The sequence below is a fragment of the Hetaerina americana genome, unplaced genomic scaffold, assembly GCF_022747635.1.
Source record: "Hetaerina americana unplaced genomic scaffold, ioHetAmer1.1.p SCAF_30, whole genome shotgun sequence".
Lineage (NCBI taxonomy): Eukaryota > Metazoa > Arthropoda > Insecta > Odonata > Calopterygidae > Hetaerina > Hetaerina americana.
This window is the reverse complement of record NW_027286875.1, coordinates 643,734-704,681: the sequence shown is the minus strand read 5'-3', so window position 1 is coordinate 704,681 and position 60,948 is coordinate 643,734. Positions and strand designations below refer to the sequence as shown.

Genomic DNA, 60,948 nt, shown 5'->3' with positions numbered 1-60,948 from the left:
ACAGTAGAAGTATCTGAATATGATTGTTATGAGTAAACATTTGCCTATTAGAACCGTTTTGGACATTCTACAAATATTACAAAAGAAAACTCGACAATAGCAGCAGATACGTTCAAAAGACGTATGGGCGTAAGAAAAAAACGGCAATCCTGATAAAGCTGCGTCGATTTTAGCGATCCTTCGATGATAACTTGTAAAGAAATTATTATTTTAACTCAATTATATCCCGAAAACATGGATTAAAAATTTCCGAGACTCGTGAATGTGTACACTTCTATACGAATTGAAACAACGGCTTTATGCATAAATCCAATATTGTAAATGCAGTCCACGGAGCAGAAGTTACAAATTGCTTTGCACTTGTTTCCAATATTTACTGCATAAAACTTGAAAAAGTAAACAACGATGAAATGATAATATGAAAGCGTGTTAATTAAAAGTCAAATAAACATGATATTTTAAATTTATATGGCTATTATCGTTGTTGTTCCTTTCCATCGGGAACTAAATAACAGGTTTCAAAAGTACGACTAACTGTAATAGCTGCCAAATAGTGTTTACCTGAGCGAGTGAATAATTGATCACGATCGACGTATGAAATATTAATTAGGGAAAAGTGTAAGAATTAACCTAATAACTAACTATCTGTTGTTGTAACTCAATATCTTTAAATTAAAAATAACGTTTTACCGAGTATTGGTCGTCCAGTGCGCCCAGGTATTATTTATTTGTCAACGAAAATGAATCTTACGGCTACTTTCAAAATTATCTGCGATAATTAAAAAACACAATGCAAATCAATGTAATGCACCAATTACATAAAAATAATGGAAATGCTACCGATCTGGTCAGGCGGTATGGACTCGAGAGATGTTTGCGCGCTTGCGTAGTAAAAATATTGTTTTATTACATTTTTATTTACTGAAATATTAAGTATACCTGGGATAAATATGAAGAAGAATGTAATCTATCATGTAGTATTATTGAATAATTGCACATCAGGAGGCAAATTTGAATTGAAACTCGAAAATAACGAAGTTTGATGGGAACCTGAAGAAACGGCAAACTCTAAAAATCCGGCGGTTCAGAAACTTGGTATCCGGCGAACATAACATGTTAGGAGGTATCCTCGTAGCAGGTATCCTCGTAGGAGGTTCCACTTAACTCTTACTCCTTCCACCGAAGGGAAATTCTCCCCCTCGCTCACGCCCGGAAGTATTCCATTGGTAGTAAAAACTGGGAGGCGGAGTTGACAGAAAATATAAAAGGGCATCAGCCAATCCGCTGATATCTCTCAATCCTCATTTATGGAGAGCGGAAAAAATTATGATTGGCCAGTTTTCCCTGGAGAGGGTCGAGGATCCACCTACTTGACTGAAGGGCCAATGGGCTACCTGCTGCTGGTGGAGTGGTTTGAGCAGGTATCCTCAGGAGCAGGAGTCAAGTGGAACCATTTCCTCAGGAGCAGGAGTCAAGTGGAACCTTCTATGAAGATACCTCCTAGCGTATTATGTTCGCCGGATACAAAAGTTTACGAAAGTTGCTTTTTCCGCTCTTCCATTACTTATTTCGCGAATTCCTTCGTATTTATCGCCGAACTTTTAAATACCCTTCTGTGCTTTTCGATATTTATATGTTATGCCTTTTATTTTTTATGCCAGGAATTTTTTTATTTGGTGAATTGAAATGCCAGAACTAAAGTTTCTATGAGTGTTGCTTTATTTTAGATAGTTTCAAATTCAAAGAGAAAATAAAATTATGCTCCCATTTATGAAAATTATTACCTATGAAAAACATCTTTAATAATGATCGCTAAAGTCAAAAATTATGTTGTATATTTTCCTTGTAAAATTTTTGCAATTTTGCGAAAGAAATTATTTGACTTGGATGTGACCATTACCTGCAAAAGTTATCTTAAAAACCATATTTTCGTAAGGTATTTGCAGCATTATAGTAAATACAATGTATCAGGACTCTAATTTGAGAGCGTGTTTTAATTTATAATTCATTCATAAAATCTCCATAAGCGAATGATCCCAAATGAATGAGATGTTTTAATAATTGCCATCCTATTACATTGAAACTTTCGCATCAGAAAGAATCATTAATTTTCGCGTAATATTTACTCCTATGCGACGTCAACAATCATGGCTGTGTAATAAAAACATTGTTGTGTAAACGTTTTATTTTATGAAATATTACGTATACCTGGATAAGTATTAGTAGTAATACTTGGATAAGTATTAAGAATAATGTAATCTATTATGTATTGTTAAGGAATAATTACATATCAGGCGGCAAATATGAAAAATAAACACGAAAATGACTGAAAGAGCAGCAGAGCAAACGCTGAAAATCCGGCGTTTTAGAAACTTAATATCCGGCGAGCATAACATGCTAGGAGGTATCCTCGTAGGTGGTTCCACTTGACTCCGGTGGAAATTGCCTCAAACCACTCCACCAGTGGCAGGTAGCTTATTGGCCATTCAGTCAAGTAGGTGTGTGTATATGCGACCCTCCCCAGGGATAATCAGCCAATCATAATTTTTACGCTCTCCAGAATGGGGAGTATCAGCGGATTGGCTGATGCCCTTTTATATTTTCTGTGATCTCCACCTCCCAGTTTTTACGGCCAATGGAATACTTCCGGGCGTGAGCGAGGGGGAGAATTTTCCTTCGGTGGAAGGAGAGCGGGAGTCAAGTGGTACCTTCTACGAGGATACCTCCTAGCGTAGTATGTTCGCCGGATACAAATCTCGGAAAATCCTCCCTGAACTTCGTTATTTCGCGTTTTCCTTCGTACAAATCGCAGAAAATGTCCGTATCGGCGTTTACGAGTTGCCTTTTCCGCTCTTCCTTTATTTATTTCGCGAATTCCTTCGTATTTATCGCCGAATTGCATTTATTCTACTGAGATTTTCGATATTTCATTATTTTTTATATAAGTCATATTTGGAAGATTGCAACTAGCCAATAATTATTTAATGTTGTTAAAAATTGCACGTAGCATTATTCACACTGGCCATGTCCTATTACCAATGAATTATACTCTTCACTGGTTGAAATGAAAGTTAGATATTTATGCATTGTCACATTTTTGCTTCTCACTTCCACAAAAGCAAATCTACAGGTACTGACTGATCCTCAGATATTTTTCAACCATTCCATCTGCGAAACCATACTCACAAATGTCATTTTATATAAACCAATTTCTCATTAGATACTTAATAAGAAAACATCCTTGCCATCCAAGCTTCATGTCCTTGTTTAGATCAAATCAACCACATGAATCTTGGGGATGAAATATCTATTCCAATCCTTCCTATCAGTTTTAATTTCACTCAGTATGGCCTTCTTGGATAAGAGAAATTCATGTCAAATCAGATTTTTTAATTTCCATTGCTATTATTGTCTACCACATTCATAAGAAATTATAATACTATTAACTAGCCAAATCAACTTTGTGAATTAGTTATTGTTTTTAAAGGAAATGATGCAGATTATTAGTGTAAATGGAATATAGTATGTTTATATCCATAATTATTAATCATTTCAAATGAGAATTTTATAGTTCTTTGGTAGCTAATAAATTTTCATATCCAGATGTATAAAGCAATGGTTTCAATATGAAAAGCTTTTTAGCTGTTTTGGTAAATACTTACCTTATCAGGTTAAGGGATATTTCATTGTCAAAGCTAAATCATTAATGCCACAGGTTCATTCCTTGTTTTACTATTGGATAAAGAAAGCATAAGATCCCAGCAGTTATGCTGCCTTTGTGCACTGGTATCTCATTAATACAGGGCACTATTTTTTTTGGCAATGAAATTGGAACACATGTGCGAGTGATATCATCTTAAACATTTCATCTTCTTGCTGAGCACATCCATTTTGCTGCCTCAAACATATTTCATCCTTATGCATAATCATATTTACGATCAGTTCTTTTTAGAACTGTCATTGAACATTATTAAACCTTTGCATTGGAAATTTTCCTGCAAAGTTATGAAGGTTTTGAGTTCTATTCTATTGGTCTGAGATTCCTGACATAAAGCAATTCTAATTGTGGAGTGTGTGTAACATTAATACTTAGATTCTGGACCAAGAGCATTTTTGGCCTGTGCTGGCTGAGCTACAGCATCACAATAAAAATATTGATGTCCACAAGTATGGTGATCACATTACCTTGAGTTGTGGTCAGATATGAAGTTTCAAAGTCACAGAAAAATTACATAGATTGGTGTCTATGTTGTCTAAATTCAGGTGACAGGCTTTCATTAAGTCTCATATATCATTCATGACAGACAATCTTGCACATAGTACCTTGGTTATACACAGCTCATCAATATAGTATATCCATTGCGAAAGGATATTATAAGATGCTGTATCAGCTGTGTCCATGGATGTGACCCAACTGTAAAGCCATTGAAACACAAGCTTCACCATCCAAGCCGTCGATTCACCTTAAAATTTTTGTATGGATGCATATAGAGTTTAGTCAAAGTAATGGGTATGCTGACATTATACCTGTGATGACATACATACCTGATCAGTTTAACTTGCAGGGTTTCAACAAAACTCGTGCTATCAAATTTCAGACACTGTATTTTTTGGAAATTCCTAGTATTTAATATGTGACTTCAACAGTTAAATCTATTTTATGCCATTGAATTTTCATTTTAAAATGACCTTTTGCAGCAAACCTATTTAAAATGCCAACTAACTACTGCATGATTTAAGTAATCATTCAAGTGCATGGAAGGAAAAATTAATTTATTGATAATAACAATTTTTATCCCACTACATAATAGTAGTTATAGCTTTCGGTCACATGCAAAATCATATCAGAGCAAAACCTAATTAACAGATCCAAATATGAACTCATTTAATACATTCACTGACTACTTAGGCTGATGTTTATGACTTTTATAATCAATATCATCCATGAGATGAAATTTTATCAATAATATTAAAATAGTGGAAGCATTGGGTTCCAAAAGTATATCTTACATTGCATCAATGAACTCATTACCATTTGATGGAGAAGAGAAAGTAAGAGAATTGTTCTTTAGGATGGTATGAAAACAGGTAAAAGGTATGAAGTAAAATCAATTAGAAATATAATGAAAACACAAGCAAGTTAATGCAGCAAAATATGAAATAGGTGTTGAGTACTATCCAATACCTACCATTGATAGCTAAACACCCAAAAACACATGAATGGACTACTGAATGGTGGTAGGAGAACTGCATAGTGACAGGTCACGGACATATGCAGTTGTTGGGTTATTGTCCTTTTTGGTGCGCAGACTGGTTGTTGTAGTGGGTGTTTGGTTTTCATTTGACTGCCCCTCATACATAAAACATTTGCAGAAACCTTTAATTTGCAAAAACAAATAAAATGGTATTCTAAATACTGGAAAAGACAGTTCTGCCTAAATATATTTTCCATTTCCATTATTTCTTAATATCCCTTCAAAATTTCCAACCATAGTATTTTGTTTCTTGGGTCCCAACTGCATGTTGTCTAAAGCTAAAATGCATATAAATATATTCTTCCCTGTAACTTCAATTACCAATGTCGAAAGACTGAAGCACACATTAATATACATATATTCATGAGCACATGTTTACACAAAGGTATCTACACTCAATGTGCTGCTAATCCTGAAGTAACAGGAGGAAATTTGGTAATGTTTTTATGATTAGCATCTTCTATGAATATGTTTAATTAGAAAGCATAGAAGGTAATAATTATACAGTAGATTAATACACCATGTGGTGAAAATATAAATAAAAAATGTGCTTAAAATTAGGATTTGAACACTGATTAGGTTACCTATCTAACATTTTGCAGAGGTGAGATGAAAATTATGTTACAGCTGGTAAAAAATTGTTGACATCCAACATGGGAAAGAAATATGTGCTAAAATACAACAATGAGACATTCCAGGAATAGTGTGGGCACTCTTGTACACTAAGTTGCACATAAAATTGCATGGTATAGACATCAAATCCATTAAGGCATCATGCACACAGCTAGCTGAAACCTATATAACCATTTAGTGATGGCCTTATAAGAATTGCTGATTTAGATTTTCAAAACCTAAACTCACTTCCCAAGTACACAATCTTGACTAATTTAGTCAAATGTCAACACTCTTAGTTGGCACTAGATACATTTAATTTATGAATTTTCCTTAAAGTTTTTTAATATGGCAACTCCCTAGAACAGAAAACAATGATGAAACAAAATGGGGAGCATGTCAGTGGATGCAGCACTTGGTGGCATCACAAAATGACCAACATGTAAGCAACAGCTATTGTATCTCAGGAATGACAGTAATAAAAGAAGAGAACAAATGTAAAAACAACAATAATTTTATTTGCCAAGGATCTTACAGTTACTCACTGAAGGTATAGGATTCCTCAGGATAGCACAATAGCAATATATGTAATACAATATAGGATTAATAAAAAAAATAAGATGACACAACAGGAATACATAAGATACATCAACTTAAAAATTGCTGAGTTTAGGTTTATAAATGAATTTCTTTATCTGACAAAACACACATAGGGAATAATTATATTTACCTTAGTTCTAACATGACTTTGTTAAAAGCCTCTTGTTAATTTGTATAAGGCACAATGGCATGATATTGTGTAATTTAACTTGAACAGTTTGTAAAAACTTTACCGAGTTATGGACTGATTCTATGCCACAAACATCATTACACATACTATCCTACCCACACTCCACCTTACCCTTAGGTGCTTCCCACTCAATTTGACATACTTTCAATTAAACACGAAAACATTTACAGCTCCAAGCATTTAAGTAAAACAGCTATCTTGAACTTCAATCAAAATTACTTTAGTTGTGCCATGTTACAAATGCACATTTCCAGAATCAAAGCAGGCCAGGCCTCGGTAAAAGGAAGCATTTATTTCACATATCGTGTTTTTTATACTTAGGCTATTCAGTTACACCTAGTAACATTTTGTAAGAATGAAGCACCATAACAGCAGCTTCAAAATAATTAAATCAGCCTACACCTTCCCTTCTTCTTCTTCTTTACCTGAAATGAGAGCAATGAAATCAGACTTGCAACAAGAGGAAAATTCTCACAGAAAATTACAGCAAAATTACTTATAATTAAACATCTCAGATTTCAAGTTCAATCCAAAGAGATTAACAAAAGAACTGTCCAAACTAATCATAGCTTTGACGTGCTATATTAGGAAGTTTATTTTCCAAATGAAAACAATGAAATACTGATGGTCTTTCATGGTTTGACACAAAGAATGATTATTATTTTTATTGTGCCTGAACCCATTATAAAATCCAAGGAATGTTATCATTATGAAACACTTTAAAATATTAATCCATCCTATAACACATAAGGTCACGTAAAAATGTTATTCAATGAACCTAAAAAGACACTTGATTCAGGATTTGATAAGGAACATCCATGTGAGTTTACAAATGTACAGGCATATACTGACATAAGCTACACAATACTTTAAAATTGTAGGGGAAAATAACCTGGTAATACATGATGTATGAGGTATGTCTGGAAAATATCCAGCCATGCAATATTTTGAAAAAAAATAGGAAACCGATAACAATGAGGCCTTAGTCCCCTTTGAAGTACTCCCTTTGGAACCTCACACACTTTTCCCAATGTATCTCCCACTTTTCAAAACAACCAGCTAAGTCCTCTTTTGGAGTGGTCATGAGCTGAATTGTCACATTCTCCTTTATCTCGTCAACCGACTGTTGGGATGACTGGGTTTTTGTCACATGGTCATAGCTGAAGACCCATGACTCATCCCCAAATATGACCTTATATAGAAAACCTGGGCCATTGTGTGTGGCTTGGAACAATTCTTCTCTAACAGCAGCATGAAATTCTTGACATTGTTGACGAAATAGAGAAAAAGGCAGCTGTTGACCATTCCTAAAAAGGACTTCACTGATTGTTTTGAGAAGTGGAAGAAATGCTGAGGTAAGTGTGTAAGGTGCTGGATACCTTCTGGAAATAACTTGTATTTACGCTAACTGTATACTTACTGACTAAATGAAAATATCTTCATATTTTATGACCCATTGTGTGATATCTCCCAAACCCTACCTCGCTGGAAAACTATCTGCTTAACTAAGCACAGTAAGTGAACACTTCGTTTCTCTTTGGAGGTGAGTGCGACCCGGAATTTAGATAAGCCACTTGGGTTACCATTAGGTTTTCCTGAGGCCGAAAACCCCGAGTTCACACAACAATCATGCATGATGCAACACTCAAAACTACACTGTGTGGATTAGCGGATGGCCTTATTACCCACCCTACTAACCCATTCAATTAAATCATAATTATCAATATTTAAACCTTCACTACTATTCTTATATATTCTCCTTAGATATCTGGAAAAATTCACTTTGGACTTGAGGATGCTGACTACAACGCTTGGCACACTATCTCCAAGCCAAATGCAACTATGTGGGAGTACCCAGAAAATCCTTTTGTCATCTGTACATCACTCTGGCAGTCTCTGTTACAATTTCGTGACTATCCGAAGATTTTCATAAATACACCAAGGAAATAATTGAATGAAGCCGTGGAGTCAAATTTATATTTCCTTCTAAAAATTACTCTACAAATCCTTTAAAAAATCTTAAGTGCGGTGTTTTCTGCTTAAATGGTCACAGATATTTCAGGACAAAAACATTTATAGGAACTTAAGGATTTTTAAAAACCACTAGTAATCATCTCTTATTCCCCCACCTGTAATTTTCTCTCAGCTATTGCACACATCTCACTGCCACAGAAAAGATAACGGCATGTGTGAAAAATAATGAACTACTTCCAAACACCTAGTACTATCACATCTGATATTGAGTTTTCCTTCGAACATAAAACCATTTTTCCACACATGTAAAGAGGGCATTCTCATCATTCTCTACATGTAATACCAACTAACATTAAATAGTGTTCTAAATCTAATTTTAACCTTACCTGCAGGGCTGCCCTTGTTGCAGTCTCAAACACTTCTCGGACACCATCCTTCGTTTTAGCTGAACACTCAAGATATGAAAATGCATTTATTTTTTCTGCCATAGTTCTACCTTCTTCAGATTTAACAGGCTCTTGCTTCATTTTACGCAGCTCTGTCAAAGTATTAGGATCATTTCTTAAATCCTGGAAAAAAAGTAGTAGAAGTTGTTCACTGTTTCATAAGTGGGAAAAAAAAACTTAAGGCAAAAAATAAAGAGATGCCCAAAATGGTATCATCAACACTCATAACTGACAGTTCACAGTTGGTTGCAATAAGTAAATGAAAATTCAAAACTCGAGATATGGTCATATATTCCTTAATGGTTAGATTCCATTCAAGTTGTTATTTTATCAACCAGGAAAATATCATTGAAACTTGGACATGGTCTATACCTTTTTGTCTTCATCAATTCCCTTAATTTATTCATATTATTAAGAAGTATTATAAGAACTACCAATATAACTTACAAAATGGACTTCACATTTTTAACCTACTGTAAAGAAATCCTTAGGTTGAGCATGCCACACCAAAAAAACCACTTTCATAAAAAAAGCTAATTTTAATGACCAATGCATTTAACATAAAAAATAAGTCGAGAGTTTTTATATTAGCAATTGTAAAACTGCAAATAATTAGGTTAAATACAAGCACAGGACATATTCTGAAAAACCACCCACAAATATGTATATGGATACCAAAATGCACCACTTTTGTATCAAGCATACCTTCTTATTTCCAACCAGAACGATGGGAACATTAGGGCAGAAATGCTTAACTTCAGGGGTCCATTTTTCAGGAATATTCTCCAATGAATCCGGGGAATCAATAGAGAAGCACATCAAAATGACATCAGTGTCTGGATAGGACAGAGGTCGAAGCCTATCATAATCTTCTTGCCCAGCTGTATCCCATAATGCTAACTCCACCTAAAATACACATTAGAATTTACATATGTACTACTACTCAATATGATGATCGAATACAACAAATTACACAATATATATCATATTGTCAGTCAAGAGAAGTATTTATAAAACTAATGATTCTATCATTGTGAAATTCCTTCGTGGCAGGACATAAGAGTTTTAAAATACCAAAAAAATTCTAATCCTAGAGTTAGCCGAAATTCATGAAATCCTATATACAGGATCCTATCCTGTATAACTATTTAAGGCCTACTGAATTCTTGTAACTCTGCAGGTGGATGTGGGATTCTGCTCGTGAATATCAAATAATTAACACTTATGTCGACCACCTTGGTGAAGTAACTGTACATACAATATAAGGAATAATTTTTTTAAAATAGATTTTTGGGTTAATTCAATATTAACTATAAAGTGCAGCTTAAGCACATATTGTAGTTCATCCAGGATGACTTTCACTGAACAAAAAATTCCTACACTTTCCCCATTATAATATAATGGGTACAGATCTCAGAAAGGTCTGCCATTTTCCTCATAGTGAATTAATACCATAGTATTAGATTATTTCGTGCAAAATATTCATAAATATTTCAGATTCAGTAAACAGCATATACTACTTCTGTCAAAAAGTTTGCGTACATCTTCTCTAAAAAACCTTGACAGTATTAGCACAGAATCGAGGAGAGAGAAAATAAGTGAATGTGACATGAAAACCGTAACTACCTTGATCCTGGTATCAAACATTTTGTATGACTCAAACTCAGTTTTTTTGTCACTTCTTCACACAAATCCTATCTGGCTAAAGAAAAGTGATTGGAAATGAAGAAATCTGCTTACATAAAAATGGAAGTGGATGACAAATTTATATATCATTTCAAAAGAACAAGCTAGAACCTTTTGCATTAGCAAATATTCTTTTTTCCTCACTGCTACATATTTATCTATCACTGTATATGTTACTCCTATAGCCTTGTAATGGTAAGGTACATGTCCATACATTACTATTTTCTAGGTGATCCTATTAGAGTAATGATAATAAATCATAACAACTACTATACCATTTCATTCTTTATTTTAATTAGTGACTTTTCTCATGTAACTTTACCCAGAATTTGTTTCCCACAATCCCCACACACCACGTCTTGGCCATATTTACTGGGTATTTACATATTTACTTTCCCCATAAAGTACGGCAGAATAAGTTATTTTCCTTGGATTTCTGTCCATATATTAAGAACATTAATCAGTGTGACTCTATCATTGTTTAGTGTAGCTGCAGCACATTTTGTATTTCATCCACAATGACTTTCATTGAATGAAACATTCTTTCATTTTTCCCACTATGTAGTATTTAGTGCAGATCTTTGAACTGTCAGCCATTTCACTAATTGTAAATGATTAATATAACAAAATACATTTCGAGCGAAAAATTCGAATATGTATCAGAGTAAGTTGACATGATATCAAGAAAAAGGCGACGGTGGTGGTCTACACTTACCATATTTTGATTAATGATTCTTAAGCATATGATCAAAAATTCCCAAACTTTATAGCAAAAGCAGTACATGCCATCAACTGCATCTGATGCATTTCTGAACATTCTATATAAAATAACTAATTCGTACGATAATAATTCCCTATGAGGAAAATGGCAGACAGTTCTGAGATCTGTACAAAATACCTTACATTGGGAAAAGTGAAAGAATTTTTCAATCTATAAAAGTAGAGTTGTGGGTGAAATGCCAACAACCCATACTTAAAAAACTTCCAATTAGGTGGTTACCATTTTAAAGAGTTCACCTCCTAAATACGCCCGCAGAAAAATTCATGAAATTTCCAGTCTGGTGGTTTAATTTTGAAAAATTGGTTGATTTTACATGGACTGACCACATAAATGTAGCAGTTGAATTAAATCTTAAACCATTCATTATAGTGCTGCTAAAGCAGGTACATCAAAGAAGAACATCTTGAACCAAGCACAAATTGAACGCTGACAGGCTAGAACCCACACCCTCCAGTCAACTTCTAACTGGCGCCCATGAATTTTTTCCTTACAGCAACCACCAATACCCAACGACTACAATGGAAATGTAACTGAAATAATTTCTTTGGCATCATATGTATTGTTTATTCCGTTATCATGCACATTTCCCAAACCTTCAGAAAATGCATTCTTTGATAAAGAACTAAACCTATTTAAAAATATTCTGAAATAGGAATCAAAAGCAGGGGAACCCAATATGGAAGTCAGCCTGCGTTTAAAATAAGACGAACCTGTTTTAGTTACACCACATAGCATTGTCAGGCTCGACAACAAAACGCTACTCGTTATTGAATAATTGTAACGATTTCTCTTACCTGCTTTCCATCAACTTCTATATCAGCAACATAGTTTTCAAATACGGTGGGAACATAAACCTCTGGAAACTGATCTTTACTGAAAACAATCAGAAGGCAGGTTTTACCGCAGGCACCATCGCCCACTATCACCAGTTTCTTCCTTATAGCAGCCATTACCCCTGAAAAACATAAAAGTTGATCAAAACCTATTTCTGACATTAAAAATTACAATTCTTTCATTGGGGAAATTACAAGTCAGAACAAGTATTACTATTAGCCATAGTAAAAATGAAGAAAAATTACAAACAACTATGAGAATTCCAAGTTAATAACGGTTTATAGATTTAATTTCCGCCACATTTGGAAACAATATGCTGAATAGCCTGCAAAACACCTTATACTTCTTCGAAATGTCAATGTGAGTTGAATTCAATGAGATTATCAGAAACATAAACACGAAAAGTCTTATTTATTACACATAAACCTTATCCATACTCACACTGAGAGCCGGCTAATATTTTACACTAACAAAATACAATTTACGAAACATATATTTAGAATACATTAAATATTACCCCAGACTAATAGTTAGTTACAACTAAATATAATCGATTTTATCGACTTAAGTAACTAAAGCCACTAATGATCGGAGATGAGAGACATACACAACAATCGGCTCGAAGCAAACCGAAGAAATAATACTTCCATAGTAAGAGACCATTACCATATATTTGACACCGCCCATGAAAAATTCTAAAGTCGTAATATCATATAGTTATTCGAAAACATAGATCTCTTTCATGCATTTATCGGCTGATTTGCTTATAACATAATTATTACCATGCCCTAATTACCTGACGGGAAGATCAACTGATATTTGTGCCCAACCCATCTCCGGATTGACCAGAGTTCGTTAAGTCAACGTAATGAAAGATAAAGCTAATGCAGAAACAACAACTATTCTTATTATTACATAAATGCCTTTGCAGTACCTTGCTTTCAATGTTTATAATTTTCTTTCCTCGACTCCGATTTACAATGAATCACTGAAGTACACCTAGACCTTTCACTCAATTCATCATCCAGGAAGTTTCCCGGAACGCCCGGAATGTGAATGACGAATAATGGAGGATTGACAAAATACGATCATAAAGAGTATAGTTTTGAGCGCACTTAATAGACGCCGCCATTATCGCCATGATGTGGCGGGATTATCAAAACCAAAAGCAACGGGAATAATGAGCCCAACGTGCACAACGTTTTTGTAATATTTCGGGCCGAATCGAGCATCTTTTTTGTCCACAATATATTGGTAAAAGTATAATATTACTGAAATAAACAATGGGTACGAATTAGTAGAATTGATTAAAGCTCTATCAACAGCTATCACCATCAGCAATATTGCTACCGTTGTAGCCAGAAATTACGGAACGCTCGGTTGCGTGGGTTTTAGGTATTGCTACATTCTCCGCGGGAAATTAAAAATGCCCATTTTTAATTTGCATGAGAAATGAGTGAAAAAATTAATTGAAAATTCATTCACATTGCACCATATGAGTTGCATAAACAAAAAATGGAAAATATAAATACATCATATTATTTTTTACCTAATGCTACTCAGGATTGTTAATAATAATCACTTTTCTTTCAAAAACAGGATCATTTTAACCATATTTAAATACGTTCCATTTTGTCAAGAGATATATATGAAAATATTTACTTGTTCATAATTTGGCACTTGATATATTTACAACAGCATGTAACTTGTTAGAGATGTATAATATTGATAATAATTACATAAATACATGTATACTGTACATTCAAACTAAATGAATATACGAACTTATATAGTGACTCATCTTTATATTATTCTTGGCATGACTCAAATTTGGTACTGCCAGTCAATTTGGAAACAATGGCCGTCGTAAATAGATACCTACTCCACTTGAAGTGTTCTCCACAAAGAACCAAAATAAGGAATTAGGATACATTTGAATATTTTTTCTATGACTAAGATTCGAACCTAAGCTCTTGGAGTGAACATCCAGTACACTAGCCATTACACCAACCAAATACCCAATTAATTTATGTTTCCGATGTTAATGTTGAGCAAATTTTGCAAGGATAGACAGCAGGCCCTTGTTTATCTTTTGTTATCATCTTTGGAGTTGATTGTTTATCTTCTGGTGCTGAGAACTAGCCAATTGTCATTCCATGTAGGGAATGCATTTATATAGAGCTAAAACCTTTCAATTACTTGGAAGAAAGTCAGGATCCAAATAATTTCACAAGACATGAAAAGACAAAAGTAAAAGAATATATTAGAACTGTTATGTATACATATACCTAGACACAATGATAGCATGTGTTCATAATTAGATAGCAGTTATCTAAGAATGGCAGCTCATTGGAATAATAATTTACAAAAAAATATGATTGCTGAGGGAAGGTGCCAATCCAATAAAATATTCAAAGGGATCAATAGATCTAAGGGAAAAATATGCATTTGTATTGAGTTCAGCAGTAAATATTCTTAAAATATACTCATGTAAATATAATTTATAATGCCAGTCATTTTCCATGATTGAACAGTGTGGAAATACTAGCATTTGTTGTCCTACTTTCTTTAGCTGCGATATGAAAAGATGGAAGGTAAACTTTGACAAACTGTAAGGTGCAAATTGAAATGGCATTTTGGCTGATTATGGGCATCAAAAGATTCAACTTTCTCAAGCACCAAGTTTGATAATTCTGGCTGACAGACAAAAATAAGATTATTTTACAGCAATATGAGAAGTACAACTTCCTGACTAACTCTACTTTAATCATGTGTTCAAAATTGTCAGAAATATTATTTGCTTGAATCTATAGTCACAGTTGAAACATCAACTGATTTCAAGGAAATATGTGGCTTCAGGTGGCTATAAAAACCAAGAAAGTTTGGACTTAAAACTTACAGGCAGATTGACTTGAAATTTTTTTACAGTGATTATGCAAAAATATATGCAGGAAAGCAACAGTGTGGCAACTTACATAAAAGCAATAAAACCACAACCATAATACGAAAACCTGCTGGGCCAATCGAAAACAGTGGTAAATTTACCACCATGGCTAATTAGTGCCATTATTTTGGTTTGGTGAAATAACTAGACAAAGAAAGATTATTAATAGTCATTGGAGCTCTTAAAAAACATTGGTCCATTCTATTCATCAGTTCAAAACAATATAAAATGGAGCGGTGAAAAAATCTCTTTTTGAGGAAAGGAGCGCACCTCTCTCTCTCTCTATCCCAAAAAACGGACAAAATGTGGGAACATTGTGGAGAAATATATCTAAATATGCCGTTTTGTAGCTGATAAGAAACTATCTATTATTCATTATGAAAGAGGAGATTTGGTTATGCAATACAAATAGGCCCAGTTTTATATTGTCCTGTAAACTTTAATGATCATTTCATAAGGATGTTTACTTAGCATGGAGGTTATATGCTGATAGGTTTAATTTGATAAACAATTCAAGACTGGTTATTAGCGAATGTAAATACTTGTTTTGTATATAAAGTATTGGGAATTTTTTTGGAAAAATGGATATATTGCGAAAATGCCTCAAAATTCTTCAAAGTACATCCCTTTAGCAAAGTCACACTTTTACCAGTGGCTTTTCCATGACTTGAAGGCTCCTTGGTAAGTGGATCCTGATGGTACTTAAGGGTATGCATGCAAGCTTCTTTAACAGCCCTTAGGGTCCCATGGTGGTGTTCTTTGAGGAAGGATTTTACTTTTCGGAATAGGAAATAGCCTGCTGGTGCAAAGTCGGACTCTTAGGGGGTTGGAGAAGCATCCCGATACTGTTGCAGAAGGTCTTCGCGAGCAGTAACTCGACTTTGCTTTTGGTCATCCATCAAGACTTTCGGGATGATTTTAGCATAGATCATTCTCATTGCCAAATTTTCAGTGATAATGGTGTGCACAGTCATCTTATCAATACCAATACAATCATGTGCACACTTAACCAATAGTCTGAATTCAGTACTTCACGCACATGTTGGGAAAGAATTGTAACCATTACTTTTTATACAGACATTGTATGCTAATGTAATATCTCCATATTAATGCTAATGAGCGCTTAAATAATTGGATTGGACATTATACTAAGTCTTTGCTTTAAATGAAGGTCAGAATTTGGCTTCAGTTTAATGAATCAGTACAAAACCGGGCCATAGTGTACCAAGATATATATGTACTTGAGATGTTGAAAAATTGCCGACTTTTTCAATTTTCTAAGAATGTGGGATAAGTTTCAGGATTTTATTCATAGAGAATAACAGAGCAATGTTTCAACAAGTAGACAGCCTTACCAGAGGTAACTCTCATATGAAATTATACCAGATCAAAAGCCTATAGCGTCGAGCTGAACTCTCATGTAACTACTTTAAAAAACTACAATAAATTAATGCACTGAAATGATAAATTGTAGGTCCTCATCCCAGACCCAACCAACTAATGGCCAAGGAGAAAAATCCAATGCAGCAGATGAGGTTGTAGACAGTAAGAAGAGACATAGTGATTACCAGGCGGAGAAAAGGACAAAGTTGGCTAAATATGAATGTAAAAATTGTTCAACGGATATCAACTTAAAAGTGTTTAAAGCAATAATGTATCATTGAAAACAAGTAATTTCTGATAGTAATTGCTGTTCTCAAATTGTTTACATGGATAATAATGATAGCATTTTTTTGCCATAAGTACTCTGGTGAAGTATGTTTTCTATGATTCTGCTAAATTTTTTATTTGTATTTTTCCTTTTGCAAACACGAATTTTTAAATAGTTTTTAGTTTAGTTACACAGTATTTAAGTATTTTAATACCCATTTATCATAACTGAAGGTTTCATCTTATTTTTGTTAATATTTAGCATTAATAAGGCAAGGGCACCTAGGGAATACATCACATCTGATTGTGTAACTTGATGAGGGCCATGAGTGGGGAGTTAAGCCCTTCCTCCTTGTTAAAACATTATTCCAAAAAGCTGACTTTCCTCCCTGAAAGTCAGCTGTTTGAAAACTTTTCCTTCCCCTTCTCCTTAATCATGAAGATATTTGAAATGAACTATAATGCAGCCTCAGCACCAATCAAAATAACCCTGGCAAAATGACAGTGCTTTGAAATATTGTAGTGCAGATTACCCTTTATGAGGACAATGATGGCAAGTAAGTGGAATAGATAGAATAAGCCTATACATTAATTCAGGTTCATATTTTAAACTAAGGGGCCATCCAATAATTGCACAAGGCTCTGGAAGGGCAGGGATGTGCCAGTTTATAATGTTTCTCACAGAGAGTGGGAAAGGGATTCAGAAAGAATCTTACTTCAGGTGTATTTTTGCATTATTTCAGCCCTAAAATTTGTGGGGTGACCACCAGCTACTTACTAATTGATATTCTACCTGAGAATTTTGAATATGGCTGATGAGCACACTGCATGCGGCCTGCGTGACCCAGCCCCAAGCAAATGGGTTGAGCTCAAAATCATACAAAGGGTATGGTTGAACCAACCACAATCATCAAAAGGGGTAATATGTTTTGTGAAAAAAAAAACATTTAAAGCCTAGAAAGGAATTTCAATGTACATGGGCATAATACAAGAAAAAACAGCATCCATGTTCACTCTAGATGATATGAATGAAACAGCGAAGGTCGTTACACCATGGTAGCAAACTATACAACTGTCTACCCAATCTAATAAAAAATGTAGACTCTGTTATGGCAGGAAAACAAAAACTAAAAGTTTCTTTTCTTGTTGGAAGCTCTGTTGTATTCCATTAATGAATTCTTGGAATGTTGCAGGATAAACTCTGTAAAATAAGGGGAGAAGAGAGAAACTGTATATTGATAAGTGTAGTATACATAACTGTATTTTACCATTGTTTATGCAGTTAATGATGCATATAGGATAAACTGCATTCTTTTGATGAACTTTTGGAACATTGCGGGGCAACACTGATCAAACACCTGATGGTATATTTTATGTCCATACTTGTATTCTGATGAGATCTATGTCCTATATATGTGACCTGATGGATCAATAGGCATTATCATCTGTTATAGAAGAAGATGCTTGTTCAATATTATTGAATGCAATGATAGTTGAATAAGAGGATGCTAGAGAGTGGGGAATTCACATATATTATGGATCCTTAAAAAGAGGAGGAGACAGGGGTGCTAAAATTCCACAAAAAATTGCTTATTTCATGACTTAGATTTTCTCTGTCTGAAATTATCAGTTGATGATAACTTACTGTGACCAAACCTAGGTTATCTAATAAACATTTTAGAGCAATATGTGGGTATACAGAGGTAATTTTCCTTCTTATTGAAGAAATTTTTCTATGTTGCTGTGGAAACTATTCTTTCATTGTTATGTGATCTAGTTTTGAGGTCCCAGATAATTAAATATGAGTAAATTGTTTGCTTTATTAAGTTAATAAAGAAAAACATTATTCGGGTAACTTACGACCATTATGAATAAAAAATCTTAGTGCTAACTGGAAATAAAGGTATCTCATGACTGTTAATGAACATATACATATGCATGAGAAAATGGAAAGGCATAATATCACCTTACAGTTTCCAACTGGATGCTCTTGCTTTTATATTTACCAATATTTTGAAGAAGGTTGACGTGCCTCATATCATGTACATACAGCAACCACCTGGTATTTTTGTATTGTGATATCTGGGCTTATAAAAAGTAATAATAATAATATACAATCTGTAAAGTCAAAATTTCCAAAAGCATACATTGTCCCAAAGCTAGAGATGGTGGATTTCATTTATATATCTTGTCAGTGATAGATTAAGTCAAGGCAAAACAGTGCTGGAAGAAGAAATTGGAGAAATGACACCCGAAAACATCACTAGTGTGATTATTCAAATCAAGAAACACTGGAATTTTATGTCTGTGTGCAGTCTTCTCTGAGGAAAATGAAGAACAAAGAGAATCCCTTTGATCTTGATCAAATGAGGAGAGTATTTCTTCATGTGAAATGAATGGTGTGAGATACCGCTCCTGAAATACCCTAATCACTGCAATGTTGGGTAGGGAGGAAAAAGGGACATTGCAGAAGATGACAATTGCCCACTGTGTGAAGAGATTGACGAGTCAGACCAAAGTAATATTTAAAAAAGTTTTAATCTTGCAATTTGCAGATTTAGTGTGGCTACTGTAGGGGGATAGACCCCCTTGGAATCTCTTAAAAAAATATTAATTCTTTCTTACTGTCATAAATAAACATCTTAAAAAAGCTAGGAATATTTTCATTGCATTTAAAATGTGATGCATAACTATAATGAAACAGTATCAAATATGTGCTCCTATACCTCCTAACCATTAACTTACAATTGATGTCAAAACCCTACATCATAATGAAATGTCTCAATGAGAAAGATTGTCCTGCATTTCACACAGAAAACAATAGTAGGAGGCAGAGGTGAATTCTGAACACACACAGTGTCTACCTATTTGCGGCAAGCTGTGCAATTGTTCTCAATGTATTCAGCAGATTCGATTAAGTATAGCATATTTCATTAAGTTCAATTCATATCACAAGGTTTTTACGACTGAATTCCACAGAAACTTATTTCAGAACTAATGCCGTTATTTTCAGTTGACTAAAGGTCTTTTTGGTAAATTACCTTTTTATTATAGTTTCAACTATGGCAAATAAATTAATATATATATATACAAAGAGGGTGAAGACAAATACATACCACACACCTAATTCCAAATAACAGCTTGGCTTGCCTGAACAGCAGAACGAGTCCTTTCTGGCTTTGGGAGCATGGTCCATCTGCAAAATTGGGGAAGTAAATAATATTAATGAGTTAAAACAAAGATCTAATAAAAATTTATGAATCACTAAGCCATATCATCAGATATCACTTAAGCGGGCACTAATACTAAATGTGACATTGTATATGACAAATACTTTTTTGTCACCTTTGTCAGCCTTCACTTGAGTGGTACATCTCACTTGAATGTTTAGACATGATTGAAAATAAGCCACTAGTTTCTAAAATGAGTAACTTAATCATAACTAATTCCCTCTGATCTGCAAAAAGGGTTCACTTGAACTTATGTGATGATTGATGATACGATCATTATTCTTTGTAAAACAATGTTTATTCCAATCATATTTATTTCACATGCAAAACGTTTGTGACTTACTTGACAAACTCTCTTAGGCTTAAGAAAACCACAGTTATCAATCCAAAGGTTGGTTTGATCAGTGAAGGTAGATCTCACCTAGTATTGAGCCCAATGGCATGTGAATTTCACAACATCAGGGTAGGGTTTGGGGTTGGCTTTTCCTGTGCCATCTATGATTTACCAGTAGTTCTGGCACCCAGAATATCACACAGATTGGGTGAAACTGAGGGTATCCATAAGAATCCCCAGGAATTGAACCTAGGCTCTCTGGTCAGTAGTTCAATGTTCTACCCACTGGACTACCATGTTCTCCCTGTAAGACCTTATGTGTGAAATAAAATCATTATAAGTATTGAGAAATATACTAAAATAGGAGAGGAAAGAGGGGTTATAAACATTAAGAAAAAAACTAGCACAGTAATCAACTTGAATTCATGTTTTTATAGGTGTCAGTGTCATCCTTTGCCATAAAATATCCAGAATTAAGCCTGAGATGGTCATCTACTTTTCCTGTATCATGAGACTTCTGACAAAGTTCTGGTATTCTGTATATTTTACCCCTTACATTTTGTATGGGATCTTGAAAAGGCTAATAAAAAATGAGAGTGTGGCAAATAATGAAAAATTTTTCAAATAGTTTAAGAAATTAATTCAACAGACCTGTGTACATTATGAAAAAATTGGAGCTCAGGGCAAACAAAATCAACAGAGAAATTAAGGAACTCGATAGTATGATGAAGGGATGCTGTTTGGAATTATCAAAATGAAAATGGATGATTGCCAGAGGGCTTCAAGAAAAATATATTCATTACCTCACCAAATAAGAACTTAGAAGCACAACAAGCAGTACATGTTGTAGTTAGTATCACATACATCAACGATACTGAAATGAATAATCTGCCATTAGATAAATTAAGAAATTCGAAGAAACTTAAGAGGAATGAAGAATGTGAAGAATAACCAGAGAGACTATTCTCTGTCTAAGGATAGTGGTATAAAATTATTATAAACATCAAAATGCCATTGCATATGCATTATTTTGGACTTTGAGAAGGGATTTTAACCTATTGAGTTGAAAAAGATGCTTAAAATGCTGGAAATAATTACCATGGATTACTCTGATGGGGGAAGATTTGGCATTTCGCATAGATAATTGGGGAAATATAGGTTCATTGGTTAGGGTATTGCATGAGGAAGGAGTGCCTGTTGAAGACTGTTTTTGAGGGAATGATAGAAGGGAAGAGATGACAAGGGAGAGAGAGATATATGATGTTGAACTTGATTAAGATTGAGAGAAAATATGAAGAAATGAAAATAATGGCTCAGGGCAGGAAGACATGCTAACAGTGTATGTCACATGACATCAGTGTCATGTCAGTGGGTAGATCATCTCTAGTAGTTAGTCTCCGTGTCAAGGTAAACCATGAGTTAAACCGTCATTCAGCAGATCAACTAAAGATGAAAGATGATGACACTGATGGAAGGATAATCTACCAAATATACAAAAGCCAAGGAAACACAATGTGAATGAAAGATGAAAGAAAAATGAAATGGACAGACAAAGGAGTTAGGCTTGGATGCAATCTCTCACCAGCACTATTCATCATCACTTGGAGGAGGAAGTTAAAGAAGCATAAGGAAATGGTGTCAAAACTAGAACCCTGGGGGCAGACATTTTGACTAATTTTTGATTACATAAGACCATTATTCAATATTGTGACTGTATTTGTTTCTAACAATCCCTGAATTCTCCAAAAATTCACCAAAGTTTCATATATATCAAATATTTTGTTTGCGATTTAATTTGTTTTGTGAGGGGAAATATTTCTATTTGAATTTTTTAGATGATGGTTATTTATAGTATACCCTGGAAGTTCACCCTTTGACTACTCAAATGTTATTCTGTAATTTGGAATTGTAATGTCTGACACTGCTAATTATCCCTACCAGTGAGAGTAGCATTCGAATCACATAATGAAGACTTTCTTTTATTTGAATCTATTTTATGAGATACATCTGAAAATTTCACTTATCGTATGGGTACAGCCATCTTAAAATATATAGCCATAAGTGCCTCTTCATTACATGATTACATTTTTTTTATTTGCATTATATTTGCTGGGAATGAAACATTCTTAAGTGTCAAATTTTGAATACAAAAGATGGTTTACCAATTCTTAGGGAAAAGTCATTTGATCTAGCTGATGTGGCATTATCATATCCAGTGTAGTATCAATGAGGATTTTTTTAGATACTTCTAATAAAATAAGAAACATAGGAATATCTTTCAGATGGCATTACAAAATATGTATATATTAAATGAGTTTGTAATTTTCTACAGACTATGAAACAGACATAAAAGTCTGTGGAAAATTACAAACTCATTTATTATGGACATCAAACAATTCCATGAAGTGAAACCTGAAAGTGTAAAGTATATTACAAAATATGTTTAAAAACGTGAGTTTCCATTTATTGTTTGCCTAACTTTCATTTATTTTACACAGTAAATATATCATGTACCATAAAAGAAGAAAATTTAAGACAATATAAATTTATTCAGATTATTCAGCCCCTCAGGAAGGGTGAAATGGTATTCAAAGAGGAGCAGGAGTAATTCAGAAAATATGGGCACCAAACAGTTTATGGAAAAACTTGCATCAGTGACCAGAATAAATTTAAAGCGGCACATAATTAAGATTTATGGATGATGGGCAAGTAACTGGCAGAAAGGCTAAAATAAATGTATTCAAAATATCTCTGGTCCCATCACTGTGGCTCAGTCTCTGGAAACCTACTGCTTTCTAGCTGCAAAAGGGGAAGGTATTATGTCTCCATAATTTTAATAATTCCTGATTTGGAATTTTTAGAAATAATGAAAATAATCTAGATTTGCTCTTTATTTAATGGACAATTTTCATCAATTTATTTTAACAATGCTATTTATTTGATTAAGTTAATCCTTAGCACACCATTGGAAGGATATATTTGGATCAGCCCAAAAAAAGAATGCCTTATGAACCGATGAAAGTTACTTAAAACATTTTTGTAATGATCACTCTTCATCCTAGCAAATAGCCGCCTGGGAAATGTTGCAACCACACCTAAGACTGGGTTGACGTAAGTAACTGATAAGTTTGCTAGAATATTTAGTCAGACCAGGGGCACCTCGATTGCAAATTTGTCATGCTCTAGTTTGCATATGCCAATGTTAAGAGGAAATAATTCAGAAACCAAGAGGCATCATTGAACTCTGTGGATTAAGTAGGTATATCTTCAGAAATATATCATTAGAGTAAATAAAGATTTCTAAAAATCCTAGTATCCAAATGATACTATGAAAGATGACAAGGTCCAAAGGCAGTACAGACAGAATTTATATTAAGAATATAGAAATGGCCACATGTAGAATCTTTTACTTACCTCACAAATGCCATAAAATGGAAAGAATAGTGCTTGAAGAATACTAGTACTAGTACATATGAAATGGAAAATAGCTGGAGTTGAAGGGCATTAACAATGAAAAGGTACAAACCATGTATTAAGTTCAGGAGAATACCAATCAATCGATTGAAGGTGTTTTTGGAAAAACATACACGAGTCTTTGAAACATAATGCTGGAGGTAGATGAAGAAAATCTAAGGAACAGATAAAATCAGAAATACAAATGTGCTTAAGAATGATTGAAGAAAAGTCAGCATGGAGATTATTATGATAAAGGAGAACCACATGAATTCAGCACATTATTGTGACATAATGGATTTGCTTAAACATTACAGATATAAAATAAAGTCTCCAGCAAAAACATAAAAACTCAGACTCCATCAGGAATATCAGGGAATACAATCATAAGCCAAATAAAAAGGAATGCTAAATGCATATACCTATGAGGGGAGCATAAATTGACATCAGAAAAGAAGATTAACTGGCTGTAGCCAAACAATACTCATACTAAAATTCTGAATATGTTCAAATGCATCATTTTGGATTTGTGCCCCTTGGTAGACGAACCCTCCAATCATTAGGCTTCTGCAAGGCCGCCTCTTCTATGGGGAAGAAGGACCCCTTTACCCCAGGTTCCGTGCTTTGGGGAGGAGAACAAAATGGTAAAACAGTTTTTTGTATATGTGTTTAATGATTCCCACAAGAATACAACCTATACAATTAGAAGATGGGTGGGGGCGATGGGAGTCGGTGGGGAATTGTACTTCATGTTTGCACCGATTGACTCCTACCCAAGGTACAGTGCTGATAATTGATAAGAAATGTTTGATAAACCATTTTTGACCGAAGTTCTCTTAAGATGAGGTACATGGTACTAGTTTTGAGATCAGCGAGACATAATTCAACGCTGTCATCATAAATTGAACAACAGATTGAGCAAAAGACAAGGCAGTTTCTCGACTGATGGACGAGAAAAAAAGTGTCACAATTTTTTACTACTTCTTCATACAGTTTCAATCGAAATTCAACAAAACTACTTAAATCAGACTCCAAACATTTCATCATGCTGAAAGGCGCAAAGAAGTATGACATCAGCTTTCTTCCACCTGACACATTTCAATCCGTTTTGAAACTTTTGGTTGAACATCTTAACATTTTTGAGGGACAAATATGGCTGAATCAAGAAATAAGATGAGAGCTTAAAACGAGAGAATTGAGCTGATCCAGAGGCCACGCAATGCTGCGTAAAGAACGTGTATGGCGAACTTCATATAAATGGACTTCGACCATTCAAGGAATTACTAGGTTATCTTGCGACTAAATATAAATGAGAGAGGAATGAATACAATGATTTGAACTGAAATTGACAGATGAGAAAAGAGATCTGACAATGCATATGAAATATGTAGAATAATTCCTCGTCCAAGGCATTTGTGTAAAAAACAATGTCTGCAATCGCTGTCATGTTACCATTATCCTGTAATCCGGTAAGCTCATTTTAAGGTTATACTATAATTTGAGTTTTCGGAAAATAAACACAAGAGTTTATTATCCCTAGAATTTAGTGACAATTCCTGCTGAGGACACCATTTAGAGAATGCATCATCAGAAAAAATACTTAACAAGTGCAAGTAATATTAGGCATATGAGACAATTGGAAACTTACCTGGTAAGCCCCCTTGGAAACAGTAGGTCAGCGGAGGTGCTCGGATGGGAACCAGAGATTCTATTTCCTTCGCCGACATTGCGTTCATTGATTTGAAGTCGGTTGCCGTGGGTGAAAGTTCGCCGAGAACTTCCTCGAAACGGGTGACGAAATGTCTCTCTTCAATGGTCCACCGGCGAAGAATCATGTCACGTTCACTGAATCCAGCCCAGGGGAAGCGAAACACTTTCTTGTTGGTTTTTCTTGTCAGCCAATCACTTACTCCCTTCGCATCGTGATGTGGTAAAAGCAAGTGCGACAGAGAAGGAAACTAAAAGAACGACCAGGAGGGCGACTAGCGAAGCCCGACAGGGATCACGACGTCACGAAGCTAATAGGGATGAAGGCACTAAAGGGATTACGGCCCGCCGAGGAAGCGGCGGCAGCTCTGGGAGTACATGATTACGCCTGCGTCCTGCTAAAGAAAGATAACCTTTAGAAGAAAGCAGACACTTAGCAACGGTTATATATAACCCATGTTGGATATTTCGGCTAAAATAACGACTTCATGGGTCTAAGAACAGTTGCTTTAAAGATAAAATGTTAATTGTTTTAGAATAATAATGGATTTCGTGAGTTATACGTTTGAAAATATATACGATAGATATCTATCATAATCTAGATTTTTTGATCGATGTACAAGGGTGGTGCCAAATCTCACAATGTTTGATATCATAAATGATATTGACAATCTCTCTTTTTATAATATTGCACTTCATACGCAATCCAATGAGAACGACTCTCGACGCAGAAATATGAATTCACAGCATCAGTGTTGATTATGTTTGAGTAAATACGGAAATGTTCAAATAATGCAGATCTGAATATGCATACTTTTGACCTTTTCGATTTTCGTGCAACTCCTGCTTGGAAATCCTACTTACTTACGAATTAACATGCTAATTAAATGCGAAATATTTACACTACCTGGTTATGATTACAGTGTTTGCATCAATAATCGATTTGTATGAAATAAATTTTTCGGCAAATTCTGTGAAATAAATAATCAATTTAAAGGTAAAGCAAAAGATTGCTTTGAGGTGTGGTCATGTTTTAATCATAACAGTGGATTTTTATTTCATAAATTGGTATATGTGCCTATCAATCAAAATGTAACTAGAAATACATATTTAAGAAAACCCTGTGGCAAAGGTAGCACTCCGTTTGGCGTCTTATTTCTTCGTATATTAAAAATAAGACCGTTTTCGGTATTCGTATACTTATCAATTGGGATTTTCAATCGGTGCAGTGCATAAAAAAATAATACCAAATAGGAATTATTTTTTGCGGAGGCAGGGGAGGTATTAGTTACAGCTTTAATCTAAGCTGCCAATAAGTTTTAACAATAGGATGACCATTCAAAAGATATTGGCCTAGTGATTTAAGCTATTAAACTAAATAGAACAAGTCATCTGTTAGGGTGGGTGATTAATAGTGATTAATACATCTGAATTGTCCATCTCATGTCAAATATCGTTTGTAGTTGCATGGAACTTGACCCGCAATTCAAGATCTTTCACGAAGCGATGTGTGCACTGTTCATCTCAGATTCATTGCGTCTATTTGCGTCATCGAATCTTGTCTCAAACAACTGTTGTATTTATAAATATTGACAGCTCATCATTGGCATGGCATTTATTTATTCTATGAAACTTTCCGATGTTTATTCCGAGATATTCGCAAAAGACGCCAGTGGAAACTAAACGACATCTTTCTGCTGTCATAGTAAAAATGCTCGCATTCTTTGTACCCAGAAACCTGTTTCATTCATCTTGCTTCGCCATTATGAAAACGCTTTCATCTCGATCTCTTCTCACTCGGAAAACAAGGCACGCTGTGTGAGCGGGACCGCCATTAGTAAGGAGGAATCCCTTTTCGGAAAAGGCTAAATGAAGCGTTTCTTTGCGCAGCTGTTGAACAACTTCCGTGAAACAACCATATCGAAGTGCAGTCGGAAGCATTACGTATTTCGCAGCGAAGAATCAAAATTCTTTGCCTGGGAAGTTGAGCATGTCTCAATATATATGAATCGCCTCCTCTCAATCTCCAATATTTGCTTTGCGCCGAATTTCCCTCCCCGAAACTGTAAATCGTGAGAGTGGAGGGGTAGGAACAAGGTTGAACGTACCCGATTGTCTTTTGTCTCTAATGACGGCGGGTGATTGTAGGTTGCGGAAGGGCAGGGGGAGTGGGGGGAGAGAGGGTGTGGGTGTAAGAGAGAGCAAGGTGGAAGGAGAAACGATTTTCTCACTTATTTTATCCATACTCAACCGATTATTCCTAAGAATTTACATACAAACTTCCGATCTCCTATCTCTATTTTAGTAATATTTAACACATTAGCTGGAAATGGAATCCATCCCTACTTTTAGGTTAATTATTTATGCGCTAATTAGTGCCAGACAGTATCTCTATCCATCTATCATCAAATTGCGCAGATCACATGGATAGATAGAATTTTTGCGGAAACGTTTCAACTAACAAATGATTAAACTAGTTTAAACGACGAAAATACTTCTCAGAATCTTTTTTGCTTACCTACCTTCAGTTTTAGTCGATAGATGCCATTTACATCAGTAGAAATTTCATTTGACCACTATCGATGATCAAACAAAACGATTTTTACCCACGAGTAGGAGGTCATTTTGCACCACTGTGAAAACGTTTAAAACCTCAATCCAATTTGTATAAATACATAAATATTTAAAAACAAAATCATTAAAAAATAATGAAACCGCAACTAAAGTTGTCCCATTAGGCCAGTTTCCCTTAAAAATTTTATAACTCTATGTCTACTCTAGAGTTGGGGTCATCCCCTAAAATATTGCATAAATAACCCCTTATTTTAAAAAAGCCTCCGGCCGTTCGACATTTATTGCACTGTGTCAGGATATGTGTCACCCATAAGAGGGATAATGGATCTCATGAACTATCGGGTGCATTGGTGAGAAGACCGATACGGATTTTAAGGTGCTCAACGAGTCCAAACAGATGAGGAAAGAGCCGTTATTTTCTTTTATTTCTTTTATGACTATCTGATAGCTGACAGTTAGACTGTGAATATACTGCAATACGTGTTCAGCTTTTCCCTCAAGACGGAGTGCGATCTGAGGAAGGGGCTAAAGAGTCGCTGGTATTCCGACTCGGCAATGAAAACTCCTGGGTGCGCGTGTGACGTGGTCTTAATATCAGGCTTTGGTGTCAACCAAGGTGCATATTTAGCGTAAAAGACCGGGGATACTTCGGGGAAGGTAAAATTAAATTCATGGATAAAATCATTAAAAGGAACGGCTAGGGGCCTAGTGACCCTCCGTCACCATTTAAATATGTCTGAAAACTATGGGTTAAAAGGATTGTAAAACCATGGGTCATTCGTCACGGATAAAACTTTGCAGGCATAATTTTTCATTAAAAAAGGTCTTGCGGGTTGCCAGCGGAGGCTCCCCTGCGTCAGCAAGTACTCGTACGCTTGGGACTGGGCTGGTTCTAAATTCTCCAGTGGCCAAACGATTCCCGGCATTGTGAACACATGTAAAGGGTCTCAAATAAGATTCTCGTCCTGACGAGAATACTACAGAACCGTAGTCCAATTTCGAACGGACCAAGGCTCGATATAATAAAAGCACGGTAGTTCGATCTGCTCCCAATGTAGAATGAGTTTGATACCTTAAAACATTGAGGGTTTGACAACACCTCTCGCGAAACACGCGGATATTCTCCCGCCAGTTAAGTTTTTGATCAAGGGACATACCCAGAAAGCAGACGGACTCAACAAATGGGATATTCCTATCCAGCAGGCTTAAAGTCGGTGGTATGCGGTATCCGCGAAGACGGTGGAAATGAACACATTTCGTTTTCTCCGTAGAGAAACCAAATCCGTTCCTTCGCGACCAGTCTCCCAAATTACTTAGGGTCACCTGAGCTGGCCTGGAGACGTTAACCGGTCGTGTCGACCGGTAAACGTCTCCAGGCCAGCGAAAGAGCGATGCCATCGCCGGAGTATTGATGCATTCCGTCATGTTATTGCTTGCGACGTCACGCTCAGAACGGATCACTGAGTTCTCCTGTATGAAGGATCTGGATAAATACTTGCCATTCCTCACTTTAAAAACACGGGTTGTTAAAAATTCCCAATAATTAGGGCCATATTGCCTCTAAATCCCCACTTATGCACCGTGTTTGAAATTTTCCGTCGCCGCACACTATCGTAGGCCTTCTCAAGGTCGAAAAAGACGGATACGACGTGTTGGCGGAGTAGAAAGGCTTCCCGGATGACATTGCTAGTGCGCACCGGATGGTCGGCCGTGGACCTCTCACGCCGAAAACCGTACTGAGCGTTGGAAAGAAGGTGCCGTCTCTCCAATCACCAAACGAGACGTCGGTTGACCATTCTTTCCATCACTCTGCCCAGGCAACTGGTGAAAGAGATTGGATGATAGCTATTCGGGTCATTTTTATTCTTGCCCCGTTTCGGGATAGGTATCACTACGGATTCCTGCCAGGAATTTGGGAAACTAAACTACCCTCGATCCACAACAGGATGAGGGTATTGAGGACCCTACGCTGATTCCGGAGAAAAGCGTTGTGGATCCCATCCATACCTGGCGAAGTGTTATGGGAGTCGGTGGTGGCGGATTTCAGTTCCCAGGGTGAGAAGGACACATTGTATACTGCCGGTGTTGGAGCTTCACCGAAATTAAGAGAGACTTCTCGCATCGCCTCTTTGCGTTTACAAAGTCGGCGTCATAGCCCTCGTAACTGCTGTTGGCCGTGAACTGCTTGGCGAATATATCGCTTATTTTAGAGGGTGAAGTCACCACCCGGCCAGCTATAAGCAATGGTGAGAAGACGATTGGGCCCATGGACACGGAGATTTTCTTCACTTTGTCCCATAACTGAGCGAGTGGGGTTCTATGGTTTATCGTAGAGACTTAGTCTATCCAGGAAGCCTTCTTGGCCTGCTTCACGGCCTTTCGAGCTCGCGCTATCAGCCTGCGAAAAGATGCCAGATTTGTTGCCGTGGGATATTTTTTAAATATATATATATATATGCTAACGCTCTTTTCCTCATTCGGATCGCCTTGTCGCATTCCTCGTTCCACCAAGGGACAGGTGCTCGATTAGGGTTGCCGGAAGAACGAGGGACACTTTGGGTAGCTGACGCTACGAGCGTTGAACTTAGTGTCTCGACGTTGCGCAGCGTGTCTAAACCAACGTTATGCTGAAAATAAAAAGGCGTTTGAATAATGCTCAGTCTGATGATCCAGTTTTCCGGAGGTTTAAAAATGTTGAGCGAAATGTCTTCTTTTGCTAGTAAAAGAGGAAAGTGGGCACTCCCACGGAGATCATTGTGAGCGGACATCTTCAGCTTTAGACCTGGTGTTATCGAGCATATAGATGAATCTATAGCCGAGAATTTCCCATTAAAACTGTTAAGCGAGTTTTTTCCCACTATTTAATAAAAACAGATTGAAATCCTCAATAAAATTAGATAAAATCCATCGTCTCCTATTTCTTGGGATCATCAGCCCGCCCCATTAAGGATCAAGGGTATTAAAATCGTCCATCTATATAAATGGCTGAGGTAGCTGACGGTAAAGGACTTCTAGATTAAAACGTGTTACCGGGTGTACCCTTCGGCAGATAAACGTCGCACAACGTTATCTTCTCAGGAGTGTACACTGTAACATCCACTGCTTAGAATGTGGAGTTCAGTTGAACTCGGGAGGTGTAAAGGGCCTCACGAGTCACAACTGCTACTCCACCTTGGGCTCGTCGACCACCCGTATCATCCAGTCTAAAAACAGTGTATCCCTTTAAAATACCCTTGTCTGCCGCCAAAAATGTGTTTCTTGCAGGGAGGTGTAAAAGCATGACTTAAAACTGCCAGCTTCTCCTTATGCAGATAAAAACCATTGCAGTTCCATTCAAAAATAAAAGACATTTTAAATGTTAAAAAATTAAGAAATATAAAAAAATAAGTTTTTAAAAAGTGGTGAGATGACCAACCATTTAAAGATTATCGCTTGAATAGATGTTTCCTCCTCCACTCGCTCGCGTGGACCTCAGTATCGGAGATACTATGGCCCTCTTCCATAACCTCAGGCTTTCTTGGCTTTGCTGGAGGGAGGTGCAGGGGAAGATGTTTTTTCACGCCCTTTCGGCGTGTTCCCCTTGGTGGGCTCTTCTTTGAAGGGCCCACCGGAGTAGGTGGCTCGTTTTCCACCTCACTCATAGTCTCTTAGGTACTTTTCAATTTTTGTGCTCGCATGTCCGCAGCGTTGTCCTTTGGAACGTCTGTTTGCGTGGCGATGGTACACTTTGGCAATGGGATGGACGCAACGGAAGCAAAGGACCGGGAGATAGTTTGGGCGATTAGCGCCCTGTATTTTCTCTTCGCTTCTATATATGGGATATTTTCCGCCGTCTTTATCTCCATAAACTTCCTATCTTCTTTCATCTTCGGGCAATCAGGGGAGTACACTGGGTGAGCACCCTCGCAATTGAAACAATGAGGTTCGAAGTCAAAAACACTGATGAAAGAAATGAAATGACTCTCAAATAAGTTTTTCGAGAAGTTAGTTCGTTTAGTAACCGTTTCGTGTTTTATATGTAGGACGTATAGGCTGCGTTTAGCCAAACAGATTAAGATTTGGGCAGAATGAAAAGGAACTATGCACACGAAAAAAACAAATGTAAGTAGTATGAAATGTGACGTCTTTAAAAACGCCTTGAAGGCCAACCAAGAGCCTCCGGCATGGCCGAGGGTAGAGCCTCCAACAGTAAGCAATGGGCGGTCAAAAGGAGATTTGAAGAATTTTCTAATAAGTGATTAGTATTAATATTTTCACCACATGTATCAATCAATGGAAGAGATACTTTCTCAGCTCACTCTAAGATTCATTTTAATTGACTTTCGTGGATACTTCGATGGTTGAACTTGTTCTGCCAGGAATTGATTTTCGTTCAAATCTGAGACGATCCTGATTAAAAATTGAAAACTACATACTCATATTCTAGGCGTTCTTCCAGCTTCTCCGCGGAAGTTTACATTCTTGAAAACAGTTTCAACACCGTTCCTGGAGGCACCTTCATAGACCTCATACCGCGGAATTCTTTAGAACAATCACAAACGATTTTCCAAAATTTATTTATTCCAATATTACTCAGCCCACGAATAATAGCAGCATGGTAACACTTTCAGGCTTCTCATAATAATAATGTTAGTCAAATCTGGCTTTACCAATTTGATCCAAATGAAAGATCAGATCCTGATACTTGACGCGTCACACGTATGGGGAATGTAAAATCCAAAAAGAAAGTTCTTCCGTTTTCATTAATTTCTACCAATTTCTGAAAAAATTAAGAAAACCAAATTTTTGTTCACGAGATCATTAATTTTGTATACACGAGGACGTAACAATAAAATCTTAATATGTAAGAGATATTTTAACTAAATTAACCAATTATAAGTTACCTCGATATACCGATTGCGATTTACAATTTCAGGCGCATTGGAAACAATTAATCAATTAATTAGGATTAGACACAGAACAAGTATTTCTAAGAATCAAGGAAACATTTTTTTGTCCCAATGATTCATAATTATTTAATTTTTAGCAAAATTATTATTCAAACTGTCATTACGCAATAAACTCCAAAAATATGTATTTTTTCTATTACGTCTCTTGAAACGTTTTAATTAAAAATATCTACCAAAAAACTGCTTATTCATCTGTATGTAAAACCATTGCAGTATCAATATCCGACCAATGTCAAAATTTGCGTGTCCATTAACATTTATGACATGATATCTTTCTTTTATTCTCTTTTGTCTCAGGTCTTAATTATTATGCAGAAATCAACCGTTTAAGGTAGGTTTTGGATGCCCAAATATTGAATACTGCTACATTTCTTACCTTTGCCTGTCAAGGCACACCCACTCTACAATAAACTATTCTTCAATTCCGCGTACATTCTATTTCCCTTCATTTCGTTCAATATTTTATTTCCCTCCCCCTACCTTACTCGTTTAACAATCTTCCCTCTCTCTCAGTCTACAGTATTCCATCGCAAATCAAAATGGTCTGCACTTACTTTTCATGACTCATTCGGATTTCTCCTCCAGCAAGGCTCCTCCCCTACCAAGAATCGTACTTTTTAGTTTATTTTCCTTACCACCCATTTTGCCTTTTCCATCCATCTATTCACATCTTAAAAGCATCCAATATGCTCTGTTAATCTTGCTAAAAGGTACATGTTTTCACTCTGTAAAACCTACACTCCATATTTCAGTTTTCATAAATATTTTCTCAACGTCTCTGTCATAACTCCCACTCCATAAGAAAGCCTCTTTGCCTAACTCAAATCTTCTTCTGATGCCCTCACAACTATTATCATTTTGATTCAAAACCCTTCCAAGGTTCATCCTGCTCTAGTTTTTCGCGTTCTATTTTACTGTTTAACTTGGCCTAGCTCTTTGTCATAAACCTTTGTTTTGTTTAGATTGATTCTCATTCCCTGCGTTTCACTAATTCCACCAATTCCACTAATATGCGCTCCAATATCTAATTTCTAATGCCCTCAGTAATGATTATAAACCCTTTAGCTGACTGGTCTGCTGAAGTGTGATCATTCACAAACATAATTTATTTTATGAATTCCCCACAGACTTACACTTCTATCTCCAATTCTCTCCATGACTCTTTCATCACTTCCTCCACATATACGTTGAAAAGCACAGGTGCTAATAGACATCCTTCCTAACCAGTCTTTCTAACACTGCCCATGCCGAATCTCCATCCATTTCACGAAAATGAGCAGTTTGAGGTTTTGAAAAAGTCGTTTATCCCTCCAATACACTCCTATCAGCTGTCTTGCATCCTTTATTTCTATTCAATTTACTCTATCAAGCGCCTTCATGACATCTATAAAGGAAATTATAACCTGATTGTACTCAATGTTCCTTTCTATTGTTGATCTCATTACTGCTTCCAGCCAGATTCCTTCCTCATACAGGGTTCGTCCGGAAAATAAGTGTACTGAGCTCAGGAAAAAAAAATTATTACACTTTTACATATCTTAAGCTAATATTCCTCAAAATAGGACCCTTGTGAGTCGAAACACTTGTTCCAGCGGCGTTCCCATTCCTGGAATGCTCCCGCGAAGACATCATCGGGAACCTCTCGAAGACACGTCGTCATGGCCTCTTTGACGGCGTCCAAAGTCCCGTATCGCGTTCCTTTCAAACTCCTCTTTATCTTCGGGAACAGAAAGAAGTCCGGTGGTGCCAAGTCCGGGCTGTAGGGCGGATGCGGCAGCGTTGCCACGCCGTGCTTGGCCAAGAAGTCCGACACGACAAGCGCGGTGTGAGACGGCGCATTGTCGTGATGCAGCCGCCAGATGTTTTTGATCGCTGGCCGGACGCGGGCGACTCGTGCACTATTGTTTTTGGCACATTACACTGCTCTGCTATCATCCGAACACTAAGAGGACGATCAGAGTTTAGTACATCGCGAACTTTTCGCACATTTTCGTCGGTGAGTGTCGTTGATGGGCGTCCAGGCCGTGGTTCGTCGTCGACCTCTTCTCTGCCCTCCACGAACATCTTGTGCCACCGGAAGATCATGTTTCTGGACATGGCTGACTCCCCGTAAGCCTGGTTAATCATACCGACAGTTTCGGTAGACGATTTCCCAAGCTTTACCGCAAATTTGATGGAATAACGCTGCTCCAAAAACTTCGGCATCGCGTTCCGTGACGTGGGTCGAGCGTGGAGGTTCGCGTTAACAGAGCTCCTCACTACACCACAGCTCAGAGCCAACTGCCTTTTTCAGCGTCACTTGCCAACATACCCCCCTCCAATCGCAGCCCGTCAGAGCGGTGCTGGGCGCGCCTGGAGCGGCGGGAAAAAATCAGTACACTTATTTTCCGGACGAACCCTGTAGATACTACGAATCAGCCCATATAGCCTCTTCCTCGCACATTTGCCTAAACATTTCAGCAGTTCCGCAGGAATGTTATCCACCCCCACGGCCTTATTTAGTTTCATCTCCCTTAATGCCCTTTCTATCTCATTGCCGAGTATACCTGGATCTAAGTTATCTTCATGTAGGTCATGTTCTTTTCTTTCTGACCTAGTTGGCCTCTGTTCTGTACCATAAGTTCTTCTACATATATATTCTTTCCATCTCTCTTGGATCTTTTCTATTTTAACCATTATCTTGCCCGATTTATCGCTAACTGTTAACATAGATCTTCCCTTCTTACTTCCCGATAAAGATTTAACCTTGCTGTATAGCGCCCCAATTCCTCCTCTGCAAACTTTCCATATCCTCACACTGCGTCTTCCACCATGCTTCTTTTGCTCTATTTGTTGCCCGCGTCAATTTATTATTTAACTCTTTGTACTTCCTTTTGCCTAACTCTGTGTATGGTCTACAACCTTGACTTGGCGGCAGGGTTTGTGCGTTTAATGACCTCTGGGGCTATACTAGCGGAAACAATGATATTTGCTCCTGGTAAGTTCATCCATGCCAGATAGATCGAAGGGTAGGAGCTAGACGAAAGGTAGTCCGCGCAGCGACGGTTCCTCAGTGAGACAGCTGCAAGGGCGTCCGACTCCACTGGGGTGGTCATTTGAGGGATGGCGTTACATTAAAAACACCCATGAATAAGTGGGAAACCATCTCAATTAATTTACCCCCGAAAAAATGATGATCGAAGATTTGTGTGAGTCTAGGCAACTAAGGAGCTATTGGCTATGAGTTGTACACAGCAGCGGGAGAGGAATGGATTCCGCGGTTGTCATCGCACGAAATCCTTAGAAAGCAGATCAAAAGCAGTAGCGGGGACAAAAAACGGAGGAGGGTATCAAGCCAGTTTGAATAGGGACTTCGAGTATAACGAGGTGGAGAGGAAAGTTTCCAAAGGAAGAGTAGCATTGATGCGCTCTACAGAAAGGCGAAATCTCTGTCAGAAAGTAAGAGGGGAAAATCCACGGAAACAATCAAAGATAAGCCAGGAAAAATGTTAATTTAACCAGGAAAGATCCAAGAAAGATGGAATAAATGTAAGAAAGAACTACATGGTGAATAAATTAGATTTTATCTTAGGTTTTCCCTTCCTTCCTTTGAAGTATCTGAGTTCTCACATTATGCTTTCTGGAATTTTTCTTCTTTCATCTTCTCAGCATAATCCAAACAACGTAGTCTTCGTGATTTATAATAATTGATACTTGACAGTCATTTTCTTCAATGAATGAATTAATATACCTGACATAGCATCTTCTCCGTTCATTACCTCCCAAAATTAGCTCCAATATTCCAGGTAGGGGTTTTCTTTCGGCTATCTAGATATTATTTTTGTCTGCCACAGTTAATATTTATGTCTCTCTACTGTATCATGGCACCGATAATATTATTCTTTGTACATACTTATACCTTTCTTGTAATAAACCCTCTTTTGAGGACTTACAGGTTTGCAAAAAACATTAATTAAATATTTTCTTGCTGAAACCTTCTGTTGCTACATTTTGTAGTTTTATTGTTAATGTATGCCCAGGATCCTAGTTACGTAAACTCCTCAAAATCACGTTATTTTTGCTATAAAAATACACAATCATCATTATCGAATGTTGATACTATCATGCTGTTTTCCTTACGGTCAGAATCTTACTTTCTTACTTACACCAGCTCACTAGTTACAAAATCTATTTTCAAAGTTCATCCAATGCTCTTACATTACTAGCTGTAACTACCATGCCATTTGTGCAAGCCTACATTTGACTGGATTGTTTAAACGTGGTTGCTTCTCGTCACATTTTTTCGACAATATTGTACTGTTCCAGCTTAAATAAAACTGTTGGCATCTTATCTCCCTCTATCTCCCAACCCAGTGAACAATAACAGTTCTGTCATTTCATCCCCTACCTTGACTTTTCCTTTTATGTCGATCAAATAATTCTTACTAGATAGTCCAATTATATATATATATATATATATATATATATATATATATATATATATATATATATATATATATATATATATATATATATGTGTGTGTGTGTGTGTGTGTGTGTAACACTTAGCACTAGTGGACACACACAAAAACACAGAAAAGAGACACACTATTTTTCGAAATTTCGGTGGTCGTGGCTACCTTTATCAAGGAAGAGAGGGACAGAACTGAAGGGAATTCGAGGGCTGGAGCGATGGATGAAAGGGGAAGGTGGGGAGAGAATTCGGAAGGGAAGGGTTTGGAGGGGCAGCGTTAGGATGGTGGGGAAAATGTAGAAGGTGATGGGGGTGGAGGGGGGATGAAAATATGTTTGGAGCACGGTAATTAATGCCTAATATTGATTCCTGGCCAATTCCAGGACTCCAAGAGCCAGATGAAGGATTGCTCTAATGTTTTGAGTTTCATTGGAGGATCAGAGGGTAGGAGGGATGCTAATATGGATACACTATAGCATTTATCAAAGGGAGTGTTGTGTTCGGAGGCGTGTTTGGGGATAGGGAGCATATCAATTAGGGAAGAATTCTTGCATGAGGCTCGGTGGTTGTTAATTCTAATTATATATATATATATATATATATTCATATATATATTCATATATATATATATATATATATATATATATATATATATATATATATATATATATATATATATATATAACGATTGTACGGAAAAACTCATACGAGCGGCACAATAATTGGCTGACACAATATAACACAAATAGAAAAGAATAGACACATTTAAAAGAACACTTACACGGTAAATTGTTCGAGCTTTCGGCCCTCTCAGGGGCCTTCTTCAAGAGAGACTGAAAATATGCTATGGAACAGGAGAGGGGAGAGAGTTATGGGCGTGGAGGGGAGGTGTGGAGGGGAGGTGTGGAGGGAATGCTGGGAGGGAAATTAAATATGGCGGTTAAGGGTGGGAATTTTAAAGGAACGGAAGGATAGTATGTAGGCGGATTCACGAGTTCTCACCTCTATGTTGGTAGCTGAATCAGGTAAGGATTCTAGGATGCTGAGGGAAAAACACTGGTCGAATGAAAGGTTGTGGGAATTGGCGTGTGAAGGGATAGGAAGAGAAGAGAGTGAGGCAGAATTACAGGAGTACCGGTGATTATTCATTCAGAATGAATAATCACCGGTACTCCTGTAATTCTGCCTCACTCTCTTCTCTTCCTATCCCTTCACACGCCAATTCCCACAACCTTTCATTCGACCAGTGTTTTTCCCTCAGCATCCTAGAATCCTTACCTGATTCAGCTACCAACATAGAGGTGAGAACTCGTGAATCCGCCTACATACTATCCTTCCGTTCCTTTAAAATTCCCACCCTTAACCGCCATATTTAATTTCCCTCCCAGCATTCCCTCCACACCTCCCCTCCACACCTCCCCTCCACGCCCATAACTCTCTCCCCTCTCCTGTTCCATAGCATATTTTCAGTCTCTCTTGAAGAAGGCCCCTGAGAGGGCCGAAAGCTCGAACAATTTACCGTGTAAGTGTTCTTTTAAATGTGTCTATTCTTTTCTATTTGTGTTATATTGTGTCAGCCAATTATATATATATATATATATATATATATATATATATATATATATATATATATAGGGCGTATTAATATTTTGTATGTCTTGACGATCTGAATAGTGAATCTGAAATAATTGCTTTACATATTGACTCTTGAAATAATAATCGTGACACTTGATATTTACAGAGAGTTGGAGAGTGGGACGATAATTTTTACTTTCATACATTTTTCCTTACTCTGTTTTTGCACGTATATTTTATCTATTATACTTCCTTCAACTTGAAAGTCACATTGGTGATCTCACAATATCTTCTCCGACTACTTTTTTATCCTTTCGTTAATAATGCCAGAGAGAAATATACACCATAGATTTAATAGCACAATTCTAATTATATATATATATATATATATTCATTCATATATATATATATATATATATATATATAGGGCGTATTAATATTTTGTATGTCTTGACGATCTGAATAGTGAATCTTGAAATAATTGTGATGCTTTACATATTGACTCTTGAAATAATAATCGTGACACTTGATATTTACAGAGAGTTGGAGAGTGGGACGATAATTTTCACTTTCATAAATTTTTCCTTACTCTGTTTTTGCACATATATTTTATCTATTATACTTCCTTTACTTGAAAGTCACATTGGTGATCTCACAATATCTTCTCCGACTACTTTTTTATCCTTTCGTTAATAATGCCAGAGAGAAATATACACCATAGATTTAATAGCACAAAACTCTTTAGCTGCTGCTACATTCTCATTCATTATCTTTTCAATAGGAACGGTATTAAAATCCAATTCTTCAGCCATCTAGAAATTTTTATGAATCCCATATAATTACAGTTAATTCGTGTTTCTCCCAATAATGAACACCAACCATGTTTAATGAGTTCTACAGTTATATCTGCTATTTAAATCTATGAAGAAAACGACAAAAATATCCAGTCGTTATACAAGTATGCATGCTAAACGGCTTTACAAGATGTCATCACTGAGACGCTAGTTAAGTCAGTTTTGCACTCGCATCATTTCGGCTCAGCAGCAGTCGATATAGATTTTACGAAAGCTAAAGTTATATTTGATTTCTAATGATTATTATAATATTAAGCGAATTAGACTTAGAGTAAAACATCAGCCATGACCAGGACGAGAATCGACCTTTAGGTTGATATTTCTATGCATTACGGCCAAGAACTCGGAACCCGACTCGACTCGACTCCACCACGAGGTTTGTCGAGTAAAGAGAAAGACAGAAAAATTACAAAAGTTTCGCATTTCTGATTTGTTTCTTGTGATAAAAAAGGCGGCACACAATTTCACCGAAAATGAAACGACTGAGCCAAAGGACTGTTAAGCATCCCATCGCGTGATCAATGTTTTCCCCTTCGATTGTTTTCGGTGACGACGCTTAATACTCCCGCTGCTCCGTGAAGGAAGAATGGGGGAGGAAGGAAGGAGGAAAGAAATGAAAGAAAAGACCGCGCACTGCTTTATCTCCCGAGGGGTTCTCCCTCACGATTCCCAGTTTCCCGTAGCTTCCCCGACCGACCCCTATAATCTTCTGCACCCTCTACTCCTTAAGAGGATCCCCTCCCTTTTCTTCCCCTGCCTTCCTCAACCCTATGTTCCATTCCCCCGCTCCCAGCCTCTTCCCTCTCCGGCGTATCCCATCAGCGTCTTTTGCCCTCGGGGGAATCTAATCGTCCCGCAAGGACGCGACCTCGACAATGCTCCCTGCCCCCTCACACACAATGCTCACTGCCCCCTCACACACAATGATCCCTGTCCCCCACCCCGCGCCTAATCCCGCCCGCCAACGCCGCGGCCTCCCCGCGATCGTAATATTTTATAATTCCCTTCTCGGTGGACTTAGTCTCGTTCTTTTGTCGGCGTCTACCCATCTTCGGTTCCCCCCATCTCTCCTGTCTCTGGCTCTCTCAGGCTCGGTTAAGATCCTTAGAGGGAGGGGCGTACGATACTCCACTTGAGTTTTATTCAACGTTGGTTCCGCAGCATCGGAATGGCGGGGCGAATTTTCGCGGCGAAGTATCCCTTGCACATCGTGACATTGGATTAACGTCGCATATTACACTCTCATCGCGGCGCCACATGCATCCTATTTCCATAGCAACGCGGCGCGGTGTGAAAATTAAGGCTTTGCATGCGGAAGAGAAAAGTTTTTTATTTTTTTCAATCCTCAATTACTTTTCCTTGGAATAAACTCCCCTAACTTTCCATCAGTGAGGATGACCTCAATGGGTTCTTGAGGGAATGATTAATTTTCAGTGCACTCGCGTCAAATCGGTTACATTTTTGGGATTTCTACTTAAAAGAAATTCACTTCATTCTCTCAAATTAAAAAGAATTAACTAATTGGATTTGTACCTGTGTGCACATCAAATAAAATGTTATCATTATTAATATTTCTGAATAAATTCGCGATTATTTGAAGTTAAAATGTCATTACTCTCACATATTTTCTTCTACTTTCTTCGAAGGCGTTGATTGACCAGAGCGAAAATTCATACTTGGATAAATATAAACTTGGTCATTCACAATCCCTGAACACATAACATACAGATACGATGAAATATTTCCTCATTCACAGGAATACATGATACTATTTCGGGTAATAAGTTATAAAATCAAGTAAATGGACATTAGGTGCATGCAAATATGTTTCCTATTTAACCCTGCAGTCGATATACTTATAAACTACCTCATGGTCCTGGGGGAGGGATCCATCTTGCTCGGGGGGGGGGAGAGGGAGAGACATGCCAGTCGGGGGAGGGGAAGAAGAAGAAGCCGGAGGAGTAGGGTTTGCATCAGTTCGAAATGAATTCCCCGTCCATGGTGTTTTACCTCCTGCCTCTCCCAACCGTAACATCTCTCCCCCCTCAACCACGTAGTATTTCGCCGTACGGCGTTCCCCCAAAAGCATGTTCCGAGGTCAAACAGATCTCCGACGGTTTCTTATTCGATCCGCAGACCATGGGATTTCATTCCCTCGCCTGTGCCCCTCTCTCCTCTCGATTCCTTGCCCCCCCCCCGCGGTTCGGAGTCTATTTGGTTCCGAGGAATCCCTTTCCCTCTCGTGCCATGATACCTTCCCACCGCCCGAATAACCCATTAATCCCTCCACCGACAAAAATCCCTCTCCGGAGTGGCATTGGCGGTCGGAATTTAGTTCGCGCTGAGTCCCAACGGAAAATTCCATACTACTACCCCTCATACCTAATATCGACGAAGGTGACTGCGTTCAATCAAGCGTTCACGGTACCCGCGATTCTCGGGCTGATAGGTCCGTCCTCTCTCCATTGCTGCCTATGAGCACGAGTCCCACACGAGCTACGAGCACGCATGGGATTGGTGCCCACGAGCAAGAGCCCACGTGGTTCAAACCAGTGTTTACACAATTTTCTAACATGACGGTCTGATAACTGGTTCTCTACTTGTCAAGAACGGGTGAAGTACATTCAGCTTGGGGAATCATCGTAGATGTCTTTCATAGTAGTTAGTATAGCATAGTAGCTCTTAGAGACTCACCGAGTAACAACGATTCGTTGGCCGATAAAAAGTTTCTATGGTCACATCCTCCGCCGAAGAATCATTATAATAAAGAAATAATTACCCACTGAATGGTATCAGGCTTGGCTACGCGGGAATTCATATTCGAATGAGGGAAGAATACTCTGAAGTTACCGCAAAACGTGTTTATTTGATACAACTAGTTTCGACGCATAGGCGTCATGCTCAGGCACCTCAGGATGACGCCTATGCGTCGAAACTAGTTGTATCAAATAAACACGTTTTGTGGCAAATGCATGGTATTCTTTTTTCATTCGAAAATAATTACACTTCTCCACTAGATTTAGATTTAATATACGACCGATATACTGCATCATCTTCAGGTCACCTAGATGATGTAGCTCATCGAAACCGGGCGCACATTAAATCGACATCGAGTGGAAAAGTGTTATTATTTGTTCGTTATATAGGTGCGGTGGCTAATGTTTTGGCTTCCCACCCAGAGGGCCCGGGTTCGCCTTGGAGACGACATACTTTTTCAGTGGGATCCCAGATCCCTACTTGAGGCGCTTTGTGGTGAGTACTCTGAGTGAGTGCGTCGTCCGTCGGATGGGGCATGAAGCTGCGGACCCCTTGGCGTCTTTCGTAAGAGTGAGCAAACGCCGACGCCGGGTTTCTCTCCATCCTTCCTCCCTTCCAATCCATTCATTTTGGCGTAAATGACCTCGGCTGTTAGTTTCCCCCACTAATAACTACTATATTTTGTTTTTATTATGATCGAATTCCACCATATCACGCCTGAAACTACGCAATTAGAAGAACCTTTGCTTTTAATTAAATGTTTTTTAAAGATTGAATATTCTTGCATCAAATTATAAGAAAATAATTGTGCGCCACAGCTCATCAGATTTTTAATCTAAGTAAAACTACAACAAATAGAACATTATTCTATTGAATTTGATCGGAATAAGGGACCTTAAAAGACAAATAGGCAATCAAAACTTATTTCTTAGAATGAGGGTTTCGCTAAATAACTCAATACTTTATACAAGCTCGAATACGAGCACACCATTGAGTTTCTCAATTTCTTCCGAGTGTATTCCACTCAGTAAACATTAGTAGGTTTGAGGGAAATATTAAAATTCATTACCAGTGGCTCCACTTTAGTGACGCAAGGTGGGGGTGAAGGAGTAGCAGGCGAGAAATATCGTCAGAGCGCTTTGTTATGCTCACGATATCGTTGTTACGGCCTGTCATCTTAAAAGAACAATGAGAATTTAATAATTTATTCATCTAGCTTCTTTATTATACCTCTTTCCATCTATTTCCTTTCATTTGCCTTTCCTCCGTTTCGGTTTTGTTTTTCTTAAAAGAATAGGTCCACGCTTCCGATATTTATTTTTCATTTTTCTTTCTTCTCTTAGCCTTCCATGCAAATATTAAGCTTGTTTTTTGTCTTATCTACCATTGTGTTTCTTGTTGGCCAGAATTTATCCTCCAAATTTTATTGCTTTTATTTCTTTGAAATCACCCCCAGAAAATATGGGATTAGGATTTCCGTAGACATTTTAGTATTCTGTAGCATTTTTAGAGATTTTAAAAGTTTATTTATATTCTGTCATTCTATTCATTTTCTATTAGAATTCTTTTTCAAGAGGATATCTCCTGGATGATCTCTATCAGCTTTTAACACTTGAAGTTCTTTAAAGTTGAACACCTGATCTATTATTAGAATTAGAAAAAGTTAAGCTGGGCCTCTCTCTTTAGATCCTGGATGATTGTAATAAGTGTTTTATATAAATATTTTTACTATCGGAGAAAATTTGCGAAAACTCATCAAACTATTTCAAAAATGGACCAAAATATTTCTTTTTGGATAATTCTAAATCACGGGTGAATGTAGAAGTTCAAACAACATTTGCGGTAACTTTCCCTCTTTTATGTCATGGGATTACTGCCATTGAGTGATCCCTGGCAACTACGGATGTGATTAACTGTGATGCATTGAAAATTAATTCCAGCATGCATTTAGTATCTTTTTATCACTATCTTAAGTTGAGAATATCGGCCCATTAAATTATGAGGAGTTGGATGTGGACATGCGTAATAACGGTCACGTCGATATTCAAGACTTGTCACGAGACAGCGAGCATTCCAGATCAAAAAATGAAATATCAGAATATTGGAAAAGTGCGATGTCAATTTTAATATTATAAGATCCAATACCGGAGAAATTACACCTAGAGAACTATAGAAATCGGAGCAAAATAAAGGGGACAGAAAATGTCGCGCGACGTCAATTTCGTTTATTAAAATGGTTAAAACAACGCGAAACATTTAAATTATTTGATGCTTATGGGTACATTGAGTAGTTTTTAAGGGATACGATAAATATTTGCGTCATTGGTAAAGAGTCGGTAATTTTACGGTGGAATTTTCAAAGGAATGGGGAAAGGGAGCACGGAAACCCGGCGTAGGAATTAGCCTACTCTTAACGAAAGACTTCCAAAGGGTCTAACAGTTTGACATACCATCCTACGGACGGCTTGTTCTACTTCAAACGCTTTCTACATGGCAACCAAGTAGGTATCGAGATGCCTCCAAAAAGTACTATCGCCGCTGGGATTCGAGCACGTGCCCTCGGAGTTGGAAACCATTACACTAGCCACCACAATTACCCGATAGCGCACAAATAAATTTTGCCTATTTTATAAGAGTAAATCATAGAAAACTTCAATGCCATCCGTACACTCTAACACACTTGGCAGCATTCACATGTTCGTCACATTTTCTCTTATCGGAAGCATTTTAATAAATTTTTAAAGTTCTTTAAAGTACTTGATAGAGTATGAAAATTAAGGAGACTCAAATATAAGAAATCTCGGAAAGTGAAGAGTTTTTATGAAACTATGAATGAATTCGACATAGATGTGTGCATGGATAGAACTAAGGAGAAGACAAGTAGAAGGGAGTAAGCTTCCTGATATTACCTAGAATCCGGATTTAGAATTACCCAAAAAGGAGACGGCGTTAAGACTATGTATCCTTGTTCAACTATAGGAATCGTGCCAGCATTTCGAACAAACATACAAGACTGAAAGCCATTCAAGAGAAGGATTCGTTCGGGATGTCATTTGAGCACGATGAACAATAGAAGTAGAAGAAGAAGAATGAAATAATCCATTATCGGCATAGTTTTACAGTGAATGTCTAATTTAAGCATAGATCAAGTTAAACTGAAGAGACTTATAAAAATCTATCGCAATTCAAGCCCACTCTTAAGAGTTTGGAAGTAAAACGTTTAAATCTCTACTCATCCATTTGAGACGTCCTTTCAAAACTGATTCATATAAAATGTTGCTCTAAGATATATCGCACCTTAAATTTAAATAATCATAAAAATGCATCAACTTATTAGTCATTTAATGTCTAGACCATGCCTAATAACATTCATTCTGCAAGAGATTGATCAAGGAGGAGCCTTTTAGAACACGCACAGTGAAGTGACGGCTGTGATGGTGGAAAAAAATTCCCATTGTGTGGTGAAGACAGGCCGGGACTAAGATGTTGGAGCAGAAGGTCTGACAAGAGATGTTAGGATAGATGAAGGGAGAGGTAGATGGCATTATTAATTTTCCTCCGAACATAATTAATTTTTAATCTCTCGAGATTTCAGGCGGCACTGTCGACAATAGTCTTCTGCAGGTGGTGAATTTTTTAAAGGAGCCCGGAATTCCTTCCACGCCGGCTTGAGTTAGGACGTCGTCGTCTTAGAATACTCGTCAAGATAAAGCGAGCGAGGGATCGCACCGGAGCCTTTAGAGGGACGAAGAACCGCAATATATTCTCAATTGGGGAAGGACTTGATACTTGATACCTCTCGCCCCCTCAATATTTATCGCAGTAGCGTACTGCTCAGGTTCTGCTATCGCTCTCATTCCTTTGTGCACCGGATTTGATGTGATGAAAGGACGAAGCTAGGATAATGACACCCGCGAGAGTAAGTGAGGTCAATGCATTATACGATCGAGTGATATAAACATTATCCACAGAAACTGCGGGAGATCCCGCGGCAGTAACTTGTAACGTAGTCAACTGCCAATGCGCATTGCAATGCAACCATTTCCAATGATAAAAATCGTTCACCTTGACCGTGATACCGGTCCTATTCTAGTTAAGCGAATGATTTTTAAACTTTGAAATTGTTGCATTATAATAGAAACATTATACTACTGACTTTAACAGTTTACATGAAATGTTCCGCTTAGTGAAGATAAATCCTTTTCTGGGAAAGAAAATACTTCGTTCTTCCACATATATTTTATTATTCACGACTTAGGTTTTGACTTATAAGTCCTCATCAGGCAAAGTACAGAAGACACAAAGCTTTATGTAGTGCACAGAGAAGAGGAAGGGGAGGTCTTCACCTGATGATGACATGGTAAGTCGAAACCTAGGTCGTGAATAATTAAATATACATGAAAGAACAAATTATTTTCTTTTCTAATACGAATGGCTTCCACAAAGTGACGTCTCAAACCATTCTATTCATAAATCTGTTCTTCAATTCCGTACAATTTCAGTATATTAGTCGACCATAGCCCTCAATTCTTTCATACCCAATACTAATTCCTTATGGTCTGGTATTTATCTCCTTACGTCTTATATCTATATTTATCTAGATTTGATCTTCGGACCATTTATTCTATTCATCCTTTAATTATTTTTATTATTACAGGTATTCTACCTGTTCAGATGGGTTTGGATATACACTGCCCATACAATTGCACAAAAATGCATTTACTTGCATATTCTTCAAAATGCTTTCAACAAATTTATTGTGTAGCAAGTCATGTCCTTTTCATTTTGCTCAAATTGGCGTGACCGATCGACGAGATAATGGTTTTTTCCCTCTGGAGGCGAGGCATACCGAAAGAGAATAAACCCTGTAAGGTGCATTATTCTTTCCCATATTGCAATCCCTTGAAGGGGGAACACACACTTCACTCGCCTACAGCGTATGTTTATGATTTCCGGCGTTGGCTTGATTTGGAGACCATTCACATTGATTTCGGCGAGAAAATCGGGATTTCAGGGAGCTCCCCGGGCACAATCACGCCTCGCGTGCAAATTTTCTGTTTCCAATGTGTTTCTGGCAACCCATGAAAATTTCAATATTTGTGAAAGTACTCTTAATGTTATTGTTTTCTTCTGAAAGGCAGTGACTGGAGCTCCCGGTCCATCTTTCTTTAAAATTGTCTTCCTTTTTTAATCTTTTTAAGCCTCGCAATAATTTTGAAACAAAGAAGAACAGACTCTTCTTTAGACTCATGTGGGATTACAAAGCCCTCGGATACGATTTGATCAGGTCGAAGAAAAATTCCAGCGTCACTTGCTACCTCTATCGTTGCCTAAGGCGAACTGAGCATTTTTCAATTTGAAACTGCTGCTGATTAAGCAATGCTGGAATTAAAATCAATTGATATTATACCAAAAGGATATTAAATATTAAGCTTAAAATATATGAATAATATTATCTTTTTGCAAAATAAATCATGCCAATGAAAAATTTATAATTACCTCTTATTGAATAGCCTTCGCTTTTTTCCATTTCTTCATTCATGCACACGCCTGAACATCGACGAACTTAGATCCGGGGATCTACTGATTTGTCAAAATAATTGGAGTTTGAATTTGCTTGTTTCACGAAGCCAAAACACTCAATATCCTTCGAACCATTGAGTTCCTGATCACTTCAACTCGCACTAGACAAGACCAGTGCACCAATCTCAAAAACCACCACCCAAATATGGTGGCAAGGAGTAATGGCCGATTTGAGGGGGGAGAATGATGAGGATATGTGGAGGTTTATTGAATGTCATGAACCGCGGGTGTGCAGTGGAGTACCAATTGTAGGCTCTCGAGGCGCGCCGGAATGCGGCCTAATGGGCCTATGGACTACCAAGATTCGGATAGCGCGGGCTAGTGTCAGCCGGGAAAGCGGCCACGTCAGCAGCGACGGTAGGGCGAGGGCATGGGCCCGAGAAGAAGCCTGGCGCTAGCGCTGACAACGAGAGTCGACGGCTACGACTCGAGGAGATTCCCTCGCGGGAGCTGGTGGAGTGGACACGCGCGAGCCCGTGAAAGCAGCACCACGCGCGTATCCAGCGAGAATGTAAAAGCAGTACACACGCGTAGCCAGGGAGGACGTGGAGCAGCACCTCGGCTGAACCAGCGAGCACGTGGGGCAGCACCACGTCATCGAACCAGGGAGCACGTGGAACAGTACTACGCCGAGAACCAGCGAGAACGTTAAACAGGGTGCAGCGTAACGACCAGCACCCCGTGGTCGTGAGTCCAGCGGGACTCCCTCTGAGAGTGGGCAGTGTGTGAAAAGTCCAATGGCGGACGGCAGTAGATGATGCATAGCAGGTCGGGGTAGTTGTGGAATAAATTAATTTGATATCAATCTGGTATTTATTTTACACTAGCACCTGTTGCCCGCATCGGCAACCAGTGTCTCTTGTGAGATGGGCAAGGGTCATATCACATGAGTTGTTTTCTCATTCAATGCCACGATAGATTTTTAGAATAAGTGTCTGAATACACGGGTACTTATGTAAAGTGATTCATTGATATTCTCAGGTTACATTATCAATCACTCTAATCAATCCAATCGAAGTTACGAAACCACAATTCAACTCTACGGATCTAATTCTTAGCAATCCACAACAAGAAAATTCAAAAGTAAGTTTATCCCGTTTCATGAGGCTACTGGTAAAGTAGTACCTTGATGAATAAAGGCCATCGATATGGTAAGTAATGGACATCGCGGTGACAATTTCAATTCTATATATTGCTTATTATATTACAATGCTGTACTAAATTTCCAATGTTACGAAATGCGTCAATCACTAATGACCGCCTGAAAGGAATTGACGTTGAATACACGTAGCGCATGAAGTCGTAATCAGTCAAGATACAATGGCCAGCGTCATATCTTTTCGGATAATGATGTGAATTTTAACAACAGTGAACCCAAAAAGTCCATCTTCTTTAATACGACAAGATTCCATATTTTCATTTATCCAGATTAAAAGTACATGAGATAGGTGCGGTTTTATAGAAATTATACATTAGATTACTTTCTCGGTCACTCGTTGAAGTTCCCTGTGTTAGCTTTGATTTTCTTTCTATACTTTAATTGAAGTCTCCAAAAATACATTTTCGTTTAAGCATACAAAAATAGCTGATCTACCATTTATTTCAGCGATGAAACATTGTTTTCTTCAAGTTATTTTTATTTTTTTAGAAACGAAACTGGAAAAATTAGATACCATAATTTTTTCGATTTAATCTCTAATAGACAGAAGATAATTCTCTTGATCTTAATTTTTAATACTAGCTTAGTTACATGTAAGCCAATGTAGGACAAAATTACCGCACCTAAAAATATTTTCAGAAGAAGGAAATCGATGAAGCTTTTAACACATGAGAACACTTTTAATTTAATGGATAGAAGCTGGGAACATTTTTAGGGTCTTCCCAAACATAATAATTCAACGGATTTTCCATTTTATTTGTGTTTAGATTGCAATGAACTACTGAAAAGAGTTATTGCATGAATTAAGTGACAATAGCAGAGGCCCGGAAATGAGTGACCAGGTACTCTTATGGGATTATTAGAATAATAATGAATAATCCGTCGAAAGTCCAGGAGTTAGTTAGGTCTTTATACGAATGGAATGCAAGTCTTAATAACAAAGAGAAATTTCAGAGTTCAGTTCTGCTGCATTTATATACGAATAAATTTTGATAAGTTTGAAGATAAGATGAATATACTTAAGACCTAAAGAATAGGGTTAAAAACAAATCATAAAAGACTACGCGTTAATATGAGCATTTTTACCCGATTCAATTGTTACAAACCATGTATCCAACGGGTATAAAACGAGTGTTAGAGATAGAATAATTGATTTTTTCGGTGGTATAGGTTTATCCACACAATTTAGCCTATACAGTGCTAGGACAAACAAAACGTCGTCTATACGAGGTCTGTTCAATAAATACGCAAACTGAGTTCATAAAAACTTTATCATGCAAAATGTAGTCTAAATCGATTTTGTCCCCTTCAAAGTACTCTCCATTCCTTGCTATTCACTTATTCCATCTTCTTTTCCACTGTTTAAAGCACCCTAGGAAGTCCTCGTCCGTTAGGCTTTTTAGTTTTCTCGTCGTTTCTTGCTTTATTGTGTCCACATCTTTACAGTGATGCCCCCTCATCATATTTTTGCATGTTGGGAATAGGAAAAAGTCACAGGGGGCGAGATATGGTGAATAAGGAGTATTATCAAGGAAGCTGATTGAATGTTTTGCCAGAAACTGTCAAAAAATCAATGCTGAATGTGCAGGTACATTGTCATGATGAAGGATCCATCCATCATGTTCGGTTAAAATAGTGTGCACTGTTAATATTCCGAAATTCAGTCCGTCAGCTTTCATTCGGATAGTTTTTAGACGATCGGTAAGGACAAGGGACCGAACATGGTCAATGTTGTCGTCAACAAATGTGATTGAGGGTCATTCCGGCCTTGCATCATCCGTGGGCCGTCTTTTAAACGCTTAATCCACTTGAAAACGGATGTTTTCTTTAGAGCATTATCACCGTGAACAGCTGTCAACATTTCAGTAATATCTTGACAACTTTCCGCGCTTCACCAAAAAACTTGGTTTTGATTCGTTGCTCCGTGATTTCGTCAATTTCCGTTTTCGACAAACAGTAAAAACAAGGACAACAGAAAATAACGTAACAGGCACCATACGCACAGCTCGACGATTCGCCAAGCTTAGACGGCTCATTGGATCTCAGGCAACTGGCACCGCTAGTGGGTGAAGCTATAGTCCACGTCATGGCCGCCAGATTGCACCACTTTGCACATTTTTTGCAGAGACCGCGTAGATCTGACTGCCATAGCTGACGTACGATATTACTGTTGTTTTGAATGCCGACGTATTTTTCATTAAATTCATATCAAAAAGTATAAGTTTTTATTATTATTATTAGTGGTAGTATATAGGCTTAAGGTAAGTTTTTTAAGGATTCTGACACTACACACTACTATACACCTAATCCCTAACTAACATGACTCAAAATATCCTTAAATCCCATGTTACAAAAACTCATTCTTTTGCTCTGCATACTTTCTCCCTTTCTCCCTCCCTTAATTTCATCCCAAATGCCCATTATTTTCCTCCCTCTATATCGCTTTCCCAACATTTTTTCTTTTATTACCGTCTTTTGCATGTTATTGCCTCTCAGTATCTTACGCATCCATATTTCCTCCCTAATTCGAGTTCCTCCCACGCCAGCCGTCTCTCTTCCTCTACCATGCCTAGAACTTCATTGTTCGTTTTCCTTTCCATGAATTGTATTTTTCTATCATTTTCATCCACACCTTATCTCAGAGGCCTTCTATCTAAGCTTATCTTTTTACCTCGACGACCAATTTTCTGAGCCATACAAAACTACACTCTGTGTTTAAGTTTTCACTAGTCTTTTCTTTATATCTCAACTTATGATGCCTGTTATAAAGTCCCGCCTCTTTGTAAACACTTCGTTACCTACGGAAATATTTAATTTAAAAGTTCCTATAACTTAAGTAAATAATTTTAGTACTATTATTAATTTTATCACCTTTTATTTCGCTATTAAAAATAAATTTTGGAGAATTCTTATACGGACATATTATGGAATTATTTAAATCGGAAAATTTTAACAAACGAAATGAATAGGAGTTTTATTAACACCAACTGCGACCTACTTAGTAGTAGAACCTTATATTGCCCCCAAAAAATCCCCGATACCATCAAAATAGTCATGGATAAATGTTTAGGTTACGGACTAGTAGGCTCTTTAAATATTCTAATTACCTCTAAACAACTTATGCTTTGAAAACGTCAAATAAATGAATTAAAAATTTTAAATGTAAATAGAATGTTTCATGCATTAAAATAAACAATTTTCATCCTGAAAATAACAGCATATAAAATACTCATAGATGCTTCGAATTAAAATAATATGAATAAAGAAAATCCATCTATTCAAAACCTAAAATTAAAATTTAAAAATATCTATCTTTTCCTTCAGATGAATCAAATTCGAATGGGTATCAAGAAAACAGGATGTATATAGATTTAAGTAGTAACCAACTATTAAATAAAAATATTTAATTATGAGAAAAATGAATTTTAATCGGGTAAATTTAATTATAGCAAATTTATAATATACTATTGAATGAAGATGATAAATGTGTCCATTATGGAATATCATTCAGTGATAAGTATGAGCGCTAAGATTTTTTATGTATTCCAATCGAATTGCAATTTTAGATATTTGCGAAAAAAACGTAATGAAATTTGGAAAAAGTTAAGATTAAAAGATTTCTGCTATGTTAGCTCCAATTTCTAGTGATCCCTAACTTTGAAAATAGATCTGCTCGAAAAAAATGTGGAATGACAAACATTTCAGAGAAATCATATATTCATCGCGGCGAGACTGCGATTTCATCTGATTTTGGTAATGTTGAACGGGCTGGCGGAGATAATTTCTACCATTTCCCATTTATTCCCTATGCTCTTGTTCGTTTTCTTCTAATTTCATGATCGCCTACATCCCCGCGGTGGAGTTCATTTACTAGGGCGGGCAGAAGCCAATAAACTATTCCATTTCATCCCCCTACCACTCCATCGGATTCTCTTAAAAAGTAATCCATCACAACAGCAAATAACCGGAAGTATGGCGTGGCTGGTTGGAGACATTTTAAATGGAAATGGGGAAGGGGACGGTTGAACGCTCGTTTGATTGCTTGTTCCCGGCCTGCGTGCCCTCCCGCGCCGTGTCCACGAATGTCCAATTACCGCCACACGACGCACGCCGACAATTGCGGGTATGGTGCAATAGTTTTTATTATGCAGGGGTCGATTCGGGGCCACGGCGAGTGAGCTGCCGAGAGCTATTGCGTTGCCCGTCCCTCTTCGCGTACAATCACGTCCAATCGGACGTGCGTAAACGAAGGGACTCAAATTGAACTTCGATATTAATCGATAAGCACGAGATAGTACTCCAGGTGAAGGCTTTCGAGGCGTAGCAATATGATAATAGTACCCCTAGAAATGCATAGAAAAAATGTAGAAATGCGCGTCAATTTATAATGTGTTAACAAAATTTCAAAGAGTGCATTGTGTGATTATGAAAGTTTACAGAAGATGATACGCATATTATTACGCTCTGCTATCGACGGTTCATGAAAGGTAGTTCGGAGAAAGATTAGGCATTCTCATAATTCTGACAAAATGTGGCTTTTTTCTGTCTGTCTGTCCTTATGCAAGCAGAACATTTCATTGTCGTCAACAAATAACTTCATGGTACAAAGAATGTCTAAATGACTGAATTTACTACTTCATTGCCTGTAATTGTCATTGCGCATTAAATATTCGATTCCGGAAAATATTGAGTTAGGTCGTCTCGTAAATTAAATTTTTACAGGCTTCCTCGAGAGCAACTGCCTGTTTAAAGCCCGAAGTATTGAATATTTTCACTTAATTTGCTTAGTTTTTAAAGTTATCACTATTAGTAATAAAATCAACAGATATAAATAAATAAACAAACATATTTTAACTAAGATAACATTGGAAAATCTTGTATAGATATTATATTCAATATGAAATATCTAATTAAATGAAGAATACAATGCACCTTTCCACTGTCTCAGAAAGATACATTGTATTCTTCATTTAATTAAAATGAATTTCCACAAAGTTGAGCCGGGAACAATTGAATAAAATATCTATAAACTAATTTACGATTAGAATGAACCTGAAGGAAATAACCTAGTTAACAGTGTATTAGAAGGTATCCTAGAAGAAAATGAATTATCTAGAGAAATTAATGGTCTTTGTTTAATTTTTCACAATAACCTGTAACTTCAAGAATGGTTGTGCACTGAATTTTTTCTCACATAAATTTTCTTTGCACAGTTATATTTCATGATATTTCTACTCTTTGCATTTCAATTTTATGCGAAAAATTCTTGTAATTGAAATTCGCCCTTTCATTGCATTTGGTACTTTCCCTCGGAGAATTGGCTGTACCAAAAATGGTGCCGGTTCAATTTCTCTATCGTGATGTTTCCTCACCAAGTTAGAAGAAGACTGTCGACGAGTTTATTCGTCTTGAAGTAAAATCTAAATTTATTAATACCATCAAGTAATTTTAAGTATTAGCTAAATCTACTCTTTTTTATTAGCCTGGATTATATTGTCTTTTCGAAATATTAATGTTATCTTTACTTGTGCAAAAATGAGTTGACAGCTCTACTCGAAGAATAATCCATTGACTGCACACAACCGCAGTTCCCAGGTCTGCACATATTTTTCTAAGGTGAAACATATAAACGTCCGAAGAGAGTGCAATAAATCACTGCCGCAGAGGAAGCTAAGATAGTGTGCCAATGGAGGAGTACGGTAGCAGGAAAGAGGTAAATGAACGCGACGAAACACAGGAGACACTGTCACCAGTCGTGGGCTATCAAACCAACCGCGTAAAATTACCCGGAGTAAATATTTTAAGGCGCCAGTCGAGGAGTGCACACCGTTGGAAAAACGGCCGGGATGACGCGGAGTAAAGAAGGGTGTGGAATATAATCAATATTTTCGGCTGTTATTTTATCCATTGAAAAGTCCCATCGACATTTTTACAGAATGTCACAAATTTTCTTCTCAATTTATGCGTTTTTGAATCTCTTCCCGTCCAATACATCATAGTTAATCCTACAACTAGATGATGAAATGAGTAGTCTGGAACTCTCAGATCCAAGACTGATATTCACTGTGGAAAAGGCACAAAGATGACAAATAGTGCGGGGCTCTAGGGATTATAAAATTAAAATTTTGTCGAGACATAAACGGAATTATAGTATTAAGGGAACAGTAGATAAAAATGAATTTAGAAATACAATTTAGGATCTCAATTCCTAGGAAAGAAGAGGGGTTTTACTTAGATTGCCATGTGAATACACCTTTGCGGAACGTGATTAGCCAACTGACCAATAACAAGAATCCAGATATAAAGTGATTCATAATATTTTATAGCTGTGCGCGGTCCGTACAATAAGTATCGGGACTGGTTCCGAAAATCAAAATTTATTGCAGTTATCATTGCAATTACTTAATAATTTTCAAAATACATTCTTCCTGCATTGATACACTTAGTTCAGCGCGTCTGACACTCGTCGAAAGCCCGCTGGATATCGGTTTCCGGAATACTGTTGAGAGCCTTTGTCGTCGCCGCTTGAACCGCCTCGATGGAGTCGAACCGGTATCCTTTGAACTCCCATTTTATTCACGGAAACAAGAAGAAGTCAGGTCTTCTTAAAGTAAAGTAATTTTCATCTTCCTGGGCGCAGTCCAACATTTCTTGCGAAATTTCCACCCGCGACAGTTTTCGTTCCTCGCTCAAGACTTTCGGCACCAGCTTCGCGCACACTTTCCTCATCGTAAGATCCTCTGTTACAATGGTTTGGACGGTTCCGACTGAAAGGCCGGTCTCCTCACTGATAAGGGCGATGGTTAAACGCCTGTCAGAGTCCAAAACCTTTTTCACTTAGGTCACCAGAGCATCGGTTCGAGCGGTCGTCGGGCGTCCGACGCGGCCCTCGTCTTCGACCAGCTCCCGGCCTTCCTTAAACATTTTGTGCCTCTAAAATCTCTTGAGCGGCTTAAGGCATCATCCCATAAGCCTGTTTAATAAGTCTAAGTTTTCCGACGCGGATTTCTCGAGTTTAGCGCAAAACTTCACAGCGTTGCGTTGCTCGACGGCGCGCTCCATGCTGCCGCGACGGCACCGCAAACAATCACACATCACAAAAATCCACCTCCTGTCTCAACGCATACCCGAAGGCGACTGAACTAATGTGCGCCTAAGTGGTGGGGGACCTCTCTACTGAGCCGACCGGTCGGACCCCCATCCACCGATCCGTTGGGGCTACAGCGAACCAGTCACGATACTTATTGTAGGGAATAACTGATTGAAGCAAGAAGTTATTCATTATGTTCGACTTCCACCACATCACGCCTGAAACTACTCAATTTGGTATTGTGGGGATCCTGTGGTTAAGAATTTTGAAATTTTTACGCAAAATTCAGAAAATTTTCTTTTAATCGAAAATATAGAAAATCTGAGAATAACCGAAGCAATAATGAAGCTTGCCTAAATTATATCGCGAGGAATTTGCAATACGCACTCTCATTTAGGTACGATACGATACTCGCATAAGTAGCCATTCTTGTATTTAGTCTTAACCTCAACATGTTAAGAGAAAATTCAATAATTACATGAAATTGCTAATTGAGAAAATGCGTAATTCTTCATTTTTAAGAAGATACATAGATAATGAGAGCTCAATGGTCATCACTGGGAAACTATCGTTTAAAATAGGTCAATGCTTCAGTAATACTAAAATAATTTTCCCGAGTCATCTCCGAGTCGTCAAAACAAGCGTAGATCAGTATACATAGGAAGATCTCCGTGAATAAACAGTTTCAATGAGACATTGAAGAAAATAAGACAGTATTGAAACATTAGGAGCCATTATTAACAAAAAAATACTCATTCCACATCTTGGGACATCTGTAAGAAAATCTACCCTGAGGAGAGTTTATCAGACAAAATATTGGCAGATAATATCTCTTATTATCACACAGATGATAATCGTGCGATAAAGGCTTTACTATTTGCACAAATGTAGACGCGGTTATACTGCCGCGTCTTTATTTATAATTTTGAAAAAAACGCCTGGAGATTGCGTAGGTAGAAAGAGACTGGCGCCTTCGTAGCGTTAACAGAGGATTTTGTAATTGTTGTAGCACACATTTCTCGCGGAAAAAAGTCTCAAATTCAATTACATTTCGATTTTTTCCCATAATTTGATGCTAATAATATTGCATTAAGATTACCTTTGCTATGCTTGTATTCAGACGAAAAGCAACCCATTTCAGATTTTTGAAAACAAATCCAAAATAGAGCTAATTGGTTTAATCCCACTTCCAAATCAAGTATAAAAACAGTGTAACGGTACTCATCATTCACCAAATCTTTCGAACGAAACGTGGGTGGAACACTGCTTAATCTTCTACGTGTTATAAAATTTTTCTCCTATTTGAAGTTAATCCAAATGGGGTAAGACGTGCCTTGACCAATATCTTGTTCAATGTTAGCTTTCTCGAGAAATAATGGGCGTGAGGACTCCAATAAAAAGCGATTGAATAAGAACCAGCGAGCCTACTCACTGCCTTATAGTGAACAATTTCAATGTCATTATTAGTATTATCGGTAATCTACCGGCTACGAGGTCGGTAGGTTTTGGATGGTCACAAGCTACCAAACGTCAGAGCCACAATTCCCTTGTACCTCTTAAGAAAACAAAAACTGACATTCAGCATCACAATGAGACCCCGTTCAATTCCGAATACTTCCTTCCTCCCTTCTTCCGTCCAACATGACTATCCTATTCCTGCCCTTCCTCGTTTGCTTAACATTCTCCCCTCTATCACAGTCTTCAACATCCTATTTCTAATCAAAATGCTCTGTATATATCTTTCCTTCCTCTTTTTTTATTTCTCCCAACAATCCTCTCTCCATCCCTAAATATGCCTAGCGTTTCCAACCACTACGCTCCATATCAGAGTTTTGACGAACCTTTTCTTAACCTCCTCACCCAACGTTCCTTTCATTAATTCCTTCCTCTGAGTGAAAGTTTTTATTGACCAATGCAATTTATCATTTTATGTCCATAATACTTCGACTAATTTGGTCCAGAATGCTTCCGAAATAGGTAAACTGTTCCATTTGCTCAAGTTTATTAACTCCTGTTTTGATATTTAACTTAGCCTTTACATTTCCGGTAAAACGCCTAACCCTGGTTTTTTTACATTTATTCTCATCTCATATCTGAGCACTGATTTTCCAATTAACTTATCAATGTCTGCAACCCATTGGCTGACTGACAAACTAAACCTTGATAATCAGCAAACCTAACTGATTTTATGAATTGTCCACCGACCATTCCTGTCTCCAGTTCCTCTTTGCTTCTTTCATCAATTCCTCCATACATAGGTTGAAAAGCGCAGGTGATAATCAACAACTCTCCCTTACCCTTCTTCATAACACTGCCCATCTGGACTCTCCATCCGCCACTCGCACCAGAGTAGTCTGAGACATGTACAGGTTACGGATAAGCCTTTGATCCCACCAATCTACTCATATTCCCTGCAATTCATTTATTGATTATATCGAATTTGTGCCAAACGCATTTTCAAAATTAGGCGAAGAATTATTTGGCATTACCCAGTTTACTATCGAAGCTTGCACCACTGTCACACGAATTTCCCCCCTTGATGCCGATGCATTGCTGGAATTTGACTGTAAATACAAAGCCTTGAAGCGACCAAAATCTCGACTCGAAGGAAATGGAGGAGCCTTGGGGTAGTTTAAGAACACTGTCGAGAAGGGAATGTCTGGCAAGAAGCAGCAGTAGCAGATGGGGATGAGAGAGTTTTAGGGTGTGAGGGGTCCTAAGGGGACAAATGGGGTTGGGGTCAGGGTATCTCGGGGCGGTGGAAGGGGGGGGGAGGAAAATGAAGGGTCTCGAAGCGAGGAGATAGTTTAGTCAAAGGGGGACCGGAGGAATGGGGGTCCTGGGGTGTAAGCAGGGGGAAGCGAGGAGGGGTGAACGTGAGTCCGGGATGAGGGAGAGAGCAAAATGGACGAGCCCCTTTTATGACGGGGTCCGCACTCGGAGGGTGGGAAGTGGGAGAGGGACCGGGGAGAGAAGGGAAGAGAGGGGATGGTGAGAATTTCGGGGTCCCTCTCCCACCCTGTGTTTCAAGAGGGAGGAGGATGGGGGTACTTTTTGGGAGAGGGTAGAGAGGAAGGGGGAGTGGCGGGGGGAGGATTTTGCATCCAGATTGCTACTGAATATGTTATCAGGGCGTGGCGACGTCACACCTGCACGCCGAGGTCCGCTGTTTCGGCCACCGCGGGGCAGAGCACACAGAGAAGAGAGGGAGGGGGGGGGCGATAAGACGGCAGAGTGGGACAGGAAGGGAGGATGAGGGCTGTGGCGGACGTCAAGGGGCGAAGGGGTAAGCGAACTGAGGCGGAGGTGAGGGGCGATGCGGTGATAGACTGGAAGATAGGTGGAAAGATAATAGTCTTCGTTTAGTGCGGTGAGAGATGGAAACTTCGAGACTCCTCTACCGCCCAACTGCCCCCAGAAAGATACATTCAAACTCATGTACCATAAAATACATCAAGGAATGAGAGATATTAACTCAACATGAACGTATCTTCAGAATGTAAAATAGAATAATATTTTCAGTCCAACCATTGAGGCTTACCTTCATTTCAAAGGGAAGATTTGTACGGAATCTAGGGGGATTTCAAACATAAATTTATTCTTCTGGTATGTTTAGTAACGGAGTAGACCGTTCGATATTAACCATGGGCCGAGCAAGTTTGTAAGTCCTTGTAATGCATGCATATGGAATACGCTGATGGCAATAAAAGGTTCAACACTTTTAACTTGCTCAAGCAACTCTGTACGGTAATTTGAAATTTTTTATATTATATTGAATACCGTTTGTACAGGAATTGTGAAACGATTTGTAGCTTTGAGAAACGGACTCAAGATATGTTGGATTAAAATCAAAACCTAATGCGGAACCGGGAATGAAACTGGTCCCACTAGAAACATTTAAAAAAATTAACGAAAAAGTTATTGAGATAATCGAAAAATGATGAAATTATGTGAAATTTAAAATATCGTTCAAAAAAGTAGAATCAGGAATAGCGGGCTGAGGGTTGTGCGCCACTGCCCCTGAAGCAAAGCACCCAGGTTGGCTGGTATATTTATTTAATACACTATATTTTTTACACGACAGGTAATGTAGCGTTCAAATGCTATTGCAGGCGCGTCATTAAATCAAAATATAAACAGCGTAAAATTGCCATTGTAAGAAAAGAGATAGAAAGTGTGGAGGCAGAGGCATGGTGTGCGTTGAATGCTTAACCTTTGCTCCTCTACTTCTTTCCTCATTTCCCCTTTCTTATGCCCA

General features: G+C 37.7%; 1 protein-coding gene across 4 annotated transcripts; it reads right to left on the bottom strand.

Annotated features, from left to right (window-relative positions):
* Positions 1-6,365: 6,365 nt before the first annotated feature.
* On the bottom strand, positions 6,366-25,941 carry LOC139691161 (ras-like GTP-binding protein Rho1). 4 transcript variants are annotated; one of them, XM_071588875.1, is made up of 6 exons: positions 25,638-25,941; positions 20,096-20,168; positions 12,339-12,499; positions 9,783-9,983; positions 9,018-9,200; positions 6,366-7,082 (listed from the first exon to the last, which is right to left on the bottom strand). In XM_071588875.1, the coding sequence occupies exons 2-6, from the start codon at positions 20,166-20,168 to the stop codon at positions 7,044-7,046; spliced, it is 657 nt and encodes a 218-aa protein (XP_071444976.1). In that variant the 5' UTR covers positions 25,638-25,941; the 3' UTR covers positions 6,366-7,043. The 4 variants fall into 4 exon arrangements, with proteins under 4 accessions (XP_071444976.1, XP_071444975.1, XP_071444979.1 ...); XM_071588874.1 differs by lacking the exon at positions 25,638-25,941 and adding an exon at positions 24,480-24,524; XM_071588878.1 differs by lacking the exon at positions 25,638-25,941 and having other exon boundaries at positions 20,089-20,131.
* Positions 25,942-60,948: the final 35,007 nt, after the last annotated feature.

Coding starts and splice junctions, on each gene's coding strand:
- LOC139691161 (XM_071588874.1), bottom strand. CDS start 24,509: ATGATGCATTTGAACATATTCAGAATTTTA. Junction 9,984..12,338: donor TAGAAGTTGATGGAAAGCAG/GTAAGAGAAATC, acceptor TGTGTATTTTAG/GTGGAGTTAGCATTATGGGA. Junction 7,083..9,017: donor CAACAAGGGCAGCCCTGCAG/GTAAGGTTAAAA, acceptor CTCTCATTTCAG/GTAAAGAAGAAGAAGAAGGG.